Source organism: Musa acuminata, unplaced genomic scaffold (assembly GCF_036884655.1).
Source record: "Musa acuminata AAA Group cultivar baxijiao unplaced genomic scaffold, Cavendish_Baxijiao_AAA HiC_scaffold_83, whole genome shotgun sequence".
Classification (NCBI taxonomy): domain Eukaryota; kingdom Viridiplantae; phylum Streptophyta; class Magnoliopsida; order Zingiberales; family Musaceae; genus Musa; species Musa acuminata.
Genome location: NW_027020364.1, coordinates 64514 through 128886, shown reverse-complemented (window position 1 = coordinate 128886; position 64373 = coordinate 64514). Strand labels below are relative to the sequence as shown.

General features: G+C 29.1%; 1 protein-coding gene and 1 long non-coding RNA gene across 2 annotated transcripts; both read left to right on the top strand.

Moving 5' to 3' along the window:
• The first annotated feature begins 6211 nt into the window (after positions 1 to 6211).
• On the top strand, positions 6212 to 7553 carry LOC135654968 (uncharacterized). The gene is made up of 2 exons (XR_010503322.1): positions 6212 to 6348; positions 7179 to 7553. It is a non-coding gene; the product is annotated as an uncharacterized LOC135654968 (long non-coding RNA).
• A 17257-nt stretch (positions 7554 to 24810) lies between these two features.
• Positions 24811 to 28496, top strand: LOC135654969 (cell division cycle 20.2, cofactor of APC complex-like). The gene is made up of 5 exons (XM_065175681.1): positions 24811 to 24933; positions 26118 to 26248; positions 26342 to 27184; positions 27329 to 27436; positions 28460 to 28496. Exons 1-5 carry the CDS (start codon positions 24811 to 24813, stop codon positions 28494 to 28496), a joined length of 1242 nt encoding a protein of 413 aa, XP_065031753.1.
• The last annotated feature ends 35877 nt before the right edge of the window (positions 28497 to 64373 follow it).

The window sequence follows — 64373 nt, the reverse complement described above, 5'->3', positions numbered from 1 at the left end:
TGATGTGGCAACTTTGATTAGGCAGAATCAACCATTGCTTTGCCACTTTGTAATCCTCCTACAGAGTCTCCCCTCTTTCTACTGCATTCTGCAACTGAGTTATCCTGTTCTGTAGAGAATGTTAATGACATTATACTGCAGTCAGCTGCAAATCTTAGTGGACAACTTACAATTTTGTACACCCAACTGAAAGCAGGCAACATACAACTTGAAATGGTAAAGTTACATGGGCTGCCAAGGTGCTGGGCACTTCTTGAAGGATTAATCTGGAAATGATGAACGGACATATCCCATTGGTATCAAAAGTGCTGGTTTCATCTACAGAACTTTAGTTCCACATTTATCATGGATGCAGAAAATATCTAGATTTTCAAGTTGCACATGTTCATTTTCTAGACTTTTAGGATGGATGTCAGTATCTTGAAATACAAAGCAATACTTGAAGGAACACTTGTTTATTGCCTCTGGTCTTTCACAAATTTCATCGTTTTTTCAGTTTTTGAGGATGAGTTAGCACTTACCGATAATTTAGTAATAGAATTTTTAATCTGCATATTCATATCCATCAGGTACCAAAACACACTCCCACAGAATTTGAGTCTTCTGATCAGTCAGATGTTAAACTATCATTTCAAGTACATTTTCCTCACATGCATATGTTATTCCCAAACATAAGAAAACAGTTTGGTGAGTTTGGAGAAATAATTTTGGAAGCTATTGGTATGCAACTAAACTCTCTTCCATGCAGTTTGCGGACCTTTGTTGGTGGTCATTATCTAGAAACAATAAGGAATCATCTTCATGTTACAAAAATACTATTCCTTTGGGATGTCATGTCGCTAGAAATGCCAAGGCTATTATTTTTTGCGTGCTTGAATCGATTACTGTTGAGCACATGCAAGCATTGGATAATAAAATGCCCGAGATAGCTCATATCTTAATATCTCTTTGTTGGCAAGTAGCATCTGCTATGCTTGATTTTCTATTTAAGTTGCCTGAGAACATTACTCTCTCCTACGGTTTCTTCTCTATGTTTTATAATCTTGATCTTCTATTGTAATGCATCAAAAATTTCATAGTATTTGTAGACTGATAAATGGTTATCATCATTATGTGAAATGAGCATTGATAAACTTAACGGTAAACTAATAATGAAATGAGGCTTTATTGGTGGGCTTATTCTACATAATGTTGGTCATTCAGAACCAGAATAGTCATCTATTGCATTGCATCATCTTGGAAGAATTATTGACTTCAATGGTGTGAATGAACTATCTGACATGGTTAAACAAAATTTGGTTTGCTCTTGGTCAGTAAGGGCTCTTCCTAAATCAGTAGCTTCCATTTTAGTTACAAAGACATGGGATAGAATGATGGTAGTAGCATCATCTGACCCTTCAATGCTATAGTAAACATATGCATTGGTGTTGTTACTAGCCTTTGTCCTGTATATAGAAAGAGCTCAACTACAATCCTTCCTTGTAGCCACTTATATCATCCTTTGAGAAATGGGCAAAGTTACCAATTCAATGGAATTGTGTTATTTAACAAGACTTTCATTCCATATTCTGGCAAGTGTATATCTTTATTCTCCTGCTGAAGATATTACTTTGATATTTGAAAGTGTTTGAAGGAACCTGGAGCAGATGGGAATGTCACAGACAAGTACTTGCATATATTTCTTTACATATTTCCTGATGTTTGTTTCTAAATATATATTGTAGTGTAACTACTTAAGAGCATTATTGTTATCACATATTCAAAGATATAATGTTGAACAATTAATTATATAATTTACATTTCTTGTGTTAGAAATTTGTTAGATAAAATTTTTTTAAACCATTAGGCTATTTAATTTTTTTTAAATTTCAGGTGTGCTTAATGACTTGGAGAAAAATTTATGCATATATTTGTGTAAACTTAGAAATGAATTTGATGGTGCAAAACTAATATGTTTGCCATATCTATTTAATGGTTGGTTTTGACATCTTATTATGGGAAATAAATTATTTTAAATTTTAATCTATTTTTTCATGGTTTTATGGTCTGTTTGTTATATATCTTCTTTGTTTTAATTTGTTTATGGAAGGTTATAAAAGAAATGCTATCATCCAGCTTTATGGGAAGCCAAGTGATCCTAAATTCCAAACCATTCGGGAGAAAATTCTTTAAGTTGAGTACTATGATAGACTTTTTTTTTTTTTTTTATGAAGGTAGGGTATTACACACCTTGGAGATGATTTACTTGGTTTGAGCACCTAGTGAAAATGCCTTATTTAGATTTCAGAACCAATTAGTTTTTTCTCTAGTTCATTCCACTATCTTACATAAGTTGGTCTTTCTAGTATACACTAGTGGACTAATTAGTTTTTTTCGCTAGTTCATTCTACTATCTTGTATAGGTTGGTCTTTCTAGTATACACTAGTGGGTTCACAAGTTAGATTTTCTGAAAGAGCCAAATATGATAGGTAAGTTCTGGACACGAATTTTGAGCTAAAGCATTGTTTGTTTGATTATTTTATATGAGTCCCTATCTTTACATATATTATTTTGTAGGACCTTATGTCTACCTAAATACATGGTTCCAAACATGGTATAATATTGGTCTGTATTATTTATATATGATCCTTTTGGATGATACTAGGTGGTACATGTCTATGAACTGCTCAATATATGATCATATCAAACCAATAGATTATTGATACTAGTATTTTATCAAGATTTAAATTTATAGTTTCAAATTCCATAGCATATGGAGGATACTAGTGATATACACTTGAATTGATTATATAAGCATACTAAGTTTGAGAGAAAGTACTAGCACCACTAACTCATCCCACCATCCGAACTGAGGAGGCCACCTAAGTAAAAGTATGGGAGCCCCCATCAACTCTTTGCAACTGTTGACAGGGGATCAACCCGTGATCCCTATCTGTCTCAACTTCCCAAAGAAAGCCCGCAAGACTCACTCCTGGCTGACACCACAGTTGAAGAAAGGGGCACGCCCCTGCATTAGTAATCGATGGCATGGTTTGCCTCCCCGACACCTCCCTTTCAGACGACTAAAGGAGGGATCACTCCTTATCTAACTCAAAGCGACTAAAAGGCTAGATAGTAAATATCATCCCGATCACCTAATGTTAATGTCGACCTCAAGATAACATGTCAGTAAGCCACCTCCATTATTGTCCCCTAACAATCAGGGTGGGGGCACCCTCACCAATCCTTGTCCTTGCTGTCATATGCCCAGGTATAAAAACTAAGCCTAGGCTAAACAGGGGCAAGCGGGTGAACACTACACTTTTATGAATACTATTAACTCTCTCCTCCCTCATCCCTCTAACTTAAACATTGGAGGGGTCACAATGGGACATCCCACGGGCAAGGCAGCCTGTCCTCTTAGACCATTGTGGGGAAATCTGGGGGGCAATATCACATGCGCAACGAAAGAACAAAAAATAAAATCTCAAAATTTTCCAAAGATGTGTTCATTGTCGTACGAAGATTCTTGTGCAAAATCAATAAAACTTAAAACTGTATACATTAAATATTGTGTAACCTAGGGAGATCGTATATCCCTAAATCCCTATAGATCTGTAGGAGAGGATAAAGGAAGTCAAATGCCATTCTCTCTAGTAGTGATCCACATAGTAGGGCTCCAACGATGCTCCTCAAATCTTTAGGCCTGTTATCTGAGGAGGAGAAAGGGAAAGGAGAATAGGAGATGGCAACCCAAAGAGGCTCTAGCCTATGAATCATTTGTTTCCTCCTATTTATAGCTGTCCCATATCAACTTAACCCTAGTGGATCCAGCCCTATGGGTATTGGATCTCAATCCAACTACCCAAGCCTTTTAGATTAGTGGATCTCTATCCAATAATCTCTCTTATTTGATCTCATCTATAGGATTCAATAATTCAGGGGCTTATTGGATATCCAATAAAATAGTGGCTCCGGCAGATATCTCATATTTGAACCTCTATTCATCGTAACGCCTATCATGTGTGTGTGACCCTCTGGGCCCAATATCGAGCTAGCCGTGAGTCATTGGATATTCCTCTTATGACACCAAGATCGGATGATCCTCTATCGACACTCAATAATCTTCGAAAGGTTGGATACCACTCTCAATGACCGGCTGTGCTAGATCTGGAACCTCCAAACCTATAAGTTTATATCAAAGAGTGAAGTACTAATATAGGACATCCTTGGTGTCTAGTCGAATGACTAAATATTCCACTAGAACTACAGAATCACTAACTATAAGGCATAATCAACTATCTAGCATTTCATAAGCGGATTAATCAGTAAACTCCTTCTTCAATGAGAACCTGTACATCCATCATATGGACGGGTATACAACACACCAGTCTATCTAATTATCTCGATGTCCCTCTCGAGTTACATATGACCGAGATTATTTAGGGTCTGTATTTAAATGTGAATCGGTCTCATTATCGTGACCTCATCACGATCCGATTCTCATTGCACAAATCCATGGATATATATATATATATATATATATATATATATATATATATATATATATATATATATATATAAAGTACTATATAATGATAAAATATCAAATAATAATAATAAGCAAAAAAATGTGTGTCAAGTTACACGTGTCATCACTCACATTATTGGCTTGTAGGGCACCTATGAGTAGCAATCTCCCACTTGACCTAAAATTAATCATCTGTATGTATAATCCCCATCAGATCCCTATGACGCTCAAAGACAATATGAGACGACGGCTTTATCAATGGATCTGTGATGTTATCTTCAGATGGAACTCTTTCCACTATTATATCTCCTCGGGCCACGATCTCTTTAATAAGTTGGAACTTCATCAAAACACTTCTGATGATACTTGGGTTCTTTCGCTTGAGCAATCGCTCCGTTATTGTCATAATATAAGGGAATCGACTCCTCGTTGCTAGGCATGACTCCTAGATCTGTGATGAACTTCTTCATCCAGACTCCCTCCTTTACTGCCTTTCCTACAGTAATGTACTCCACCTTTGTGGTCGAGTCAGTTATAGTATCTTGTTTGGAACTCTTCCAGCACACTGCTCCTCCATTTAAAGTGTACATATACACCGAATTTAACTTGCTATCATCGATATCAGATTGGAAACTCGAGTCCGTGTAGCCTTCAACCTTGAGGCTACTATCTCCATATACCAGTAAAAGATCCTTAATCCTTCTCAAGTATTTAAGGATATACTTTACTGTTTTCTAGTGCTCCAAGCCTGGATCCGCCTGATACATGCTTGTGACACTCAGAGCAAGCACTATATCAAGCCTGGTACATAGCATGGCATACATGATAGATCCTATCATTGAGGCATAGGGTATTCTATCTATGTTCGCCCTTTCTTCAGAAGTATTTGGGGACATACTCCTAAAAAGCGATATCTCATGTCTCTTCGCTTGTCTCTTCCTCGGGCGTAGGCATCACTATGTCAAATATGTATGTGATTTTCTCCACCGTGAGAACAATTCTCAAGTTGCGGAGCCAGTCCGTATAATTTGGACTAGTGAGGTGGTTGACATCAAATATGCCATGTAAGGGATTTGAAAGCGAGATTTTTTCGAAAATAAAAATGCAGCAGAAATAAATAACATGTAGATTTTGTAGAAAAATAAACAATCAAGATATAGACTTCTATCTTAATCTACTCCCACTATTTTACTAGCGAGTCACGCGACACCCTCAACACGTGAAACGGAAGTCCTCGGTAGACTTTTAGTGGGGATCGGGATCGAATCAACGTCTTAGTGTAACCTTGAGGGACTCGACCAATCACACTAAGCCCAAAAGGTAGACAACTTTTGTTGATCATAACTTTTTGTGATTCCTATCCTATTCGGCCTCCGAACCACCATAATCTCAAGGGACTCGACCAACCATGATGTTCGGTTAAAGGTTGGCATCTTCCTTACTCTGGCATAAGGTTGGCATCATCCTTACTATGTAGTTTGCTTTGCTTGTTCTGTTCATTCTTCTCATGCTTTCTGATCCCTAAATGCAGTACATGGTTCTGGCATTACCTAGTGCAACTTTGTGTTTTTACTTCTTTCAATTGCTTCATCTGTTGTTTCAGACTGACACTTTACCTTTCTTATTGAAGTATCAAAAGGCACGTGAAGGCTCTTCTCATAAACGTAACGCTCAGAAGGAACTTCTCGAAGTAATATCACATCGGTTGCATGTAGACAATAGTATAGAATTCATCGGGAAGTTGTTGTTCAGTTCTAAGCAAGGGTCAGAAGTGCTGAAAACTGTTCGCCCTGCAGGCCAGCCTTTAGTGGATGATTGGTCCTGCCTCAAATCGATGGTGAGTATATTGATCAACATGTTTTTTAACAATTTCAAAATTGTCTTCTGTTAGCATGCCTACGAGTCCTTCCCAAGTTGTATCTTATGCTTCACCTCTGATGGCAGACAACTTGGCCTGTCATTGTTGCATAGGATGCTAACAACCAGGGAATTTCCAAACACTATCATATCTTGATGGGGATTCTCATTAATGTTAAACTAACTGTAACTGTATGGGCGCCTTTAAGCATGTTCCTTTCGACTTAATACAAGAAAAAAGACCCTTAAGGATGTAATTATGGATGAACAGAATGAATTATGAATGTAATTATGGCTATTTAAGGCAGTCACAAATCAAGATTGAAATACCAATTTTGGTTTCTGGCTCATGTTTGCCATGATAACAAGATCGGATTGTGAAACATGTCCTAGTTGGTTTGTGGCTGCTTTTGTAGCAATACCTTTCTATCATATTGATGTTTCAGTGGCCTGTGATCACATGATCTTGTCATCATGCAATTGAGTCTATTTTCAAGCATTTTCTTGTCTGTACCAATTTGGTTGGACATGGCACAATTTTTTATCTAAGTGAAGACTTCTGCTTTATAATTTACTGGCGAATAAATAGGTGTATTATTTCCAGTTCTATTGGATAAAAATATATGAAGGTACAATCTACAGATCCATGATTTGCAAGACCAGTTGTACTCAATTTCGTTCTTGAGGAACTTCAACAACGAAACTTGTGTTAGATAACCTATAACCTATGGAATATGTGGGAAATTCTTTGGTTTTTGTTCCTTTGAATTTTATAAAGCTGTGATGTCTTTTTTTTTTTTCTCTTTCCAGGTGAGGACTTTTGAAGCACACTGTGGATCTCTATCTCAGTATGGGATGAAACATCTGCAATGCCGGTATCAGCAAGGAGATGATGGCTGAGGTGTCTGCTGAAGCTTCCATTAGCATTCCTGCCGGTCAGTGGAGTTCTCTCCAGAAGGGATTCAGTGCCTGAGGTGACAATGAAAGACGGCTAGTAGTATGTTACTCATTGTGCATAGTATATAATGAAGTTGCTTGGATATCTTCTCCTGCAATGTGAATATATTGCTGAAGGGCTGGAGAAATTTGCATCCGTTTGTGTCACTTAGTCCATGGATTATTGTAGAAAATTCGTGCCTGATACTTGAGGCTATGGCTGAGCTCATGAGTGGCTCTTTGTTAGAAGTCTGTGTTATCGTTGGGCATCCATAATGAGCTATTATGCAATTAAACTGCTGTTTCCTTGTATGTCCTATGCATATGGGGTGAAAGTGAAGACGTGACAAAAAATTCTGGCTTGTATATAATTAAATATACAAGTATATGAATTGTACTACAATTATATTTAATTATATACAATTATATACTGGCTTGTATATAATTGTAGTACAAGTATATAATTAAATAAAATGTCATTTTATATGAAATTCTGAATTGTCATCAGTATGTTCAATTTGTTAGGATTTCTCAAGAACTTATGCTGGCACCATTGGTACGTGCAATTAGCTTGCTCCTATAGATTTGGTCTAGAACTCAGCATTAACTCGTCGGGGAAGAAGCTTGCACATTATTTATTGTAGATATATTTGTTCTTTGTATTAGGATCAAGTAGGTACTAAGAGAAGGGCGCGGGGGGTGAATTGGTGCGTATGTAAAACTTACGTCGAGTTGAAAATCTTCGTACGATAAAATCGTATCAAGGAGTGTTTAACTTTGAAAATGTTCATACGAGTATGCAGCTAAAGTAACGAGGAAGTAAAGCAGTTTGCAATAAAGGTAAACAACAAAACATAAATATAAATCGATTTATAGTGGTTCAGTCATTGTGACCTACGTCCACTCTCGATTCTGCTTCACTCGAGGCCACCAACTTTTCACCGTCGATCTTCTTTCTAATGGACAAAAATCAACTATCCTTACACTCTTTCTTCTTTTCACAAGTTCAGGAGAGAACCTTTACACCCCTCTTTTATAAGTGTTCCCTCACACACCTCCCTTAGGACTATCACTAAGCTCTTGGAGGAGGGACTCTATACTTAAAAGAGTTTTACAATATTGGAATCATTGAGTTTTTGCTCTCTTTTTGTATGTATTGCAAGCAAGAATTTGTGGGGTATTTATAGACCCCAAATGGCTTCAAAACTTGGAGCCAAAATTCAAATCCTCGAGTTTTTAGGGTATAGACGACACCATCGCTTGCATTGGGTGGTACCATCGCCTCCCAGTTTGACATTGAGTGGTACCACTGCCTGGTAGCATGGAAAAGTGTGCTATTGACTTTTCCAACTCATGGGTGGTTCCACATAATCTTGGGTGATCGAATGTGCCTTTTACTTGACCCAAAATAGTTGTAACTCAGGCCCAATGAGCCCCTAATTGAGTAGGCCTAATTATATTCTAAACTAATCTAATTAGAACTAAAACTACTTTGATCTAGACTTATTACAGAGCATTAATCACATGTTGTTCGATATGTCATTGGTTCATTCAGCGCTTCGTCTGACCCTTCGGCGCATCGTCTTCTCCTTCGACGTATTACCCAATCGGCATGTTGCCTTATCGCAACATTTGATCTCCTTAGCGTAATGTTCGATCTTCTTGGCCCAATGCTCGAACTCATGGCAGAAAGCCTTCTATCGATACGTCAATCGATCCTCTGGCTCGACGTCCAATCTTCTAACATATTCCAATATGGTCTAACATTGATTCTTCCTGATTTAATTATCTTTTTATGATCGAAGCTAGTCCTCCGTTACTCAAAATATAGATTAGATCATTAACTCTATCAATTGATTTGATCGTATTAAACACTTTGTTTACGTGTTTCTTTCTTTTTTTTATGCTTATTTTGGAGCTTAAGCATGAGAAGCAAAATGTACTTTGATACCGACTAGGTTCTGGTGGAGTTGAAATTTATATTTTTCCTTGTTTGAAATATGATTTGATAAAGTTAACTCAATTTTTCCTTTCCCTTTTATCACCGGTAAGAGTCAAGTTTATAGTGCAGACATGTCCCTCCTTTTAATTTTGATGCTATTAGTAGTAGTTTAGTAGGTTATTTGACTATTAGTTACCATTAAGGCTTGTCATAGCTGTTAAACGTGAAACCTCTAGAGTGATTCTCTTTGCAAACGGACCAGTTGAAGAGGTGATTTAATGGTGAAAGAGAAATACTAATATGGTTGGCATCATCTCAGCGCTGGATCCTCGGGTAGTTGATATTCTAGTATCTAAGTGACCAATATTTCAATATTAGATAATAGACATCTCACATTTTACATAATCTTTTCTCTTATAATGCTAGTTGAATCCTCTAAATCGTCTACTAACTTAAGCAGAGGAGTATTGTTGAAAATATCTTGACCTAATTTTACAAGGTTGGGCATAATTGGAGTCTAATTTATTCGATGTTAATAGAAATTAATTTGGGATCAATTTAGAAGAAGGATCTCGGTTTACTCCGAATCAACTCCCAACTTAGATAATTAAAATATTATTAGATTTAGGTGGTCTTGGACCGGACAATAGGAGCATTGAGCCTAAATCTGATCAATTATTAAAAAAAAAAAAAAAAAAAAATAGCGTTGTGCGTGACATAAGAGGTGGGCGAAAGGAAAAAGATCGATGCAGAAAACAAAAGAAAGATAGAGGAGAGAGAAAGCTAGGTTTTGAGGTTTTTATTAAACGATCAAATAACTAAATTTTATCGATTTTGGTCCAAATTTTATATAGAGAATCCTTGCAATAAGCTCTTTAATCATAATGGTGCCAATCTACGATTTGTCCTATTCGAGGTGCTTTTCTGATATACTCACTTTGTGAGACTTAAACCTTTCCTTTTATGAAATTCATATATGATGATGATGATATGCTATTATTGAGCCAAGATCTGTATTCTTGATGTTATTATGATCCTCTAGTTATTTTAGAGAATACTTATTGTAAACATATTATCATTATTGGTGATAGTGGAGATTTGAAGTGGACCACGGTCTCGTGATTTCTTTCGCATTGGGCTTTTCACGTAAAAATTCAGTGTCTCACTTTATGATTGATTCATTGTTCTACTATTTATGCTGCTCTAGTTAATATTTGTTTTGGGTAACAAGTTGATATTTTGGTAAGGAACCCATTTTGATATACAAAAAGGGAAAATAATTATTCCACTATAATAGTTTTTCCCAATAAAGTGGTATCAAAGCCAAGTTATTTGGTACTAGTTTTTCTTGTGTGATTAAAATGGAAGAGTCAAACAATATGATTAAATTGTACTCTTCAAATTATTCCATATGGAGGTCTATGATGGAAGATTTGCTATATTGTAAAGATTTGTATAAGCTTATCAAAATTAAAGAAAATATTTTACATTGGAAGATGAGAAATGAGAGGTTCAACATAGAAAAGCTATTGTCTATATTAGAAGATGGATGGATGTAAATTTGCAAGAGCATATTTTTGATAAAACCAAAGCTGATGTTATTTGACAAATATTAGAAAATCTCTTTGTGAAAAAGATAGTGAGAAATGAAATTTCTCTCCTCAAAAGCTTATCAATTTAAAATATAAAAATGATAGTAACATTGTTGAGCACATAAGCTCGTTTTAGAGTATTGCAAACAAGCTGGTTACTATGAAAATGAATATAGAAGATGATATGCTAGAATTAATACTTTTTAGCTATTTATAAAAAAGTTGAGAAACCTATATGGTGACAATTTCTAACTCCATGCTAGAGGGGACTATAACTATAGACATATTTAAAAATAGTTTGTTAAATGAAGATGCCAAAAGGAAATAACAAGGAGAATCTTATTCTAATGCACTTATTATTGAAAAATAAGAAAGAAGTGAAAGAACTCATAATAGAAATCCATATGATTATAGAGGAAGATCCAAGTCTAGAAGAGATATCAAGTGTTTCCACTACAATAGGCCAGGTCACATGAAGAAAAAGTGTAGGTTTTGGAAGCGAGAATAGAATGAAAAGAAGAAAAATAAAAAAGAGACAACTACATTTATTGCTAAATATGATATCATTATTGTTTGTGATGACGGAAGTATCAATATTGTAGCTCACTCGACTAAGCATACCATGTCCTCAGGTCACCGGTGACACCTCTATGTCATAGATAAGATAGCGAATCATGATATAGGTGAGCCTCGAGGGATTCGACTAATTCAACCTACATCAAGAATCCGTCCCTACCTATAACGATGGAAGGTCACGTTGGTTAATCTAATTGCTTCACATTTATCGATTTAATATTATCGAGATAGGGGTTTCTTTGATTTGGTCTCCTAATATGACATGTTACACACATACACACTTAATATATATCTACATCGCATACATAATATATATATATATATATATATATATATATATATATATATATAGTAGGTTAGTAGGTGTACAAGTAATCACACATCACATGAGCAATCATACCAGAAAATCATGGACCATAGCTTAATGTGATCAAGCCCGAGCTAGTGGGCTTAATCACTCACATCAAGATCTATGTGTGTAGCGGTGCATCTCCATGCCCTGTGATCGTCTATCTTGTCCTTGTCGGTTCTGTTGGCATCTCGACGCATCTTCAAGCATCACGATCGTTTGTCTCATGGGTTTCACTATCACTTACATGCTTCTGTTATGCCTCATAGTGTAATTACAACTTAATCATAAGCACACAAGCCCGACAATAAACGAAAAATAAAATGGAGGCTTACAGGCCCCAATAATAATAATCACAATTACACACTTCCGATAGCCCATGATCATTCGTCCACATATCATACATCACATATACACATGATCATCATGTAGAACTACTAGATAATAATAATAATAATAGTAATAATAATAATAATAATAATAATAATAATAATAACAATAATAATAATAATCAATTAAACTTTTAATTAATTAATATTTTTTTGAAATCAAGGTTAGTAGGAAAATTTCTAAATTATGAGGGGTATTTTCATAATTTGGACAAAGGGACAAAATATGAAATTTCTCAAGTTCACAAAGGTAAAACTATCTTTTTGCCCAAAAACCCTACTACGGTTCTCCCTCTCCTCTGTTGCGGTCGCCTTATTAGTGGCGACTCTCTACGACGGGGGGCGGGGGTGCTGCCCTTGCCTACGGGCGGTGTGCTTACAAGCTGCTCCGCCCCTACGGGTGGGCTCCCCCGCGGGCAGCACCGCCTCCGCAGGCAGTGCTATCTTGCCGGACGAGCGCCCTTGTAGACCCTATCGCCCCTACGGGCGATTCTACCCACAAGCACAGCGCCCATAGGCCCCACTACCCCCGCGGTGCCTCTGTTCATGGGCTGTTGGCCCCCATAGGCAACTAGCGACTGCAGGAAGCGCTAGCGGGCTGTCGACCCCCGTAGGCTGTCGGCCGTCGACAGCAAGCCTACTGCACGTAGATGGCAGTGCTGCCATCTGCGAGGGTAGCAAGGGCAACAACAGTTGCTGCCCTTTCTCGCTTTTGTGTCAATGATTTTGACATAAAAAACTTCTCCAAAACACAACACACGAAGTTCAAAACCAATATTTCACCTGAACAACTTGGCTCTAATACCACTGTGGGGAAATCTTGGGGTAACATCACATGCGTAGCAGAAGAATAGAAAACAAGATCCCCAAATTTCCTAAAGATGTGTTCGTCATCGTGCGAAGATTGGTGCGCAAAATCCGTGAAACTTAAAATTGTGTATATTAAAGATTGTGTTACATAGGGAGATAATATATCCTTGAATCCCTACATATCTGTAGAAGAGGATGAATAAAGTCAAATGCCCTCATCTCTAGTGGTGATCCACATAGTAGGGTTGCAACGATGCTCCTCAAATCTCCAAGCCTACTATTTGAGGAGGAGAATAGGAGATGACAACCCAAAGAGGCTCTAGCCTATGAATCATTGGTTCCCTCCTATTTATAGATGTCTCCTATCAACTTAACCCTAGTGGATCTAACCCTATTGGGTATTGGATCTCCATCCAACTACCCAAGCCTCTTAGATTAGTTAATCTCTATCAAATAATCTCTCATTGGCTCTTAATGGATCTCATTCATAGGATCTAATAATTCAGGGGCTTATTGGATATCCAATAAGATAGGGGCTCCGACAGATATCTCATATTCGAACATTTACTCATCGCAACGCCTACCATATGTGTGTGACCCTCTAGGCCCAACATCAAGCTGGCCATGAGTCATACCTGTTAGAACTCCTTCTAGCTTAGTGAATTATTATATCCATAATAATTCACTCGACTCATCAACTGCAGACGTGCTAGGCCACTACGCCATAGTCCCAAAATGATATAGGGGAACCCAATCCATTGGATCTATCTGCCCTTAGTTACCATATACCAATAGTCCCTCATCTATCTAATATCCTAGAGACCATATACCGAGCATGGTGCTATTATACCCATATGCTTTCTACTCGAGTCTCACTCTAATCGGATTCTCCTAGAGAACTCTTTATATCTCAATCTGAATGACCTTGACTAGGGATTTTTTTTAGCAAGAACACATGAGATATTCCTCTTATGACACTAAGATTGAATGATCCTCTATCAATACTCAATAGTTCTCATACGGTTGGCTACCACTCTCGATGACCGGTTGTGCTAGATTTGAAACTTTCAGACCTATAAGTCTGGTATCAAAGAGTGGGATACTCATACAAGACATCATTGGTATCTCAAGTCTAAGGATCAGATATACCATTGGGACAATTGAATCATTGTCTAATAATAAGGCATCATCAACTATCCAGCATTCCGTAAGCAGATTAATAAGTGAACTAGCACATGTCCTGTGTCTCTAGTGTCCCCATACGAGTAGCTACGAGATCAGTTACATTCATCATATAAACGGGTATACAGCACACCAGTCTGTCTAATTATCTCGATGTCCCTCTTGAGTAACCTATGATCAGAATTATTTAGGGTTTGTGTTTAAAGATAAATCGATTTTATTATCGTGATCTCATCACAATTCGATTCTCATTGCACAAATCCATAGACATCACTATATATATATATATATATATATATATATATATATATATATATATATATATATATATAGTGATAAAATATTAAATAATAATAATAAGCAAAAAGACTGTGTGTCAAGTCATAAGTGTCATCACTCACATGATTGGCTTGTATGACACTTATGACTAGCAATCTCCCACTTGACCTAAAGCCAACCACCTATGTGCCTGATCCCCATCAAACCTTTGTGACGCTCAAAGACAATATGAGACAATGGCTTTGTTTGTGGATCTGTGATATTATCTTCAGATGAAACCCTTTCCACTGTTATATCTCCTCGGGTCATGATCTCTCTAATAAGCTAGAACCTCCTTAGAACATTTCTGATGAGACCTGAGTTTCTTTGCTTGAGTAATCGCCCCGTTATTATCGCAATATAAGGGAATCGGCTCCTCGCTCCTTGGCATGACTCCTAGATCTGTGATGAACTTCTTCATCCAAACTCCCTCCTTTGCTGCCTTTGCTGCAGCAATATACCTCCATATACTAGTAAAATATCATTAGTCCTTCTCAAGTACTTAATGATATACTTTATTACTTTCTAGTGCTCCAAGGCTGGATTTGCCTGATACTTGCTTATGACACTCAGAGCAAGCGCTATATCAGGTCTGGTATATAGCATGACATACATGATAGACCCTATCATTGAGGCATAGGGTATCCTATCCATGTTCGCCCTTTCTTCAAGAGTATTTGGGGGCATACTCCTAGAAAGTGATATCTCATGTCTCATCGGTATAAGACATTTCTTGGAATTTTTAATGTTAAACCTTTTGACAATTGTGACTATGTATCTGGACTACGACAAGCCAAGCATCCTCTTGGATCTATCTCTATATATCTGAATCCCCAAGATATAGGATGCTTCCCCTAAGTCCTTTATGGAGAAGTATCTAGATAACCAAATCTTTACTATGGATAGCATTCCTACATCATTTCCAATGATTAGGATGTCATCCACATATAACATCAAGAAGGTGATAGCGCTCCCACTTACCTTTCTGTATACATAAGGCTCATCTTCGTTCTTCACGAAGTCATGAGATCTGATTACTTGATCAAATCTTATGTTCCAACTTCAAGAAGCTTGCTTTAGTCCATAAATGGACCTAACCAACCTACACACCATCTTATTTGAGTAATCCTTGGACATGAATCCCTAAAGTTGTATCATATACACCTCCTCCTCGATGTTGTTATTGAGGAATGCAGTTTTTAAATCCATCTGCTAAATCTCATAATCATAGTATGCTACAATAACCAATAGGATTCAGATGGATTTTAGCTTGACTATGGGTGAGAATGTTTCGTGATAGTCAACACATTGCCTTTCGCAATACTCCTTAGCCACTAGATTATTCAATATTAACGGAAGGATGATCTAAAACATACCACAATGTTACTCCTTAAAGCTCAAAAAAGATATATGACAATATTTTCTAATTTACATTATTTTTGCTAAAGCTATGCTAAATTTATAATTATTTATGTCTTAAAAATCAAATTCTAACTTTTTTTATTTTTTAGATATTTTAAAGGGATTTTAACTCATTTTATGCATATTCGCAATATGCCCTAGCATACTATTAGTATGCATACTGTATTGAGCGAGACTCGGTACAATAGTACGGATAGAAATTATGAATCATGTTTGAATCTGTGTTTTTGCTAGGTGCCATTGCTTAAATATAATTACAATATGATGAGTAAATCCTGTGAGACACTTTTAATTTTACTTTTTGTTTCTAATTCTCAATTTGTTCTTTGCTTAGGAAGAACTTTGTTAAAAGAAGAAAGTACTATACAAATTGATTTCTAGGATTTTAGTTCATGTAGCTTTTGAGTATCCTCTTGATGAATCTATAAATTTGGTATCACTCTACTCACTCTATACAGTATTAGATAAACGAAAATGATTTTCTATTTTTTTATGTGAATCATAAATCTCTAAAAGTCTTTTGAATGAGACCAGTGAGGGCAACATCTTGAGTTCCTTTTTGTACTTGATCAACCCATCTTTCTCTCTATTCCACTAGTAATAGAAAAGGTAATTTATTCTAACTCTACAACCATATTGGGATTATATACTTTCTGTATGCAGAAAGATAATTCATGTTTTGTGATGTTTATATGCTTCTATCAAACCTTTAGCTTTTGCATAAGTTATGGCCATAACATTCCAAGTTATAGCAAGTGAAATCATGCCCGGTGCTTTGCAAACATGACATTATGGTTTATGGTCATAAGTTAGTTAGTGAATTTATATGAGAACATTAGAGCTTTCACAAGAACATGGCCTTTATAGGTAAGTTGTGAAGTTTTATTTTCTTATCTCTCTGCCTTAGCCTCAAACAAGTATGATCAGATTATTCAAAAATAAACATGGCTACCACATCAAGAGGCTTTGGCCACTACAAAATCTTAGGAAATTTAAATGTATGTAGCTGTATCCCTCTAGGCCATAGGATATTCATTATATTATTCAAGTCCATGGTACTCATTTGTTATGTCAATCATGTAGGAAAAGTAGTGCCAGCTAAATAACAAAAACACTCTACAGATTAGTGGGCTTCATTTATTGATTAGATTTTGATTGCTTGATTATATTGAAAACTCATAATAATCAGGTAATATTTGAATCTTCATAAAGAAAAAGTAAATAGTATTTGGTTATTTCGTGTTGAATTAGGAGGTAATATTTGACCGCTTGACTATATTAAAAGTTAAAAATAAATAGGTAATATTTAAATTTCTTGAAGAAAAATTAAACAAGATTTTGTTATTTTTCTAGAAAATATTTTCAAATGTAGATGTTCGTTTTCAATTAGGAGTGAGTTAGTCTTATTGCACCTTTTGTTGATGACATTTATAAGAATAGAATTATGAAGAATAGCTTAAGTGGAATTTCATATTGTCTTCGAGAGCAGCATTTGATATCTTTATTTATTGGTCTCATATTGTTGTCTTACGATAACACCAAAACTTAATAGCTATGCCAACAATTTGTGTTCCAAAAATGTTGCCGTTTAAAATCACAAATACCAATCTTAGCTAATCTCCCAATGGTAAGAAGCCTATGATGAAGCAATTTTCAACAAAATAATTAAACTCTAGGGAGGATAAGAACCTTCTGTAGCTTCACCTAACACTCCTCACTCAAACCAGTGTCACTAGAGCAACCTCTCAAATACCTATAAGCAAATTTAGTTAATAGTTGTGCCTTCCATATCTTTCTATCATCATAGAGGCTAAGGGAATACTAATCCTTGTAACCAAAGGTCCTCCCACTAACCCAAATAAGGATAGTATTTTACATGTATCCCATAATTAATTATTAACCAAACCAACATTTATTGTACCACCCAAAATGGTATAGGACGGGTGATATATACTTGTCCAGATGTGGGCCAATATGCAAACCATCCCATTTTGAGCAATTTAATTAACTTAATAAAAAATCAAAGATATAGTGGAGGTCCTATCCAAATTAATGTTATAAAAAAGAGATTATGACTTACGAATGCGAGCTCTCTTCTCCTTTAAGATGTTGTCGCCTCGCCATTGCTGCTTTGCCACTATTATTGTCATGCTTCATTGTCGCATAAGAGGTCACCAACTCGCAATCACAAATGCGAGCCCTCTTCTTGTGTAAGATGCTACCGCCTTGTTGTTGCTACTTCATCACTGTTCTCGCTACAACTTCGCCATTAAGTAAGATATCGTTGTTGTTACTGTTGTCACTTCGATGATATTATTGCTTCACCACTTCGATGATATTATTGCTTCACCAGTACTATTAATGTTGTAGCTTCCCAAGTACACTACTACTATTCTTTTTCTCCTCATCATCTTTCGTCTTCTTCCTTCTTCTTTCACCACTTCTTCCCTCTTTCTTCCTTCCTCCTTCCTTCTCTATTCCGACATCGCCCTTCCACTTCTCTCTATTTTTCTTTCTCGCCAAACCCCCAGTATATACCACCAGCATACCATGTGTTAATATACCAATATAGACCGATATGTATCATTCCAATATATTATCGAAATGGGTTTAGTACTTGAAAAGACAAACCCTAAATCAAACTAGAAATTATGACATTTTTAAAGTTAAAATCCATATTTATAAATGTTAGCTTCAATAAAAGAGGGACATCAAATAATCAGTTATCATATATCACATCAATAGAAATACTATCACTGATGAAGAAAGATAAACCCTCGTAGAGAAAATATAGAGAAAAAAACTCCAACAACAATTAACAAGAGAAGAATTAACATGCTTATAAGGGGAGATAATGTCATTTAACAGTAATCACTTTGACCTAAAGATTGGACTCCTAATTCAGCACTATGGAAACTCTTTTTCACTTAAAGAGCAAGACTAGTAGTGGTCAAATGAATGCCCTAACCACCATCTTGTTTGGGGAGCGTAATAATATCCTAGGAAATTAGATAAAGCCATTAGTATTATCAAATTTTTACTATAAGAAATCCTTAATATAATATTCTGAAACACTTTTTTAAGTATCAAGACATTTAAAACATGAAAAAGGGTGACATTTAAAAAAAATTAATGAGGGTGATCCAATTCTATATTTTGATAATAAAATCAATTAATGAGTTCACAAACTAATATACTTTTGAGAGAAGTGACATAGGAAATATATCGATCAAGGACTCGAACCATCAAGGGCAAATTGTCGAAGTAGGAGAATCAAACATTGTGCTAAGAAAAGTATTATGTTGGAAATTAGACATAGAGTTGGATGATTGAACTTTATGCTATAAGTTTGGGTATCTTGCTAGAAGAATTAGATATTATGCTAAAATAACATATATCGTAGAAAAGTTGACATGCCGATAGATTGAGTGATATGCTGATGGAAAGGGCGACATACCAGAGTTTCAGATAAAGTATCAAAAGATTGGACGACTTGCCAAAATATCATACAACATGTTGAAAGCTTTGTAATTGTGCAGGATATGTTGTTGAATTATTAAAGTTCTGTTTGATATCTTTTTAGGTCAAACTAAGTTAGGATTGGGCCAAAACCATGTCAACTTGTTGATAAAGCCAATGGGCTTTGACCAAGGTTAAATTAGGCCTATTAAAAGGCTAAAACAATGGACTTGAGTTGGCTTGGGTAGTGGTACTACTAGGCACAAGTGGTGGTACCGCTTAAGTCAACCGATAAGCATAAACATTATTTATCAGTGCTACCGGTAGTGGTACCACCTATATTGATGGTGGTATTACTTAAAATTTAAAAATTATAATAATGGTACTGTCCAAAAGTCTAAAATTGTAATATCAAAAGTTATAACGGTAGTACTACCATGTGTCAACGATAGTACCGCCTATGCCCTAAAATTTAGGGGATTTAAATTTTTTGACTCTATTTTTTAAGCCTCTTGGGGCCTATAAATACCTCACTAAGGTTTGGTTGATGGAGCATCAATTTATAAGTTGGTAAAGAGTTGTAGCTCTCTCTTTGGATATTATTTAAGTCTCTTTTTTTGAGTTTAGAGGTGATTCTGAGTTATAGGAGGTGATTCTAACTTATAGGAGATAAGAGATATTATAAAAGAGTGAGTGTGGAGGTTCTCTCATAAGCCTATTAAAAGGATAAAAGCTATAACAATGATAGTTGATTTTCATCTGTTGAAAAGAAGATCAGTAGTGAAAGCCAATGACCTCGATGAAAGAGAAATCGAGAGCAAATATAAGTCGGAAAGATTGAACCACTATAAATCGATTTGTATTGTTTCTCTTGATTTTAATTTATTGTTACTTACTAATTTACTTTACTTAGAACCCTTACTCACATTTTTGGTTAATTTCATTTCCAATATGGATTTATTAATGGACCTTTAAAATCAGTTAAAATTTATTATAATACTAATTCACCCTCTCCTCTTAGTGTCATTATGATTCTAACACCCACCAGCCTAGGATAACTTAGACCTATTCCAAGAATCAATTTTACCATGAAGACTTCAACATAATATCAAAGGGCGATTTAAGAATTCTATGAGGGATGATTATAGTACTAAGATATTTAAAATGGAACTTTCTCTTACCAACTCTCATGCTACGAGAAAAAAAAAATCATATTTACTAAGATTAATGAGTTGATTCATAAGAGTCTCATAAGCCTTGAGATTATCCTTAATGGTTTCACAAAATCTTTTATTCACCCTAAAGCATGTCAAAATATCATTTACATATATAATATGAGAGAAACATATACATTTTTAAATTTAAATAGGGTAAGCAACTTATCATCAATAGCCTTATGAAATAGGCAAGAAAGGATTTGAGCCACAATGATGTATAGATATAGGGATATTAGTCCCCGATACCCCTATTGCGCTTGAAATACCTTAATCCCTTACAATTAATAAGATATGAAAAGATATAAATAGAAATATGAGTTTTAATCGAAGACATAAATTATATAAAATAATTTAAAATAATATAAATGCAAATAATGACATCCTAAGAAAGATGGTCATATTCTTTTTCAAGATCAATTTTAAACATAACTAAAGGACTCTTACCCTTATTTCAAACGTAGAATGAACCACTTCTTAAGCTATCAAAATATTATCATGAATACTTCTACTTGAAAGAAAAGCTGATTACTCAATACGAAACAAATTATTCAAGAGAGATTTGATATGAGAAGCTAAAAGCTTAGACAAAACATTATACACCACATTACCTAGAGAAATGGGATGAAAAATATAAAATTTTTCTAGGAATGAAATATTTAGGGATGAAGACAGAGAAGGTTCTAGTCTAATCAACTAACAAAAAGCCATGAAAATATAATTAATTAAAGGCCTTAACAAGATAATCTTTTTTAGTATGTCAGTTGTATTGATAAAATTTAAAAGTATACCTATCAGTCCTAGGACTTTTACTAAAGTCGAACAACCTAAGAAACTTACAGATTTTATATTTGTTAAAATATCTAATGAACTTAGAACCTTGATCATTAAGAATACTATTCATATTAGGCTAAAGGGATTTAGAATTAAAATAAAAAAAGGGCTTATTCATATCCTCACCATAAAATTGAGAATAAAAGGAGATGAATTTATGAGAGACAAGCTCAGGTTCATAAGTACACTAATGGTAATGTTATGAATGAAATTCTACTTATATCTATCAATAATTAAATTATGATAAAATCTCATATCCCTATTCTCGTTCTGAATCTATCTAAACTTGATCTTGACCGAAGTCTTTAGGTTAACATACCTAGTAAGAGTCTGAATGTGATTATAAAGGGATCCCAACTCTATAATATCCTTGTTTAAGATAATAGCAATGGCATCTAGAAGCTATAACTTATTAATATCAACTTTGTCATTAATATCACCCAAAGTATTCTAATTCCACTTAGACAAGACTCCTCTAAAGTAAAAAAGGTTATTAAATAGAGAAAGCATCTAAATGTACCAAATATGATAGTAATTTTGCAATGAGTTACTAATAGAAAATATATTTTTCTAATATATTTTCTTTCCGATATTTCAAGCAATGACTATAAATAAATGGAACAATTATGTTGTTTAACCTTGTCTTTCTTAATATTTTTAAATATTTTGTATTTGAAAATAAAATATATAAACCTTATACTATATAAGATCATTGGACAAACACAAAATGATGGTGATTGAAGTATCTAATAATATGAGAATCCATTTGAGAAGCCAAACTCAAAAGAGGTCATGTTGAACATAAAGGTATTTATGTAGTTGTTAATATAAGAGAATTCAATAATATGCTTTTGTCCTATATCAATTTGTGTTGGATTGGGAAGAAGGAAGAAGAGGAAGCAGTGAAGGAGAAAGAAGAAAGAAGATGGATCAAAGGAGGGAGGATGAAGAAAAAGATAAAGCGGTGAAAGAGGAGAAAGAGGAGACAAAGTAGTGAGAAAGGACATGAAGAAAGAAGAGGAGAATGATAAGAAGAAAGTATGTACCAAAGAGAGAAATGCTGGCTAATGAGTGAGCACCATCCAATAGCAACAACATAATGAGAAATATGGTGATTCTAAGGTTTTCATATATAATCTAGATTAGACCACTTAAAACAAGAGCAATTCGCATACCGATCCACATTTAGACTAGTACGCATAACATGTTTTATACCATTTTAGGTGGTATGATGATTTTTACTACATATGTAATTTTGTTTGATGGATTTTACCTTCAATCATTTTATTTTAGAAAATCAAAATCTTGCCTAAAAAGAAAATCTTACTTCGATAAGCTCTAGTTAATTTCATATGATCATCTCTTTTTCTCTTTTCTAGGTGTTCATATTATGATAAAAATAATATTATTTGTAATATAAAAGAATATCAATAATCACAAAACTTTTTTTTAAGATATATATTAATGGGAGTAAATGTACTCATAGAAGCTTGCAATCAGCTTTGTACAACAAAAACTACTACATGGCTTATTATATCTTTTCATAAGACATTCTAATTTTAGTGCTTACTATATCACTTTATAAAGCATCCTAGTTTTAATTTAATGATCATTTGTAATAAAGAATTCTGGAAATGATATTTTTCTACTTTTATTTAATAATAATACTCTTATATCTATCTCCCCCAAAATCTCTTTCACAAATTATGGATCCTTTAAAGAGTATTCTAAGTAGATAATAATAGAAATTTTTTTGAAGTGATGCAAAGTCTACACAGTTCTCTTGACATATCAAGTTAAAATGTGATGAAAAGGTAAAAAAAATAATAAATTTTTATCAAAGTTTTGAAAACTGAAACAATCTACAAAATATTTATAAAGGTTTCATGTAGAATGTTTTTGATTTGGAGTTCAATCACCTTAGCTAAATAAAATTATAATAATTTTATAAATTTATGAAGTAGTGGAATCTATTTTAAGAATAATGTATCTCATATATTTTGGTTCTACCTTTTATAAACTCTTTTATACTCTTTATAAATATTTTCTAATCTACTTTATGGATTTCATAACTTATAAATTTAATTTAATTTTTTTGCTCTTTTATCAATTATAACACATTTTAATCAAAATTGTGTCAAAAATAGCAAAAATGACTTAAGGATAAATTAAATTGATATCTAATAACAACAACCTATATGATTATTTTTTGATAGTACTATTATTTTTTTAATAATTCATACTATATTTATTAAGATATTAATTAAAAGTATTATTTTATTATTTAATATATCATTATAGTCGTATTTGATTTATAGATATTTTTACATTTTCTTTTGATAAAGGGAGAGAAAAGTATCTCAGTCTTTTACATAATCCTGAAGTCATTCTTTTCTAGGTAAAAAGAAAAAAATAAAAAGTTTTTCTAATGATATTATCTTATAAATAAATATAATTTTATTAGTATTATATTTTAAAAATTAAAATTATGTAAAGATAATCTTGATACGCATAAAAGATATTTTAATGAAAGGATATGTCTCTTACAACAATATCAGTTAAATGTGACATTTGGGATGCTTTTTAGGCTCTATAAATAGAATTGTAAATGGCTATAGTTTATTAATTCATATTTCAATATAATTCCTCCTCTTTATTTTTTAAAAATATTATTATTATTTTGTTTTGCTACTTGGTATGGTAAGAGAGGCTAGTTAACTAACTCTATGATTATACTCATAAGAAAGCTAATATCGATTTGTGTTCGCAAAGATAAGATAGATTGAATATTGAGATTAGAATTACAATAATAACTAACTCTATGATTATCCAACAATTTAAGATGAAATTTCAATGAATTTTGGTTAGAATTACAATAATAAATTAATATGATTAAAACTGATTAATTGTCATATTTTTCTTAATAATTCAAGCATTTAACTATTTATCATCTAAATTGAGAATGGTCAGCATTTACTTCTAGTTTTGTCTAATTGTTCATTGATCTTTGTTGGATTAATTAGATGCATAATTTATGTGAAGGAAAATTGTATTAAATTTAAAATTAAAAATAAGATATATTATTATTTGAGACTCAAAACCTAGTGTATTAATAAAAATATCATCAGTTTATAGATATTATTTAAAAATTAAAAAAATCTGAAATAAAAATTTTCTTTTTTAGTGACAAATAAAAGAATATCAAATCTCATTATATTAATAATAATTTTAGTAGTTTAAAAACATTGCTTCGTACAAAAAAAATACCACGTCTTGTTTCTTTAACATACAAATTCTAAAAGAGTAAGGTACACGAAATTTAACGTAGATGATAGCTGTATATAATGGTGTGATGTCAAACTACCCGCTACGTAGATTGGGTAAATATAACGGAATGATTTTAGAATGTAACGCTTGGGATGGGTGGCATCTATATAACCCGAGGGCCCACTCTGTTGCAATCACAACTATCTCTCCCCTCGCGCGTTCTTGGCTCTCGGCTCTCGGCTCTCGGCTCTCGGCGATCTCGTCGTTCTGCGAAGGTCGGAACTACTCTCCGACGAACACGAACGGGTACAGCTGTGAGGGTCCTTTCCTTCAATTTTTATTGCGGTGATCTCATTCCTTTCTTTTTTTTTTCTCTTGTTTTGTTTCGTTTCACTTGGTTCTTCATCCGTCGAAATTTTGATTAGAGTTCAAAATTTTTGTTGGTCTTGGGGTTCTTTTAATCGATTCTTGGTTGTCGACTTTCTTATGTGAAGATCGATTTTTCTGGTTTTCTTGATCGTTTTTCGTCGCCTAACCAATTGATAGAATATAAGATTTCCCCAACTGTACGAGGAAATCTCTCTATTTTATTGAGAAAAATCCTCTATTCTGTTAAGGGAAATCCTTTCTCTTAATTTATATAAATAGGAGAGGGAACATGTTAATATATTAAAACCTATGCCTTCACAACAACAGCAATCATAACAATCATAACAGTAGCGATTTACTCTTGCCCTACTCACGAAGTCTCTCGCTTGTAAACCATTCTTTGCATCGATCCAAGATTGGTATACTAATCAGGAGCACCATCTTGCGAGGGCATGATAGAAGATCAGATTTCCCCAACTGTATAAGGAAATCTCTTTATTCTGTTGAGAAAAATCGTCTAGTCTGTTGAGGGAAATCCTTTCTCCTAATTTGTATAAATAGGAGAGGGAACATGTTAATGTATTAAAAGCATTTTTCATTTCTTCAATAAAGCTTCTTCACTTCTTCAATAAAGCTTCTTCAGTAATTGTTCTTATGAATAGAGGAATTTTCTCAATAGAATAGAGAGATTTCCTTATATAGTTGGGGAAATCTTATCTTCTTTCATGCCCCCGCAAGATGGTGCTCCTGATAAAGATACTAATCTTGGATCGATGCAAAGAATGGTTTACAATCGAGAGACTTCCTGAGTAGAGCAAGAGCAGATCGCTACTATTGTTACGATTGCTGTTGTTATGAGTAGAGCAAGAGCAAGAGCATTGGTCGCTGGCCGAAGACAAGAGAGCGAAGGCTACCACGGTGAAGAAGATGATTGGCTGTGGAGCCTCTTAGGAATGTGGCTACAGCAACATTGGTCGCTGGCCGAAGACAAGGGTGAAACTTCGCTTTCTCAATGACTTTGGTCGCTGGCCAAAGCAAGAGCGAAACTTCACTTTTTTAATACAACATGTTCCCTTTCCTATTTATACAGTTGGTATACCAAAAGCTTATCGATGATTGCATTTTGAAGAATAGGTCTCGTATCCTCGCTTTCAAGACTGCACCTGAAGCACCGGCCAGCAAGCTGCCCCAGTTTGACGAGCCCATTCAGCCGCAGAAGAAGTAGTAGAGGCGAATCCCTAAAGAATCAGAGAGGGTTTTGGTAATCCACGGCTTGTTGGATGATAATGTTTTGAATCTCCTTGACTGGGGAAGCAATAATGTGTTGGCGATTGGCCTTGAGGACGCAGTGTATCTCTGGGATGCTGCAAACGAGTCGACTAAGCTTCTACAACCCGTAGAAGACAGAGGATCTATCACTTGCATCCACTGGTCGCCAGACTGTGCAGTTCTAGCTGTCGCATTTGGCAATTCAGATTTAGCCCTGATTGATCCAGCAACAGGACATGTCATGGATGGGATGGAAGATGAGAACCAGGCCCCTGTGTTGTCACTTGCATGGAGAAGTAATTCAATCTTGACGGTCGGAAGATTTGATGGCACTGTTGTTGATTATGACTTTAGAAAGGATGACATGTTCATCTGTTTCTATAATGGGCATCGGCGTAGAGTTTGTAGTCTTAAATGGTCCATGTTGTCAGGGCGGTATTTGGCGAGTGGAGGGCAGGACAAACTAGTGCACATATGGGATGCCTGCATGCTTGTCTCACGTGACCATCCACGTCAACGTCAATGGCTTCATAGGATCAGTAGCCACACTTCCATTGTGAAGGCCGTTGACTGGTGCCCAACTCGGAGCAACTTGCTGGCTTCTGGTGGAGGTTGCAATAATAATTGCGTTAAGTTTTGGAACACCGTTAATGGTGCTTGCTTGAACTCGATTGATGTTGGCTCTGAAGTTTGTGCATTGTTATGGGACAAAAACAAATCTGAATTACTGACCTCCCATGGTTCGCCGAACAATCAACTCACCTTGTGGAATTACCCATCCATGACGAGAGTGGTTGAGGTTTCCGGTCATTCATCCTGGGTTCTTTCCTTGGCTGGGAGTCCACTGGGAGGTGTAGTAGCTTCTGCAGCAGCAGATGAGACAATCAGGTTTTGGAATATCTTTGAGACTCCCAAAATAACAAAACCTGAACTGCCCTTTGCCCAATTTAATGTTCTCATAAGATGAAAAGGCGGATAGGTGGAAATGATTAAGATTCCAAATGGAAGACTTCTCTAGTGCTTGACATGAAGATCTGTTGTTGGTAACATTACAATGGGAAGTTTCGTGGTGTCAAAGAGGCACATTTTCATACAAGCGCATGGATTCGAGATCTTCAAATATGAGCGCAACCGCCTAAGGTAAGTTAGAAGCCTTACAGCCTTTTACAGCATTTTAGTAGGCTTATTTACAACATGACTATCATTGCAGCTACAAGTTTGATTTTTGTTTCCTATTTATTGTTTATCATTTCATAGTTATCAATATGATTATTGCCCAATTGATGAAACATGTGGTCTATAATTATTGTCCAATTGTTATAATCTAATTATGTGGTTTAAAGTTATTTCAATTTGCTTCTCTTGTGTTTCTTTTTTGTAAGGTACTATCTTTGTTTCATTTTTGTTTGAGAATTTTTGTGCAGACTATATATTTTGTTGTGTATGCTAATCATGCATAATTAGATCAAACTGATAGATGCTTATTGTTTTTTTTTCTTTTTTGAGCTGAGATTTCTGATGATATTCAATATGGCCTTGGTATCACATGAAAACATCACATTGCACACCTAGAAGAGTGTTTGGCAATCGAGATATCTATGCATTATAAGAGGTAATTGCCTATGGCCTTATGCTTCTATTTTTCTTTCCGACTATAGGTTTCCTATGATATAAGTTAAACTTAAGAATTTTATATTCTTTTAGGACTATAAAAAAACTTTGAAGATTGAATTGTGTAGCTCTATTGCCAGAACAAAGCACTTGCAATATGGCCTTAAGTATCACATGAAGATATCACATTGCCAAAACAAACTTTGAAGATTGAACCGTATAACAAACTTCAGATTTCCTTTTTCATTTTTTTTTTGATTTGAGATTTCTTATAACATTCAATATGGCCTTCGACAGATTTCTAGAAGTGTGTTTGACAATCGTGAGATCTATGCATTATAAGAGGTAATTGCCTATGGCCCTATGCTTCTTTTTTCTTTTCTAACTATAGGTTTCCTATGATATTAGTTGAACTTCAGAATTTTATATTCTTTTAGGACCATTAAGAAACTTTGAAGATTGAACTGTGTTGCTCTATTGCCAGATTAAAGCACTTTCACATGATGAATTTAAAATCTTGCCATGGTGTCTTTGCTAAATCTTTATTCACAGATACAAGGATATTAAAGCATCTTTGGATTTGCTTTGAGGGTGAAAATATGGAAACTTATGGTGTTGCACAACTATAATCATATTCAACAACTAAGAGATCTATGCATAATTTTGATCTAAGATGTAACTTCTTATGTCTTTATTTTTTGGGTGACTAAAGGTTCCCTAAAATATCCATTAGCCTTCAGATTTTTTATGCTCTTTTAGGACCATTCTAGAACCTGTGAAAACTTTTATTTGATGTAGATTTTATTTCACTATGGAGTACTTCATTTCACTTGAAATAGTGTTTTTGTTTTATGTTTCTTTGCGTATACAAAGATACTAAAGCATCTCAGGATTTTGTTTAGAGGGTGAACAAATTTAGAAAATTATGGAGTTGTAAAACTAGAATTGTGTTTGACAATCAAAAGACTATTGATCAACCACTCAGATATTATTCAAAAAACTGTTCATGAAATGAATAATTTCCAATTTAAATTTTTTTGAAAATAAAGATAAGTTCAAGAGTGAAATCCAAGCCTAAAATTTTCTATTTTTAGTAAGATGTGTTATAATTTCTATAGAAAGCAGTTATTCAACCTAAAAGAACTGCAAACCATAGTATTTACCATTAATAGTAAAGAGATACCAAACAAATAAATCTGAGTTCGATAAAGGTGAGGTATTATAATTCTGTTTACTATGTTTTTCCCTGTGAAATGAACAAAAATATCAAATTTATATGTGTTTCCATGAATAGATTAGGTCTTCTGCAACATGATACACTTCAGATCCTAAGATAGGGCTTGAAAAATAGTGTCAAATGGGATATAATGCAGTTCTAAATTTTAGAAGTTAGCTTACTAGACCAACAGTTCACAAATGCTTCATTATAGTGATAGTGGAGTAGTTCGGGTCCTTCCGATTAATAGGATCTTCATTAAAGGTTCCGATTTGTGATTGTTTCAGTCTATGGGATTTATCTTGCTGAATCAGCTGTAGTTGTACCAGAGTGGTAGCAATGTTCATGAGCTTGATAGACAAGCTTGCTATGTTTCATATAAATGTTCACCAATTAATGACATGGCTACTATTTCAGTATTTTTTCAATTCTATTGTTGTGGTCATTTACCACAAGTTTCAGCATCCAAGCACTATATCTGAAATTTGCCTTTTGTAAGTATAACACCAACCTTTGAGTTGGTATTTCTTGTTTCCAACTTCCCTATTTGTTTACTGAGATTAAGGTAGCAACAGCGGTTGTGATTATTTATTGCGATTCCAGTAATATCACATATGGTACCAAGTTTGAATTTGACATGATAATTCCGATTGATTTATTTAAGTCATCATTTTTTTTAATAATCTATTCATGATCTTGTTGGTTGTAATGGAGAGACAAATTGAATATTGGGTAAGCATTTGAAGTTTCCATCACCAAAGTTACCATCCCTTCAAACACCTCTACCTCTGTGCCCCTTGCCATCATCATATATATCTTGTAAACTATCATTGGCTTTACGGACAAGGCTAATACTGTGGAGATTGATGATCCTCAGAAAGCTCCAGAGCTTGATCGAGACAAACAACAAGCTGCAGTGAAGCTCATGGCCAACGGTGCGTGCACCCTTTGCAACACGGGGAAGGTGCATATACAACCTTCTTTTTCTCTTGATTAATGGTTGTTGTTGTTTGAATTATAAAACTATAAATCAGTTTTATGTTGTGAAATTATGCATTTTTTTATTGATGTGCATATGGTTAGCTCACCCTTATTATCCAGAATAATAATTATTCATACTGGTCAGATTTTGTTATTCTCCCCTCTGTTTCAAATGGTCTGAATATTTCGTACTTGATGTGGAGCCATCCATAAAAGATCCTTCTACTAAGTGCTTGTTAGTGTTTGACTTGAAGCCTCACACTTTGAATATAAATTTGAGAGAATTTGTACATGAACAACTAGTTTACTTTTTTTTCCAAAAGTGGACGACTTTATATAAAATCTCCAAGCTAATATGCTAGACATTGTTTGTCATAAATGAACTAACAAAAAGAAAGAAAGCCAAAAGAACTCACTAGACTGAATGTTACATCTTTGGACAATGTATCATTCGAACTAGAATCTCAACTTAAACACACTTTTCCTTCATTTGAATTAATGAATTGGTCCTCGCCTCTTTTTCTGTGCTTTCTGAACTTCTTAATGAAATATTTCAAATTGTTTTGAAGAGTTTAATTATTCCAAGAATTACTTCAATGCATTTTAGTGATATACTAAGTGAACTGGTTTTGTAAAAAATTTAGAAGTCATATGTTGTTTTTTTGTTGAGCCTGCATATGGATTTTAAGAAGGAATATGGACACCATTTTTAAGTTCCATCATATTTTTTCCTCTTTTTCTCCTTTTCCTCCATAAATTTACGGTAAGGGTCTTTCCATAATTGTCAATATTATAACAAATGTCTACTATTAGTCATAACCGTCAATATTTTCAGCTTCATACAATGAGATTTTGCCTAACGTCACTGATTATAGATTAAGTTGTTTGCAAATTGTTTCATGCTTAAAGATATTTCACTTCTAACAATTTTCTCATAGATTGCCATTTGTGATGCTTCAGTCATATGTTGAGGCTTACCTTTCATTCATGTTATGATCAAGGCACATTGCTTTTTTTTTTCATTCAGGGACAAAGAGACTTAGAACATTGATATTTCATTTACTGGAATTTGAGAATCAGGTTCAAGTATCCTTTCTTTGTTGAATATTTTGGTTACTCCTTTACTAGAAAGTATCTATGGTGGTTTCTCAAATTTTATCATTGAAAGGTCTAGTGCTCTAATTAATTCTCTTTCTTGTCTAACTTCTGGCCTGCCTCTTAACATTATGTAATCTTTTTATCAAATTAGTTATAATTACTAATAAAGAATTGTGACTTCTAATAGTCTTTCTGTTATGTAAGAAAGAAAAAAAGAGATCTTATCAAATTTTGGATTGCATTCTAGATATTGCTCTTCTATTACAGATCATTCATCAATAATATTTTTAGACATGTTTCGATTCCTTTAGACTTTGTTTTTTCTCCTTTTGTTATATTATTCATCAATAATAACATTCCATAATCTTTCGAACAAATTAGTTGTCATTACTCATTACTAACAAAGAATTGTGACTTCTATTAGTCTCTCTGTTCCATAAGAAAGCAAAAAATAGACCTATCAAATTCTGGAATTGCATTTTAGATACTGCTCTTTATTATAGATCATTCATTGATAATATTTTTAGACACATTTTGATTCCTTTAGACTTTGTTTTTTCTCCTTTATTTGTGTGTTTTCCACTTTGCACTATTCTGGCTATATATTTTGTAGTAATATTTAACTAATTGTTTCATCATTTTAAAACCGATAATTTATCATATTAATAATATAGGTTTTCCTACCCTGTTGGATTTGCATGTAAAGATACTGAACATAATACCTTCGTTGTTGATGAGTCACTTAAAGACTTCGCACAATTAGCTGTTGGACTTTCAGTTGTTGGCTCCACTTTTCAAAATTGTTTTTTTTCCCACATTTGAACATGAGGTAGCAAATAGTTTCCTCGTTGCTCTAAGTTTACATTTCTAGATGTTTAGAATTTAGGAGTATATTATTGCTTTGGTTGTCATGAACAAGGTTCGCAATACCGTATCGTATCGGTGTTTCGACCTTGACTCGGTACGGTACGGTACGGTGTACCGAGCGATACCCCCAGGTGTACCGAGTGGTACACCTGATTTCAGTCTGTTAAACTCTCCGAAAATACCTGAAAATAAAAAAAAAGTTAGGATAGGGTTTTCAAGATATAAATAAATATAGTAATAGTATAAGTTTAGCAAAATCAATGTAAATTAGATAAGAATAGTATCACATATCTTTTTCGGGCTTCGAGGTAGTTTTGTTCGAGGTTCGTATTTCAGCCCGTTATAGATTGAAATATCTACAGAAAAATCATTTGAATTGTTAGACTATTTTGTTACAATATAAACTCTAAAATTCAAATGAATTAAATAATCACATATATAGATATATCTGATTGTTGATTCTACCACCAAAACGAACGATGGGCCTCCACCCAATCTAACATTGGCTCTGAATCTTCGTTGTAGAATTGGAGGTCAATGGGATCAATATGATTTAATTATGTAATTTTAATCCAATATGATTTAAATTATGATAAAATCATCATTTATCTACACTAATTAAACGATTAACATAGTTAATTTTTTATTAATTACTTCTCTTTCAACACTATAAACATGACAAATACCCTAATAGGTATTAAAGACGTTGAATTGATATAAAATCGAATAAATTTCGATTAAATCATCATTAAAATGACTAATCATAATATTAAATAAATTTAATAAAACTTAATTAAACTTATTTTACTATCATAAATATTATTCAATATTTAATATGCATGAAACACACTAATCATAATCTTAAAGATCTTAATTACTCTCTAATTAAAGAAAGCGAATACATACCTCTTGATTAGAAAGCTCTTCCTCTTAATCTTCCCAAATTAGCCTCGATTGAATTCATAAATCATTGTTTTGTAGAATTTAAGAGAGAAAAAAAGTTTGAGAGAGAGTTTAAGAGAGTATAATGAAATAGGGGAGAAGAATGACTTGAATAGAATGAGAAATGGCTCCAACGGTCAAATTGACCGTTGGAGCACTATAGCACTGCTATAGTGCGGTAACGATCGTTGGAGCACTATAGCACTGCTACAGTACGGTAACGATCGAAATCGACCGTTACCGAGTTGTGCCGGGTGGTAACGGTTGAAATTTCGACCGTTATCGCTCGATATTACATCGTATCGTCCGATACGGGGTGTTTTTGAATGTACCGCCCGGTAGTGGGCGGTTTGCGTACCGGTATGTACCGCCCGTACCGGGCGGTACAATTCGGTATTGCAGACCTTGGTCATGAATATAGAAATTCAAAAAATAGATCTTTCTGAGATATTTTTTTTCTGATGTTATGTAGTCCATTCTCTAATCTTATATAAAAAATATTTTATTGATGCCAGTCATCTAGATTTACATGACATGCCATATTTAGTAATTTGTGCATCTCTGTGTATTTGCCTCGTTCAAGATTCAAATTGTTCATTGTACCAACAACAACGAGAAATGAAGATATTATGGGTAGCTACTATCATTTTCTAAAATGCTGTGTGATTGGTTATAACCATTGGGTGTCATACAATTTTAACAATGGTGATTTAGATTTATTTACTCTTAAGTGTTGGTGCTATCAGTTTTTTTGGTTATGTTAATGTTGCTCTGAGCTAGGAACTAGGTCAGAAATTTTTTAAAAAAAATTGAAGAGAATCTCAAGAAGTAAGAAATCATGAAGATAAATGTCCATCTTTAAATATTTTTGTGATTTTAAATAGAATATTAAATGCAAAGCTACCTTTCTTGTGATCTTAGAGTTCTCTCTTGGTGATTGTTATTTGTCATAGCTTGATAAGGATTATTAACCAGATGACACTCACTTAATATGGGTTGTTTCTCTTTTATTTTCAAAATTTGCTATCAAGTAGATGCTAATACAGACAAATTCCAACGATTTATGACCTCTCCTCGACCTTTAGGTGTTAATGTTGGTGTGTTTGTCTTGATGAAATTTGGGACTTAATTGTTGATGGTTTCAGTTTGGTCATTTCTCAGATGATGGCGATTGCAATATGTGGATATGGAATTATGAGATAGTGTCACTTGGTAGAATGTCTTTTCTTTCATTATTAGCTCTTATGTTGTCTAGATTCAACTTCCAATAGCATTTTGTAGTGCTTGTGATCAAGATTTTAGTTTATGCTCACTGATCCGAAGTTTTTGTTTATGTTCACTTATCCAAATTGAGAGATTTACATGGGCTCTAGAAATGTTCCTGAAGTCAAGTCTGCAATTTTGTGCCCTTAACGTTGGAACTATAAATTTTTATGATGTGTTGTCTGCAAGAAATTCTTATGCATTTATGATGCAATTATTACTATAGTTAATAAGGTTTTATAATGTGGCATTTTATATTGTTTGCTATGCTTTAGCTAAATTGACTTTACTCAACTTGATACTCAAACAACATCCTTGTGTCCTTTTTGCTTATCATGTTATTAAAAAATTCAGAAGGCTTAACAAAGAGAGAAAGGGGGGACTAATTCACTAATTCAAATGAAGGTAAGGTATGTGTTTAAGCTGAGCTTCTGGTTCGAATGATACATTGCCCAAAGATGTAAACGTTCAGAGTCTTACGAGTTCTTCTTGCATTCTTTCATTTTGTTAGTTCATTTTTTACAAACAATGTATAGCATATCATCTTGCATGTTTAAATTTGTCCATTTTTGGGGAAAAAAAGTACACTATTTGTTCATTCATGTAACCCAAAATAACTAAAATTAAAAAGCCCTTGCTTTTAACTAAAAGTCTTAGTCACTAAAATTGGTTGTCATGTTGGCAAACTACGTAGTTGTCTTGCAGTAAAATTCCACATGTTACCAGAAATAAAGTTAATGCCCATAAAAATGAATCAGAACTACTCTTGTAAACAAATTGAAATAAATAAAATACACACCAAAAAATAATATTTTCAATCTCAGTCCGATATCGGTTTCAATAATATATCATAGTATGGTACTGGTATATAAGATAGTATACCAACATGTTTCACCTGGTATACAAACAAGTTGTTAGTCATTTTTTATCATTAATAAATTTGAATGAAAGAGAAAGAGATACTAATCCAGAGTCCAAACAATAGATTATAGACATCATCAAATATCATTAAGGTCTTTATTTAGAATGTGATATTTTAGACTAGAAAGAAAACTTGGTAGATCTTTTCAAATTTCAACTATGCTTCTCTTCAACTAAAATTTGAGCTCTAATACTGCTTTATATTTATAAAATGATCTTTTCAACTATGCGTCTCCCTTCCTCTAAATTGTAATCTCTAACAATGCCTTATATTTATTAAATGATAACTGTATTTTTTATAATTAATTCTTAATGAAGACACACTAAATGGCAACAATTAACATATTTTAGCCAATTAACAAGTATTCCTAATCATCATATTCTACCTTTTGTAAACTTTATTTCAATTACATCTATTTTTAAAAAAATCAAAATATTCATTCCTTAAAAGCTAAGTAATGCATTACATCAAAACTAAGGAGACATGTTAAGAGTATTTTTACTTTGTTGATTGTATCTTTTAAATTATAAAATATATTATCATTGATGCAATAGGTGTTTGAGAACAAGGAAATTAGCAGAGATCCTTGATGGAGTGAACTATGTTTGTCTAAGTTAATGAAGTTCAGGTAGAGGCCCAGTAGGCACTCCTCATGTCCCTTATTAGATAACTATGTTTTGGATCAAGAAGGTGTAGTCTATAGGAATGCCTTGAAGATTTTGATTGTATGATAAATTATTATGGACTTTCAAGATTTGAGGAAAATATATTCTTAGACTAAGACAACTTTTGTGAAATTTTTAATTTTCATAAATTTGTAAACATTTCTCTGACATCTTTATCAACATAAGTATATTTTTAATTTTCCATGTTTTTATTGTGTTAAATCTTATTTAAACATTTTTCAGGCTACTTTCAATTAAATCATATTTTCCTAATTATTTTAAATATTTTATATGTTTTGTTTGTGTTATATGTTTTTGTCAACTTCTTCTTAATTGTTATCAATATTTCTTTCTAAAATTATCTATTATTTTTTCTCATGACAAAGGAAATTTAGTTATACTCCCAATTTGGTGGCAAATTTCATTAAACAGAACAAAATAATTTGGAATTTTACCTCAAACAACTGTATTATGTTTAAAAGTCATAAAAATTAATTTATGTACTCCAAATTATTTTCCTCAATATTTTTTTCATGTTTCGATTTTAGATAGCCATAATTAAAGTAACCAAGGTATATTGACAATAAGGATTGATGTTATTGATGTTCTGCCTGAGTTGGTATGATATATTGACAACAAGGATTGACGTTCTAACAGAGTCAATTTGACAACATCAATCCGATCATTTGCTAGCATTAATTAATATATTGTACATTCCTAAAGATTTCAACTAATAATTTTTGTATTTCTATGTTATATCACATCATATTGCATTAGAATTGGTACAAATATTCAATTCATTCATGAAAGTTGGAAAGTACATGAAAAGCAAAAACAACTACATACAAATATAGCATACAAATCCAAGAGGGACAAGCATACGGGTCAGCGATTAAGTTTTGATACCATATTACATGAAAAAATAAAAGAAAAAAAACAACATAAAGAATTACACGACATGACAATTTACTTTATAAACAATAGAAGATGTTCATCAAAACTAAGTAGCTAGCTTCCTATTTAGTGATAAAAAAGAATATGATCTAAGCAAAAGGTGTCATGATTCAGTTATGCATCTACTTTTATACCCAAATCTAGTGATTCTACAAAGCCTTAACCTATGGAGACTAAAAATAAAAGTTTCAAATTACCATATCAAAACGTAACTGATTGAGTGTACCTTCAAAACGTAACTGAATGAGTGTAACTTCAAAATGTATGGATAAGTATATGTGTTTTAACATGATTAAGAAGCATCTTTTATTGAGATATCAGTTGAATACTGCACAAATATGTTCCAATTAACAACTAGCTTTATACGATACCTTTATAATTTGCTTTGCTAGTCATTTCAATTTGAGTGAGATTTTATTTACACTTAATATTTCATATTGTACATTTACCATCATAGAATTACAAATTAATTATTTTAGAAGTAATAAAATAATTATTTATTAATTAGTATTAGTTGATTTTTTTAATAAATTTGGGAGGTCATATTATTCAATATCTAAGAAGAATATTATATGTATCATTAAATAATCTCTTTTTAGAAAAGATAAATCTCCTTTGTATTTCTATTGTGATAGCTTAATCTATCATATTGTTAGGTATATACCATTTGTATAGTTTTCAATTTTAATAATAATATTTATATTTTTTTATTATGTGCATACAAGATATATCTTGTTGGAGCTCAAAAAGAGGGTGTGTCAATCAGTTTTAAGAAGATTATTCTTTTCATCATAATGATTTTATTAGGTAGGCAACTTTGGATTATGTTTGTGAAGAAAATAAATATTTCTATTTTTATTAAAAGTTAAAAACTTCATGATAATTTTAACTTAAAATTTAATTATACTAAGAATTATTCATAATATTAACAATTATTCTTTTTTTTCATATTATGATTGTAAAATTTAATCTTCATTTGTCAAATGCAGTCAATACTTATACATTATTAGACACTTTTTATTAAGATTATACGAAGAATATAAGATAATTAATATAAATATTTTTGGAAACAAAACATGTATTATGTACTTACATTTCTATTAAGCTTTGCTTGGGCATCAATTTGGTTGATTTTTTCAAGAGAATAAAGGTAAGGTCTTTAAACCTTAACCATATTTGACATATTAGCATTTCAAAAATAATATGTTCCTATTCAAATCAACTTTATTATAATTAAAAATTATATTATAGTTAATATCCATTTTGTTACATTTGATTCAATAAACTTAAATGTATTATGAAGACTAACATGAAGTAATATGTATGATATTGGCTTTAGAAGGTATAAACGATAAAGTACTTTTAGACAGTATAAAGGTACTATTATTTCATTACAAGATTAAGTTATTTTACGGTTTTAAGTCATAAATTTTATATCAATGAAATATTTCTATTATTCAATCAAATTACTTTATGATTTGATCGATTTAAAAAATTTAACATTTAATCATTTAAAAACTCATCAAACTAAAAAAATATTTTAAAATTTTCAATGATGTCAATTTGGATGGTAAATATCTTGATCATTAGTCGCATATTCTTGGAATCGAATCGATAATACTTAATTTTATTAAAAAAAAGATTGCTTATCATTTTCCTCAAATTTTTTATCTTTAAAAGTTACAAAGAAAATTAGGTGATAACAAAGGAAAAAAGGACTATGAGAATCATTCTTTTATAGTATAATTTTAAAATAATAAAATATCTAACCAAAAGATAATGTGGCTAAAAAAACCTTAAATTATTTGCTTTTGTTCGTATCAAACTATAATTTTAACTAATTTATTATGTGAATTTATATATGAAAAATATAATTATTTTTTAAATATAAAATATTTCTTTATTATATAATTTACTTAAAAGTTTACTATTTAAAATAATGCATATAATTTTTTTATAGAAAATTGAAGAAATAACAATGATATAAGCTAGTGATGATGATGAACACGATGTCAAATGTTTTTATATCTAAAATATCATATTTCAAATAAAATATTATTAAGTATAAAATTTATGCAAACACTTTTTTTTTATAAAGATAAAAGCTTTTTAATATCTTTTATCTTATTTGGGAAGTAAAACAACAAATAATAAAAACAAATCCAAATTGTAAGGTCTGAACCATTTGACAACCATATAGATCTTTTGCTATCATTATAATATATAGAAAATCATAAGTTCAGTTAAGAATATTTGATTTATTGTCTTATTTATGAAATAAAAGATAAAAATTATGTTTCATGTATTTTTAGTATATCATAAAATGGTAAATGTAAAATAGAATTTGTATAGCATAACAAGTTAATTAATGATATGCTTATGGCACCATCCTGCTGACATTTGATTAATTTCAAATATTTTTTATTAGCATTACAATATTCAAGAGCCTAGTCTATTGAAAAATTTTTGCAAACATGTTTTACATAGAAATATAAAAAATGGATAGAAATCATATGTGAAGTAACATGAATGATATTGATGAATGTTTATTCTTATTATCATAATAATACTAACATAGTATTCTTGATTATCTTTAAATTGATTAATTTTTATTATTATAATTCATTATGTGTATATAATATTTGTTCTTATTACTACATTAATCCAAACTTAGTATTCTTAATTATTTTTAGATTGATTAATTTGTATTCTTATAAATATATATATATATATATATATATATATATATATATATATATATATAATAATTATGAATATTATTGTTAGACAACATTTGATGTTTCATAAGACATAAATAATTATTAAAAAATATATGATTATTTTTGTGATATTATTGTGTTTAAACAAAATCAATAACACTATCATATAACTCAATTTATCAAATTGGTTCCCAATATCTATTGATCATTTACAAGATGTTAGTATTATACTATTTATATTAGTAGATTTATTCACGACTACGAGTATATCAGTACTAATAGATTTTCTAAGAAATATGAGGAATCATATCTTTGAATTTATTTTAAGAATATTAGATGTATTATTTAATAATCTTTATTTGTAAAAGATAAATCTCTTTTGTACTTCTGCTCCGATAGCTTCATCGATTATATTGGGAGGTATATATAATTTGTATAGTTTTTATTTTAATAATTATTTTTCTATTAGGTGCATACAATATATACTTTGTTAGAGCTCAAAAAGAGGATGTGCCAATCGATTTTTGGATGATGATTCTTTTCATCATAATGATTTTATTATTTGGGTAATTCTGGATTATACATATGTAAAAGTAAGTATTTCTATTTTTATAAAAAGCTTGGTGGATAATTTTTCACTTAAAATTTAATTATAATAAAAATTATGCATATATTAACAAATATTCTTTTCTTTCCATATTATGATTGTGAAACTTAATTTTTGGTTCTCAAATGTAGCCACCAAGTATACATTATTAGATACTTTTCATCAAGATTATATGAATAATATAAGGTAATTTATTATTTAAAGTATTAGATTATTTTATAAGAATTGGAATATAATACAACTCATTGTTATATAAATGTTATAGGAAATAAAGCATGTATTGCAAACTTACATTTCTATTAAGCTTTACTTGGGGAATCATTCGGTGGATTTTTGTAAGAGAAATAGAGCGTGGTCTCTAAACGTTGCTTATATTTGGCATATTAATATTTAAGAAACTATAAGTTTCTATTCATATAAATTTTATTATAATAAAAAGTTATATTATAATTAATATTTATTTTGTTACATTACATGCGTTGAACTTAAATATATTCTTGAACCCAACATGAAGTAATGTGGTTGATATTGGCTCATTAGATGGTATAAAGGTATAAATGTACTATTGTTTCATTAGAAGATCAAGTTGTGGTTTCAAGTGATAAATTTTATATCATTAAAATATTTTTATTGTTCGAACAAATTACTCTATCTTTTGATTGATTTAATAGATTTAACAACTTTTAGTACCTTCTATTATCACGTGAAGTTTCAAATCTGAATCTAATATAAGAATGTTATTCATGATTATTGTGCATATATGTTGACATAAATAGAGATAAATTAATTAACAATTGCTAAAAAATACAAAACTAAATATAATAAATATTTTAATAAGAATACTATATTTCTTATTTGATTACATTATTGACTATTAATTAAAGGATTATGAAATGGTCATATAATTTCTGATATTTTAAGAATATTATGCTTCCATATAGATAAGAAAAATTTTGAGATAAAAAGTTAGGTCTAGTACAAATCTGTAATCATGCTTATCATCATCAAATATCCTATATTTCCTCAATTTTCTATATAACAAATTATGTGTATTAGTTTAAATAATAATATTTTAAATGAATGATATAATAAAGAAATATTTTATATTTAAAAAATAATTATATTTTTCATAAATAAATTCTCATCACAAATTAGTTAGAATTATAGTTTGATACCATATACAACAAGTACTATAAGATTTTTTAGTCCATTATTTTTGGTTTAATATTTTATTATTTTAAAACTGCATTACAAAGGAATGTTTCTCATATCTGTTTTTTTCTTTATCATCATTTGATTTTCTTTGCAACATTTTAAGTTAAAAAAATTAAGAACAACAACAAGCAATCTATTTTTTTTATAAAAGTAAGCAGTATGGATTCAATTCCAAGAATATGCTATGATCAAGATATTTATCATCTAAATTGACATTATTGGAAAATTTAAAATATTTTGTGAGTTTGATAACATTAATGATTAAATGTTCAATCTTTTAAATTAATCAAAATATAACATAATTTTATCGAATAATAAAAATAATTCATTAATAAAAAATTTATCACTTAAAACCACAAAATAACTTGATCTTCTAATGAAATTATAATACCTTTATACATTCTAATGAGCCAATATTATCTATATTATTTCATGTTAGTTTTCAGAATATCTTTAAGATCATTACATCTAATGTAATAAATTGGATATTCACTATAATTTAACTTTTAATAAAAATGAAGTTGATGTGAACAAAAACTAACTATTTTTGAAATACTAATATGTCAAATATGTGTAAGATTTGGAGATCATAGCCTACTTCTCTTACAAAAATTAATTGAATGGAACACAAGCAAAACTTAGTAGAAATGTAAGCACACAATGCATACTTTATTTTGTATAATATTTATATAACTATTTGTTGTATTATATTCAAATTCTTACAAAATAATTTAATATTTTAAATAAAAATTACCTTATTTTTTGTGTAATCTTGATGAAATATGTCTAATAATGCATAAGTGGTGGTTGCATTTGAGAACTGAATATTAAGTTTTATAAATATAATGTAAAAAGAAATAATAATTAATAATATATGCATAACTTTTAGTGTAATTAAATTTTAAGTTAAAAATTATCATGTAGTTTCAACAGTTTTAATAAAAAAAAAATATTTATTTTCTTCACATACATAATCTAGAATAGCCAACCTAATACAATCATTTTGATAAGAAGAATTATCATTCAAAAACTCTAATTGTATACCTTCTTTTTTAGGTATGCAGCTAACAAAAAAAATATTATTATCAAAATAAATAAATAAAATATAAATATTAAAATAAAAACAATACAAATTGTATATATTTGCAAATATGACGATGAAGCTATCGCAATAGTAATGCAAAGAAGATTTATCTTTTGTAAATTGAGATATTAGATGATACATGTAATTTTTTTTTAATAAATTGAATGATATGAACTCCTTAATTTATTGGAGAATCTACTTATACTAACATAACCAGTGCAGGGCATCTCTTTTAGACCAAGATTTTTGTTTCAGAACGATTAAGGTAAAGACAAGCTAGAAGGCTACCCGAAGCCAAACACATACCGCAGCTCATTGTAGGTCCAATTATTCATTGAGATGTCTTAAACTCTTCGCTTTTTTCGGTTCCACAAGATTGTATGTACTTCATTGATCTGCTTATGTTTCTTTTGTATGTGTATCTTCTTTCAATTATCGCCAAGCGACTATCTTTTGTTGTCCTTAAATTAATAAGATTAAGAGCTAATATAAATGATAGTATGGCTTGGGACTTAGATGACAACAAGAGAAAATTTGCAAGGAATCTGAGAAGTGACATGTGTAAAATATAAAGGGTCATCTCTAAAATTTTTCACTTTAAAGGATTATATCCAAAGAAAACCTAAAATTTAAGCAAATTATGGATTTACACACATTTGTTAAAATCAAAGTATTCCATGTAGAATTTTAAAATTTAGACGGGTGAATGTATACAACCCCCTCATAAGAACATCGTACATAAATGTAATATTTCAAGTAATGTTGTTTACAGTTGTATTTTGCCAACTGTTTGCTTCTATCAATGGCAAGTTATATGCTAAGTTTTTCATCATTTAGACTTGATGTAACTCTATAAGGATATACAAACATATTATTCCTATGAATAAATCTACAAATGCATTGAAACCATCATTTACGAGGCTTTCCTTGCAACTGAGGCGATATTGCAAGTATAAAGTTTGCTTCTACCAAACCTCTTCTATGGAACTCATCTTCTACTCATACTCTCAACATCCACTCTCGAACTGCTATAGCCTCCTATGGTGTATGTCATTTTCCTCTTCCTTCTCAATGCAGCCTCGACATTCAAAACTCGTCATTGCAATTCTGCAAGGACGGATGATTTCATCAAAACCTGCTCAGATTCTCCACCTTGTAAATGTATTCCAACCTTCAATGAGCCGATGAGCAAACAATAAAAAGAGCAGCCAAAAATTTGAAATAAAAACTTAGATATGAACAGTACAAAATATCAACTTTGCCAGCGACCCTCCCCCAAAAGAATTAAACCATGCGGCTATCAAGAGTACAATAATAGAATTGCTAGTGGATACAATTGACCAATCTACTGCATTATAAGATAATGATGTAAAGAATGATATGATTGGAGAAAAGATTATAAGATAATAATATGGTACCATATTAATGGAAGAATAAGAGGGATGAGTACAAAATGAAGGACTATGGTGCATATATGCAAAGGATCGATAAACTTTATAGGAATAAACTCTTCAATAAAGTATTACCTTTGCCTCTCTTCTTTGGGATCATGATCTTGTAACCTTTCCCTCAAAAAGTGCAATATGAATTTAACACATGTCACAATCATTTTAAACATCTAAAAAACAATATCGTGAACGCAAATCGCAATATAAGTACAAGCCTGAAAAACACATTTAAACAATAGAAATAAATTACATTAATATTTGATATACTATATATCATAATCATAAATAAAAAAGATAAAAATAAAAATAAAAAAAGATATATTTTATGATTTTACTATGTGAAAAATATATTGAAGTAACAAATAAATAAATAAGTAAAATTACAACTACATAACAATTATGTTGATTTACAAGTTCAATGGCAATGAAAAAGCAAATCTGAATAATTAATTCAACGCAAGGAGTGCAACATTTTGAGGGCTTCAGAAGTGAGCGCAAATATCTCAATATTAAATAGTAGCTAGCTAACTTGATGTATGAAGTATAACTCTTAAGGAGGTTGACAAAATCAGATAACCTTGGCTTTCTAAACTTTTGAGAGCATGGGTAAAACTAAGTACCCAACTTATCTTAGTTATCTAGTAAAAGAGTTTTGCATATTTTTGTAGATCATTTAAGTACTTAGCAACACATAATAGTTATCAAATTCTCACTTATGATGATTGGTTTTACTAAAGATAGTTTATTTGCTTCATTCCATAATAGGGTGGCAATTAAAAGTGGAGGGAATAGGAACCTAATTGGAGGTGACAATTTTGTAGATGAAGAATCAATGGACAAATACTGTGTAGGACATGGTCTCAAAACTTTTAACTTTCATGAGATGATGCTCATTGAATCTTCAATAAATATCCATCTAGTTCGGCCACTATAATATGCTACATATGAAGGTTTTCTCCTTCACTTGAAAGATTTGTTAAAACTAATGAAGATAAAATGCAATTCGATCCACCACTCAATAGAGTCAGAGTTACAAGTGACATGAACTGACACTAGTGATCAAAATTTGACTACTCAACAACAACAATAAGAGAATAATGGGGAGAGAGAAGGTGCATTATAGTTTGGTCCTCGGAGTGGCCCCTCAAAACTTCATTCATCTTAGAACATTGGAACCCTTGGATCGCACATGACAAGCTCTGGAGTAATGTATTAGGTTGATTTGTCACATAGTTCGGTAGCAATGTCGTTTGGGCACTTCTCCTTAGGTAACTTTATGATATTATAAGGACGTCGACTCTTTATGTACAAGCATACAAGTGTCACACTACTTTGTACCCTTAAAGGCTTCTTATATTAGAAAATTTGATGTGTTCATTATACCACTAGCCCCCTTTGGTTTCTAAATATTACTACAAGATCCCCATAAGATTAATGCCCCTAGAAGCATGGAACATGTATGTCTCTTAAGCATTACCATGCCTAGACAAATATAGGTCGTGGAAAAGTTGAAGTAGAACATGTAAATAGAAGATAATGAGAAGATCAGTGAAATTTATCATTATCAATTTTTAATCTAAATTTAAAAATGAATAATGAGAATAATATAAAGTAAATTATTGTAAGCTAAAATAATATTTTAATATTACATGGATATACAATCTATAAAATACAATCATTATATTAATGATATCGAATTATCATTATTGAGCTCGTCATAAGAAACTCTAATGTAATATTTAAAAAATTGAGTTTAAAGCTAGAAATTACACATAATAAAAAAATCTAATTTGTTTATTTCAAAATACATATAAGTTCATCACATCTAATGTAACAAAATTGATATTCACTATGATATAACTTTTAATTATAATAAAGTTAATATGAATAGAAACTTACTATTTCTGAAATGCTAATTTGCTAAGTAAGGTTTAAAGACCGCAATCTACTTCTTTTGCAAAAATTTATTTAATAAGTATTATATTATCTTTTATATTAGTAGATTTATTTATGACTATGAGTATATTAGTACTAGTTGATTTTTTTAATGAATCTGGGAGGTCATATTATTCAATATCTTAGAAGAATATTATATGTATCATTAAATAATCTATATTTAGAAAAGATAAATCTCCTTTGTATTTCTATTGTGGTAGCTTAATCTGTCATATTGTGAGGTATATACCATTTATATAGTTTTCAATTTTAATATTAATATTTATATTTTTTTATTAATAATTTTCTATTATGTGCATACAAGATATATCTTGTTGGAGCTCATAAAGTAGGTGTGTCAATCGGTTTTAAGAAGATTATTCTTTTCATCATAATAATTTTATTAGATTGGTAATTTTGGATTATGTATGTAAAGAAAGTAAATATTTCTATTTCTATTAAAAGTTAAAAACTACATGATAATTTTAACTTAAAATTTAATTATACTAAGAATTATTCATAATATTAACAATTATTCTTTTCTTTTCAGGTTATGATTGTAAAATTTAATCTTCATTTGTCAAATGCAGTCAATACTTATGCATTATTATACACTTTTTATCAAGATTATAAGAAGAATATAAGATAATTTATATAAATGTTTTTGTAAACAAAACATGTATTGTGTACTTACATTTCTATTAAGCTTTGCTTGGGCATCAATTTGGTTGATTTTTTCAAGAGAATGAGGTTAAGGTCTTTAAAACTTAACCATATTTGACATATTAGTATTTCAAAAATAATATGTTCCAATTCACATCAACTTTATTATAATTAAAAATTATATTATAGTTAATATCCATTTTGTTACATTAGATGCGATAAACTTAAATGTATTCTGAAGACTAATATGAAGTAATATAGATGATATTGTCAATAGAAGCTATAAATGATAAAGTACTTTTAGATAGTATAAAGGTACTATTATTTCATTACAAGATCAAGTTATTTTACGGTTTTAAGTGATAAATTTTATATCAATGAAATATTTCTATTATTCAATCAAATTACTTTATGATTTGATCGATTTAAAAAATTTAACATTTAATCATTTAAAAACTTATCAAACTGACAAAATATTTTAAAATTTTCAATGATGTCAATCTGGATGGTAAATATCTTGATCATTAGTCGCATATTTTTGGAATCGAATCGATACTACTTAATTTTATTAAAAAAAAAGATTGCTTGTCGTTTTCCTCAAATTTTTTATCTTTAAAAGTTACAAAGAAAATTAGGTGATAACAAAAGAAAAAAGGGCTATGAGAATCATTCTTTTATAGTATAATTTTAAAATAATAAAATATCTAACCAAACGAAAATGTGGCTAAAAAAACCTTAAAGTATTTACTTTTGTTGATATCAAACTATAATTTTAACTAATTTATTATGTGAATTTATATATGAAAAACATAATTATTTTTTAAATATAAAATATTTCTTTATTATATCATTTACCTAAAAGTTTACTATTTAAAATAATGCATATAATTTTTTATAGAAAATTGAAAAAATAACAATGATATAAGCTAGTGATGATGATGAGCACGATGTTAGATGTTTTTATATCTAAAATATCATATTTCCAGTAAAATATTATTAAGTTTAAAATTTATGCTAACACTTTTTCTTTACGAAGATAAAAGCTTTTTTACAACTTTTATCTTATTTGGGAAGTAAAACAAAAAATAATAAAAACAAATCCAAATTGTAAGGTCCCAACTATTTGACGATCATGTAGATCTTTTGCTATCATTATAATATATAGAAAATCATAAGTTTAGTTAAGAATATTTGATTTATTGTCTTATTTATGAAATAAAAGATAAAAATTATGTTTCATGTATTTTTAGTATATCATAAAATGGTAAATGTAAACTAGAATTTGTATAGCATAACAAGTTAATTGATGATATACTTATAGCACCATCCTGATAACATTTGATTAATTTTAAATATTTTTTATTAGCATTACAATATTCAAGAGCCTAGTCCACTGAAAAATTTTTACAAACATGTTTTACATAGAAATATAAAAAATGGCTAGAAATCATAAGTGAAGTAATATTAATGATATTGATGAATGTTTATTCTTATTATCATAATAATACTAACATTGTATTCTTGATTATCTTTAAATTGATTAATTATTATTATTATTATTCATTATGTGTATATAATATTTGTTCTTATTACTACATTAATCCAAACTTAGTATTCTTAATTATTTTTAGATTGATTAATTTGTATTCTTATAATTTTTTTATGTATATATAATAATTATGAATATTATTGTTAGACAACATTTGATGTTTCATAAGACATAAATAATTACTAAAAAATATATGATTATTTTTATGATATTATTGTGTTTAAACAAAATCAATAACATTATCATATAACTCAATTTATCAAATTGGTTCCCAATATCTATTGATTATTTAAAAGATGTTATCATTTTTGTATAATTGTTCACCATGTGATATTCATAATGTCTAAAAAAATAGTAATTATTTTGTAAACATTGTTATGGATTTTAAAATAAATAATTATTCATGATTGTTTTTTTTATGCAATGCCCTTAAAATTTGTGAAATGTATATTACAAAAAATAAAATGACCTACCCATAATATAAAGTTATTAATAGTATCTTACTTATTAAAAGTTTTTTTAATAAGTATTATACTATTTATCTTAGTCGATTTATTCACGACTACGAGTATGTCAGTACTAATAGATTTTCTAAGAAATATGGGAATTCATATATTTCAATTTATTTTAAGAATATTAGATGTATTATTTAATAATCTCTATTTGCAAAAGCTAAATCTCCTTTGTACTTTTGCTCCGATAGCTTCATCGATTATATTGGGAGGTATATATAATTTGTATAGTTTTTATTTTAATAATTATATTTTTATATTTTTATAATAATATTTTTCGATTAGGTGCATACAATATATACCATGTTAGAGCTCAAAAAGAGGATGTGCCAATCGATTTTTGGATGATGATTCTTTTCATCATAATGATTTTATTATGTGGGTAATTCTGGATTATGCATATGAAAAAAGTAAGTATTTCTATTTTATAAAAAGCATGGTGTATAATTTTTCACTTAAAATTTATTTATAATAAAAATTATGCATATATTAACATATATTCTTTTCTTTCCGGATTATGATCATAAAACTTAATTTTTGGTTCTCAAATGTAGCCACCAATTATACATTATTATTTCAAATGTATAAATAATAATGTATAATATTATATAATATAAGGTAATTTATTATATAAATAATATAAGGTAATTTATTATTTAAATAATATAAGGTAATTTATTATATAAATAATATAAGGTAATTTATTATTTAAAATATTAGATTATTTTATAAGAATTGGAATATAATACAACTCATTGTTATATAAATGTTATAGGAAATAAAACATGTATTGCAAACTTACATTTCTACTAAGCTTTACTTGGGGAATCATTCGGTGGATTTTTGTAAGAGAAATAGAGTGTGGTCTCTAATCGTTACTTATATTTGGCATATTAGCATTTAAGAAATTATAAATTTCTATTCATATAAACTTTATTATAATAAAAAGTTATATTATAGTTAATATTAATTTTGTTACATTACATGCGTTGAACTTAAATATATTCTTGAACCCAACATGTAGTAATGTGGTTGATATTGGCTCGTTAGATGGTATAAAGGTATAAATGTACTATTGTTTCAATAGAAGATCAAGTTGCACTATGGTTTCAAGTGATAAATTTTATATCATTAAAATATTTTTATTGTTCGGACAAATTACTCTATGTTTTGATCAATTTAATAGATTTAACAACTTTTAATACCTTCTATTACCACATGAAGTTTCAAATCTGAATCTAATATAAGAATGTTATTCATGATTATTGTACATATATGTTGACATAAATAGAGACATAAATTAATTAACAATTGCTAAAGAATACTAAACTAAATATAATAAATATTTTAATAAGAATACTATATTTCTTATTTGATTACAGTATTGACTATTAATTAAAGGATTATCAAATGACCATATAATTTCTAATACTTTGAGAATATTATGCTTCCATATAGATAAGAAAAATCTTGAGATAAAAAGTTAGGTCTAGTACAAATCTGTCATCATGCTTATCATTATCAGATATCCTATATTTCCTTAATTTTCTATATAACAAATTATGTGCATTAGTTTAAATAATAATATTTTAAATGAATGATATAATAAATAAATATTTTATATTTAAAAAATAATTATATTTTTCATAAATAAATTCTCATCACAAATTAGTTAAAATTATAGTTTGATACCATATACAGCAAGTACTATAAGATTTTTTAGCCCATTATCTTTTGGTTTGATATTTTATTATTTTAAAACTACATTACAAAGAAATGTTTTTCATATCTTTTTTTTCTTTATCATCATCTGATTTTCTTTGCAACATTTTGTATGTGAAGAAAGTAAATATTTCTATTTTTATTAAAAGTTAAAAACTACATGATAATTTTAACTTAAAATTTAATTATACTAAGAATTATTCATAATATTAACAATTATTCTTTTCTTTTCAGATTATGATTGTAAAATTTAATCTTCATTTGTCAAATACAGTCAATACTTATGTATTATTAGACACTTTTATCAAGATTATATGAAGTATATAAGATAATTTATATAAATGTTTTTGGAAACAAAACATGTATTGTGTACTTACATTTCTATTAAGCTTTGCTTGGGCATTAATTTAGTTGATTTTTTCAAGAGAATGAGGGTAAGGACTTTAAACCTTAACCATATTTGACATATTAGCATTTCAAAAATAATATGTTCCTATTCACGTCAACTTTATTATAATTAAAAATTATATTATAGTTAATATCTATTTTGTTATATTAGATGTGATAAACTTAAATGTATTATGAAGACTAACATGAAGTAATATGGATGATATTGGCTTCAGAAGGTATAAACGATAAAATACTTTTAGACAGTATAAAGGTACTCTTATTTCATTACAAGATCAAGTTATTTTACAGTTTTAAGTGATAAATTTTATATCAATGAAATATTTATATTATTCAATCAAATTACTTTATGATTTGATCGATTTAAAATATTTAACATTTAAATATTTAAAAACTTATCAAACTGACAAAATATTTTAAATTTTTCAATGATGTCAATTTGGATGGTAAATATCTTGATCAATAGTCGCATATTCTTGGAATCGAATCGATACTACTTAATTTTATTAAAAAAAAAGATTGCTTGCCGTTTTCCTCAAATTTTTTATCTTTAAAAGTTACAAAGAAAATTAGGTGATAACAAAGGTAAAAGGGGCTTGGAAAAAAGGGCTTTGAGAATCATTCTTTTATACTATAATTTTAAAATAATAAAATATCTAACCAAAAGATAATGTGGCTAAAAAAACCTTAAAGTATTTGCTTTTGCTGGTATCAAACTATAATTTTAACTAATTTATTATGTGAATTTATATATGAAAAATATAATTATTTTTTAAATATAAAATATTTCTTTATTATATCATTTACATTAAAGTTTACTATTTAAAATAATACATATAATTTTTTTTTGAAAATTGAGGAATAACAACGATATAAGCTAGTGATGATAATGAGCACGATATTAGATGTTTTTATATCTAAAATATCATATTTCAAGTAAAATATTATTAAGTATAAAATTTATGCTAACACTTGTTTTTTATGAAAATAAAAGCTTTTTAACATCTTTTATCTTATTTGGGAAGTAAAATAACGAATAATAAAAACAAATCAAAATTGTAAGGTCCCAACCATTTGACGACCATATAGATCTTTTGCTATCATTATAATATATAGAAAATCATAAGTTTAGTTAAGAATATTTGATTTGTTGTCTTATTTATGAAATAAAAGATAAAAATTATGTTTCATGTATTTTTAGTATATCATAAAATTGTAAATGTAAACTAGAATTTGTATAGCATAACAAGTTAATTGATGATATACTTATGGCACCATCCTGATAACATTTGATTAATTTCAAATATTTTTTATTAGAATTACAGTATTTAAGAGCCTAGTCCTTTGAAAAATTTTTACAAACATGTTTTACATAGAAATATAAAAAATGGGTAGAAATCATATGTGAAGTAATATGAATGATATTGATGAATGTTTATTCTTATTATCATAATAATACTAATATAGTATTCTTGATTATCTTTAAATTGATTAATTTTTATTATTATAATTCATTATGTGTATATAATATTTGTTCTTATTACTATATTAATCCAAACTTAGCATTCTTAATTATTTTTAGATTGATTAATTTGTATTCTTATAATTTTTTATGTATATATAATAATTATGAATATTATTGTTAGACAACATTTGATGTTTCATAAGACATAAATAATTACTAAAAAATATATGATTATTTTTGTGATATTATTGTGTTTAAATAAAATCAATAACACTATCATATAACTCAATTTATCAAATTGGTTCCTAATATCTATTGATCATTTACAAGATGTTATCACTTTTGTATAACTGTTCATCATGTGATATTCATAATGTCTAAAAAATAGTAATTATTTTGTAAATATTGTTATGGATTTTAAAATATATGATTCTTCATGATTTTTTTTTTTTATGCAGTGCCCTTAAAATTTGTGAAATTATATTACCAAAAATAAAATGACCTACCCATAGTATAAAGTTATTAATAGTATCTTATTATTAAAAGTTTTTTTAATAAGTATTATACTATTTATATTAGTAGATTTATTTACGACTACGAGTATGTCTGTACTAATAGATTTTCTAAGAAATATGGGAAATAATATCTTTCAATTTATTTTAAGAATATTAGATGTATTATTTAATAATCTCTATTTGCAAAAGATAAATCTCCTTTTGTACTTCTGCTCCGATAGCTTCATCGATTATGTTTGGAGGTATATATAATTTGTATAGTTTTTATTTTAATAATTATATTTTAATAATTATATTTTTATATTTTTATAATAATATTTTTCTATTAGGTGCATACAATATATACCTTGTTAGAGCTAAAAAAGAGGATATGGCAATCGATTTTTGGATGATGATTCTTTTCATCATAATGATTTTATTATTTGGGTAATTTTGGATTATGCATATAAAAAAAGTAAGTATTTCTATTTTTATAAAAAGATTGGTGGATAATTTTTCACTTAAAATTTAATTATAATAAAAATTATGTATATATTAACAAATATTCTTTTCTTTCCAAATTATGATCGTGAAACTTAATTTTTGGTTCTCAAATGTAGCCACCAATTATACATTATTAGACAATTTTCATCAAGATTATATGAATAATATAAGGTAATTTATTATTTAAAATATTAGATTATTTTATAAGAATTGGAATATAATACAACTCATTGTTATATAAATGTTATAGGAAATAAAGCATGTATTGCAAACTTACATTTCTACTAAGCTTTACTTGGGGAATCATTCGATGGATTTTTGTAAGACAAATAGAGTGTGGTCTCTAAACGTTACCTATTTTGGCATATTAGCATTTAAGAAACTATAAGTTTCTATTCATATAAACTTTATTATAATAAAAAGTTATATTATAGTTAATATTAATTTTTTACATTACATGCGTTAAACTTAAATATATTCTTGAACACAACATGAAGTAATGTGGTTGATATTGGCTCGTTAGATGGTATAAAGGTATAAATGTACTATTGTTTCATTAGAAGATCAATTTTCTCTATGATTTCAATTGATAAATTTTATATCATTAAAATATTTTTTTGTTCGAACAAATTACTCTATATTTTGATCGATTTAATAGATTTAACAACTTTTAGTATATTCTATAATCACATGAAGTTTCAAATCTGAATCTAATATAAGAATGTTATTCATGATTATTGTGCATATATGTTGACATAAATAGAGTCATAAATAAATTAACAATTGCTAAAGAATACTAAACTAAATATAATAAATATTTTAATAAGAATATTATATTTCTTATTTGATTACATTATTGACTATTAATTAAAGGATTATCAAATGATCATATAATTTTTGATATTTCGAGAATATTATGCTTCCAAATAGATAAGAAAAATCTTGTGATAAAAAGTTAGGTATAGTACAAATCTGTCATCATGCTTATCATCGTCAGATATCCTATATTTCCTTAATTTTCTATATAACAAATTATGTTTATTAGTTTAAATAATAATATTTTAAATGAATGAAATAATAAATAAATATTTTATATTTAAAAAATAATTATACTTTTCATAAATAAATTCTTATCAAAAATTAGTTAGAATTATAGTTTAATACCATATAGAGCAAATACTATAAGATATTATAGCCCATTATCTTTTGGTTTGATATTTTATTATTTTAAAATTTCATTACAAAGGAATGTTTCTCATATCTGTTTTTTTCTTTATCATCTTCTGATTTTCTTTACAACATTTTAAGGTAAAAAAATGAAGGACAACAACAAGCAATCTATTTTTTTTATAAAAGTAAGCAGTATCGATTCAATTCCAAGAATATGCTATGATCAAGATATTTATCATATAAATTGACATTATTGGGAAATTTAAAATATTTTATGAGTTTGATAACTTTAATGATTAAATGTTCAATCTTTTAAATTAATCAAATCATAACGTAATTTGATCGAATAATAAAAATAATTTATTATTAAAAAATTATCACTTAAAACCACAAAGTAACTTGATCTTCTTATGAAATTATAATACCTTTATAAATTCTAATGAGCCAATATTATCCATATTATTTCATGTTAGTCTTCAGAATACCTTTAAGTTCATCACATCTGATGTAATAAATTGAATATTCACTATAATATAACTTTTAATAAAAATGAAGTTGATGTGAACAAAAACTTACTATTTTTAAAATACTAATATGTCAAATATGTGTATGATTTGGAGATCATAGCCTACTTCTTTTAGAAAAATTAATTGAATGGGACTCAAGCAAAACTTAGTAGAAATGTAAGCGCACAATATATACTTTATTTTGTATAATATTTATATAACTATTTGTTGTATTATATTAAAATTCTTATAAAATAATTTAATATTTTAAATAAAAATTACTTTATATTTTTTGTGTAACCTTGATGAAATGTGTCTAATAATGCATAAGTGATGGTTGCATTTGAGAACTGAATATTAAGTTTTATAAATATAATCGAAAAATAATAATAATTAATAATATATGCATAACTTTTAGTGTAATTAAATTTTAAGTTAAAAATTATCATGTAGTTCCAACAGTTTTAATAAAAAAAAATATTTACTTTCTTCACATACATAATCTAGAATAGCCAACCTAATACAATCATTTTGATAAGAAGAATTGAGATATTAGATTATACATGTAATTTTTTTCTAATAAATTGAATGATATGAACTCCTAAATTTATTGGAGAATCTACTTATACTAACATAACCATAGTCATGAATAAATCTACTAATATAAATGATAGTATGACTTGGGACTTAGATGACAACAAGAGAAAATTTGCAAGGAATCTTAGAAGAGACATGTGTAAAATATAAAGGGTCATCTCTAAAATTTTTCACTTTAAAGGATTATATCTAAAGAAAACCTAAAATTTAAGCTAATTATGGATTTACACACATTTGTTAAAATTAAAGTATTCCATGTAGAATTTTAAAATTTAGACGGGTGAATGTGTACAACCCCCTCATAAGAACATCGTACATAAATGTAATATTTCAAGTAATGTTGTTTACAGTTGTATTTTGCCAACTGTTTGCTTCTATCAATGGCAAGCTGTATGCTAACTTTTCCATCATTTAGACTCGATGTAACTCTATAAGGATATACAAACATATTATTCCTCTGAATAAATCTACAAATGCATTGAAGCTATCATTTACGAGGCTTCTCCTTGCAATTGAGGTGATATTGCAAGTATAAAGTTTGCTTCTACCAAACCTCTTTTATGGAACTCATCTTCTGCTCATACTCTCGACATCAACTCTCGAACTGCTATAGCCTCCTATGGTGTATGTCATTTTCCTCATCCTTCTCAATGCAGCCTCGACTTTCAAAACTCGTCATTGCAATTCTGGAAAGACGGATGATTTCACCAAAACCTGCTCTGATTCTCCACCTTGTAAATGTATTCCAAACTCCAATGAGCCAGTGAGCAAACAACAAAAAGAGCAATCAAAAATTTGAAATAAAAACTCAGATATAAATAGTACAAAATATCAACTCTATCAACGACCCTCCCCCAAAAGAACTAAACCATGCGGCTATCAAGAGTACAATAATAGAATTGCTAGTGGATATAATGGACCGATCTACTGCATTATAAGATAATAATATAAATAATGATATGATTGGAGAAAAGATTATAAGATAAACAATATGATACCATATTAAGGGAAGAATAAGAGGGATGAGTACAAAATGAAGGACTATGGTGCATATATGCAAAGGACCGATAAACTTTATAGGAATAAACTCTTCAATAAAGTACTGCCTTTGCCTCTCTTCTTTGGGATCATGATCTTGTACCCCTTCCCTCAAAAAGTGCAATATGAATTTAACACATGTCACGATCATTTTAAACAACTAAAAAATAATATCGTGAACGCAAATAGCAATATAAGTACAAGCCTGTAAAACATATTTAAACAATAGAAATAAATTACATTAATATTTAATATACTATATATCATAATCATAAATAAAAAAGGTAAAAATAAAAATAAAAAAGATATATTTTATGATTTTGCTATGTGAAAAATATATTGAAGTAACAAATAAATAAATAAGTAAAATTATAAATACATAACAATTACGTTGATTTACAAGTTCAATGGCAATGAGAAAGCAAATCTGAATAGTTAATTCAACGCATGGAGTGCAACATTTTGAGGGCTTCAGAAGTGAGCGCAAATATTTCAATATCAAATACTAGCTAGCTAACTTGATGTATGAAGTATAACTCTTAAGGAGGTTGACAAAATCAAATAACTTTGGCCTTCTAAACTTTTGAGAGCACGGGTGAAACTAAGTACCCAACTTATCTTAGTTATCTGGTAAAAGAGTTTTGCATATTTTTGTACATCATTTAAGAAGTACTTAGCAACACAAAATAGTTATCAAATTCTCACTTATGGTGATTGGTTTTACTAAAGATAGTTTATTTGCTTCATTTCAGAATAGAGTGGCAATTAAAAGTAAAGGGAATAGGAACCTAATTGGAGGTGACAATTTTGTAGTTGAAGAATCAATGGACAAATATTGTGAAGGACATGGTCTCAAAACTTTAACTTTCATGTGATGATACTCATTGAAGCTTCAATAAATATCCATCTAGTTCGGCCACTATAATATGCTACATTTGAAGGTTTTCTCCTTCACTTGAAAGATTTGTTAGAACTAATGAAGATAAAGTGCAATTCGATCCACCACACAATAGAGTCAAAGTTACAAGTGACTTGAACTAACACTAGTGATCAAAATTTGACTACTCAACAACAACAATAAGAGAATAACGGGGAGAGAGAAGGTGCATTATAGTCTAGTCCTCGGAGTAGCCCCTCAAAACTTCATTCATCTTAGAACATTGGAACCCCTGGATCGCACATGACAAGCTCTAGAGTAATGTATTTGGTTGATTTGTCACGTAGTTCGATAGCAATGTTGTATGGGCACTTGTCCTTAGGTAACTTTATGATATTATGAGGACGTCGACTCTTTATGTACAAGCACATAATTGTCATACTACTTAGGCAAAACTAAAGTCTACGAGAGTATATCATATTTGATTCTTTATTTGGATATAATTATATACTTGAGATTGAGAATACATTATATATGAAAGCTACAGTTGAAGACTTCATGCAAGTCTATTGTATCAACATTAAAAAGAGATAATAAATTTTAGATAATAGAAAATCTCAATTAAGATTAGGTATAAGGTATGAAATTACTTTGTATCCTTGAAGGCTTCTTATATTAGAAAATTTGAAATGTTCATTGTACCACTAGACCCCTTTGGTTTCTAAATATTGTCACACTATCACTATAAGATTAATGCCCCCAGAAGCATGGAACATGTACATCTCTTAAGCATTACCATGCCTAGACAAATATAGGTTTTGAAAACATTGAAGTAGAACATTTAAATAAAAGATAACGAGAAGATCAATGAAATATATCATCATCAATTTTTAGTCTAAATTTAAAAATGAATAATGAGAATAATATAAAGTAAATTATTGTAAGCTAAAATAATATTTTAATATTACATGGATATACAATCTATAAAATACAATCATTATATTAATGATATCGAATTATCATTATTGAGCTCATCATAAGAAACTCTAATGTAATATTTAAAAAATTGATTTTAAAGCTAGAAATTACACATAATAAAAAAATCTAATTTGTTTATTTCAAAATACATATAAGTTCATCACATGTAATGTAACAAAATTGATATTCACTGTGATATAACTTTTAATTATAATAAAGTTAATATGAATAGAAACTTACTATTTCTGAAATGCTAATTTGCTAATTAAGGTTTAAAGACCGCAATCTACTTCTCTTACAAAAATTTGTTTAATAAGTATTATATTATCATTTATATTAGTAGATTTATTTATGACTATGAGTATATTAGTACTAGATGATTGTTTTAATAAATTTAGGAGGTCATATTATTCAATATCTTAGAAGAATATTATATGTATCATTAAACAATCTTTATTTAGAAAAGATAAATATCTTAGTATTTCTATTGTGGTAGCTTAATCTACCATATTGTGAGGTATATACAAATTATAGTTTTCAATTTTAATAATAATATTTATATTTTTTTTATTAATAATTTTCTATTATGTGCATACAAGATATATCTTGTTGGAGCTCAAAAAGAGGGTGTGTCAATCGGTTTTAAGAAGATTATTCTTTTCATCATAATGATTTTATTAGGTAGGCAATTTTGGATTATGTATGTGAAGAAAGTAAATATTTATATTTTTATTAAAAGTTAAAAACTACATGATAATTTTAACTTAAAATTTAGTTATACTAAGAATTATTCATAATATTAACAATTATTCTTTTCTTTTCAGATTATGATTGTAAAATTTAATCTTCATTTGTCAAATGCAGTCAATACTTATGCATTATTAGACACTTTTTATCAAGATTATACGAAGAATATAAGATAATTTATATAAATGGTTTTGGAAATAAAACATGTATTGTGTACTTACATTTCTATTAAGCTTTGCTTGGGCATCAATTTGGTTGATTTTTTCAAGAGAATGAGGGTAAGGTCTTTAAACCTTAACCATATTTGGCATATTAGCATTTCAAAAATAATATGTTCCTATTCACATCAACTTTATTATAATTAAAAATTATATTATAGTTAATATCCATTTTATTACATTAGATGCGATAAACTTAAATGTATTCTAAAGACTAACATGAAATAAAATGGATGATATTGGCTTTAGAAAGTATAAACGATAAAGTACTTTTAGACAGTATAAAGGTACTATTATTTCATTACAAGATCAAGTTATTTTACGGTTTTAAGTGATAAATTTTATATCAATGAAATATTTCTATTATTCAATCTAATTACTTTATAATTTGGTAGATTTTAAAAATTTAATATTTAATCATTTAAAAACTTATCAAACTGACAAATTTTTTTTAAATTTTCAATGATGTCAATATGGATGGTAAATATCTTGATCATTAGTTGCATATTCTTGGAATCGACTCGATACTACTTAATTTTATTAAAAAAAAGATTGCTTGTCATTTTCCTCAAATTTTTTATCTTTAAAAGTTACAGAGAAAATTAGGTGATAACAAAGGAAAAAAGGACTATGAGAATCATTCTTTTATAGTATAATTTTAAAATAATAAAATATCTAACCAAAAGATAATATGGCTAAAAAAGCCTTTGCTTTTGTTGGTATCAAACTATAATTTTAACTAATTTATTATGTGAATTTATATATGAAAAATATAATTATTTTTTAAATATAAAATATTTCTTTATTATATCATTTACTTAAAAGTTTACCATTTAAAATAATGCATATAATGTTTTATAGAAAATTGGGAAAATAACAACGATATAATCTAGTGATGATGATGAGCACGATGTTAGATGTTTTTATATATATAATATCATATTTCAAGTAAAATATTATTAAGTATAAAATTTATGCTAACATTTTTTTTTATGAAGATAAAAGTTTTTTAACATCTTTTATCTTATTTAGGAAGTAAAACAACAAATAATAAAAATAAATCGAAATTAAAAGGTCCCAACCATTTGACGACCATATAGATCTTTTGCTATCATTATAATATATAGAAAATCATAAGTTCAGTTAAGAATATTTGATTTATTGTCTTATTTATGAAATAAAAGATAAAAATTATGTTTCATGTATTTTTAGTATATCATAAAATGATAAATGTAAACTAGAATTTGTATAGCATAACAAGTTAATTGATGATATACTTATGGCACCATCCTGATGACATTTGATTAATTTCAAATATTTTTTATTAGCATTACAATATTCAAGAGCCTAGTCCATTGAAAAATTTTTACAAACATGTTTTACATAGAAATATAAAAAATGGGTATAAATCATATGTGAAGTAATATGAATGATATTGATGAATATTTATTCTTTTTATCATAATAATACTAAGATAGTATTCTTGATTATCTTTAAATTGATTAATTTTTATTATTATAATTCATTATGTGTATATAATATTTGTTCTTATTACTACATTAATCCAAACTTAGTATTCTTAATTATTTTTAGATTGATTAATTTTTTTTCTTATAATTTTTTATGTATATATAATAATTATGAATATTATTGTTAGACAACATTTGATGTTTCATAAATAATTACTAAAAAAATATATGATGTTTCATAAATAATTACTAAAAAATATATGATTATTTTTGTGATATTATTGTGTTTAAACAAAATCAATAACACTATCATATAACTCAATTTATCAAATTGGTTCCTAATATCTATTGATCATTTGTAAGATGTTATCACTTTTGTCTAACAAATAGTAATTATTTTGTAAATATTGTTATGGATTTTAAAATATATGATTATTTATGATTGTTTTTTTTATGCAGTGCCCTTAAAATTTGTGAAATTATATTACCAAAAATAAAATGACCTACCCATAATATAAAGTTATTAATAGTATCTTACTTATTAAAAACTTTTTTAATAAGTATTATACTATTTATATTAGTAGATTTATTCATGAGTACGAGTATGTTAGTACTAATAGATTTTCTAAGAAATATGAGAAACCATATCTTTCAATTTATTTTAAGAATATTAGATGTATTATTTAATAATCTCTATTTGCAAAAGATAAATCTCTTTTGCACTTCTACTCCGATAGCTATATTGGGAGGTATATATAATTTGTATAGTTTTTATTTTAATAATTATATTTTTTATAATAATATTTTTCTATTAGGTGCATACAATATATACCTTGTTAGAGCTCAAAAAGAGGATGTGCCAATCAATTTTTGGATGATGATTCTTTTCATTATAATGATTTTATTATGGGAGTAATTCTGGATTATGCATATGAAAAAAGTAAGTATTTCTATTTTTATAAAAAGCTTGGTGGATAATTTTTCACTTAAAATTTAATTATAATAAAAATATGCATATATTAACAAATATTATTTTCTTTCCATATTATGATCGTGAAACTTAATTTTTGGTTCTAAAATATAGCCACAAATTATACATTATTAGACACTTTTCATCAAGATTATATTAATAATATAAGGTAATTTATTATTTAAAATATTAGATTATTTTATAAGAATTAGAATATAATACAACTCATTGTTATATAAATGTTATAGGAAATAAAGCATGTATTGCAAACTTACATTTCTACTGAGCTTTACTTGGGGAATCATTCGGTAGATTTTTGTAAGAGAAATAGAGTGTGGTCTCTAAATGTTACCTATATTTGGCATATTAGTATTCAAGAAACTATAAGTTTCTATTCATATAAAGTTTATTATAATAAAAAGTTATATTATAGTTAATATTAATTTTTTACATTACATGCATTGAACTTAAATATATTCTTGAACCCAACATGAAGTAATGTGGTTGATATTGGCGCATTAGATGGTATAAAGGTATAAATGTATTATTGTTTCATTAGAAGATCAAGTTGCTCTATGGTTTCAAGTGATAAATTTTATATCATTAAAATATTTTTATTGTTCGAACAAATTACTCTATGTTTTGATCGATTTAATAGATTTAACAACTTTTAGTGCCTTCTATTACCACATGAAGTTTTAAATCTGAATCTAATATAAGAATGTTATTCATGATTATTGTGCATATATGTTGACATAAATAGAGACATAAATTAATTAACAATTGCTAAAGAATACTAAACTAAATATAATAAATATTTTAATAAGAATACTATATTTCTTATTTGATTACATTATTGACTATTAATTAAAGGATTATCAAATGATCATATAATTTTTTATATTTCGAGAATATTATGCTTCCATATAGATAAGGAAAATCTTGAGATAAAAAGTTAGATCTAGTACAAATCTATCATCATGCTTATCATCATTAGATATCCTATATTTCCTCAATTTTATATATAACAAATTATGTGCATTAGTTTAAATAATAATATTTTAAATGAATGATATAATAAAGAAATATTTTATATTTAAAAAATAATTATATTTTTCATAAGTAAATTCTCATCATAAATTAGTTAAAATTATAGTTTGATACCATATAGAGCAAATACTATAAGATTTTTTAGCCCATTATCTTTTGGTTTGATATTTTATTATTTTAAAGCTACATTACAAAGGAATGTTTCTCATATTTGTTTTTTTCTTTATCATCATTTTCTTTGCAACATTTTAAGGTAAAAAAATTAAGGACAACAACAAGCAATCTATTTTTTTTATAAAAGTAAGCAGTATCGATTCAATTCCAAGAATATGCTATGATCAAGATATTTAACATCTAAATTGACATTATTGAGAAATTTAAAATATTTTGTGAGTTTGATAACTTTAATGATTAAATGTTTAATCTTTTAAATTAATCAAATCATAACGTAATTTGATCGAATAATAAAAATAATACATTAATAAAAAATTTATCACTTAAAACCACAAAATAACTTGATCTTCTAATGAAATTATAATACCTTTATACATTCTAATGAGCCAATGTTATCCATATTATTTCATGTTAGTCTTCAGAATATCTTTAAGTTCATCACATCTAATGTAATAAATTGGATATTCACTATAATATAACTTTTAATAAAAATAAAGTTATGTGAACAAAAACTTACTATTTTTGAAATACTAATATGTCAAATATGTGTAAGATTTGGAGATCATAGCCTACTTCTTCTACAAAAATTAATGGAATGGAACTCAAGCAAAACTTAGTAGAAATATAAGCACACAATACATATTTTATTATGTATAATATTTATATAACTATTTATTGTATTATATTCAAATTCTTACAAAATAATTTAAAATTTTAAATAAAAATTACATTATATTTTTTGTGTAATCTTGATGAAATGTGTCAAATAATGCATAAGTGGTGGTTGCATTTGAGAACTGAATATTAAGTTTTATAAATATAATCTAAAAAGAAATAATAATTAATAATATATGCATAACTTTTAGTGTAATTAAATTTTAAGTTAAAAATTACAATGTAGTTCCAACAGTTTTAATAAAAAAAAATATTTACTTTCTTCACACACATAATTTAGAATAGCCAACCTAATATAATCATTTTGATAAGAAGAATTACCATTCAAAAACTCTAATTATATACCTTCTTTTTTAGGTATGCAGTTAACAAAAAAAATATTATTATCAAAATAAATAAATAAAATATAAATATTAAAATAAAAACAATACAAAATGTATATACTTCGAAATATGATCAATGAAGCTATCGTAATAGTAATACAAAGAAGATTTATCTTTTGTAAATTGAGATATTAGATGATACATATAATTTTTTTCTAATAAATTGAATGATATAAACTCCTAAATTTATTGGAGAATCTACTTATACTAACATAACCATAGTTACGAATAAATCTACTAATATAAATGATAGTATGACTTGGGACTTAGATGACAACAAGAGAAAATTTGCAAGGAATCTGAGAAGTGACATGAAAAATATAAAGGGTCATCTCTAAAATTTTTCACTTTAAAGGATTATATCCAAAGAAGACCTAAAA

What these genes read in the sequence shown, in the direction of transcription:
- LOC135654969 (XM_065175681.1), top strand. Translation starts at nt 24,811, where the DNA reads ATGGGTGGCATCTATATAACCCGAGGGCCCACTCTGTTGCAATCACAA. An exon ending in CCCATTCAGCCGCAGAAGAA is followed by an intron (nt 26,249 to 26,341) that starts GTAGTAGAGGCG and finishes TGACTGGGGAAG; the next exon opens with CAATAATGTGTTGGCGATTG. An exon ending in TATGAGCGCAACCGCCTAAG is followed by an intron (nt 27,437 to 28,459) that starts GTAAGTTAGAAG and finishes CTTTATTCACAG; the next exon opens with ATACAAGGATATTAAAGCAT.